Below are 72,089 nucleotides of genomic sequence, written 5' to 3'. Positions count from 1 at the left end.
GGAATCAACCCGATTGGAATATAATGTAATCAACCCGAGTGGAATTGAATGGAATGGAATTGAAATAACCCGAATGGAATGGAATGGATTGGAAAGGAGTCAACGAGAATGGAATCGAATGGAATGGAATGGAGTGGAATGGAATTGAATGGATTGGAATCAACCCGTATGGAATGGAATGTAATGGAATGGAATCAAAACGAATGGAATGGAATGGAATGGAATGGAACAGAATCAAAACGAATGGAATGGAATGGAATGGAATGGAATGGAATGGAATGGAGTCAAGCCGAATGGAATGGAATGGAAAGGAATGGAATGGAATGGAATGGAATGGAATGGAATCAATCCCAATGGATAGGAATGGAATGGAATGAAATCAACCGGAATAGAATGGAATGGAATGGAATGGAATGGAATGGAATCAAGTCATATGTAATGGAAAGGAATGGAATGGAATGGAATGGAATCAACCCGAATGCAATAGAATGGAATGGAATGGAATCAACCCGAATGGAATGGAATGGAATGGAATGGAATGGAAGGGAAGGGAATCAACCCGAATGGAATGGAATGGAATGGAATGGAATCAAAACGAATGGAATTGAATTGAAGGGAATCAACCAGAATGGAATGGAATGGAAAGGAATGGAATGGAATGGAATGGAATCAATCCGAATGGAATGGAAATGAATGGAATGGAATGGATTGGAATGGAGTCAACCCGAATGGAAAGGAATGGAATGGAATGGAATCAACCCGAATGAAATGGAATGGAATGGAATGGAATAAAGCCGAATGGAATGGAATGGAATGGAATGGCATCAAGTCATATGTAATGGAGTGGAATGGAATGGAATCAACCCGAATGGAATAGAATGGAATGGAATGGCATGGAATGAAATGGAATGGGATGGAATGGAATCAACCCAAATGGAATGGAATGGAATGGAATAAACACGAATGGAATTTAATGGAAAGGAATGGAAAGGAATGGAATGGAATCAACCGGAATGGAATGGAATGGAATGGAATGGAATGGAATGGAATGGAATGGATGTAACACGAATGGAATGGAATGGAATCAACCCGAATGGAATGGAATGTAATGGAACGGAATGGAATGGAATGGAGTCAACCCGAGGGGAATGGAACGGAATGGAATGGAATGGAAACATTCCGAATGGAATGGAATGGAATGGAATGGAATGGAATGGAATGGAATCAACCAGAATGGAATGGAATGGAATGGAATGGAATGGAATCAACCCGAATGGAATGGAATGGAATGGAATGGAATGGAATCAAAACGAATGGAATGGAATCGAATGGAATGGAATGGAGTCAAGCCGAATGGAATGGAATGGAAAGGAATGGAATGGAATGCAATTGAATGCAATGAAATCATCCCGAATGGAAAGGAAATGAATGGAATGGAATGGAATGGAATCAAGTCATATGTAATGGAATGGAATGGAATGGAATGGAATGGAATGGAATGGAATGGAATGGAATGGAATCATTCCGAATGGAATGGAATGGAATGGAATGGAATGGAATGGAATGGAATGGAATCAACCCGAATGGAATGGAATGGAATGGAATGGAATCAACCTGAATGGAATATAATGTAATCAACCCGAGTGGAATTGAATGGAATGGAATTGAAATAACCCGAATGGAATGGAATGGATTGGAATGGAATCAACGAGAATGGAATCGAATGGAATGGAACGGAATAAAACCGAGTGAAATGGAAATAATGGAATGGAATCAACCCGAATTGAATGGAATGGGATGCAATTCAATGCAATGAAATCAACCCGAATGGAATGGAATGGAATGGAATGGAATGGAATCAAGTCATATGTAATGGAATGGAATGGAATGGAATGGAATAGAATCACCCAGAAGGGAATGGAGTGGAATGGAATGGAACGCAATGGAATGGAATGATTTGGAATCAACCCGAAAGGAATGGAATGGAATGGAATGGAATGGAATGGATGTAACACGAATGGAATGGAATGGAATGGAATGGAATCAACCCGAATGGAATGGAGTGGAATGGAATGGAATGGAATGGAATGGAATGGAGTCAACCGCAAAGGAATGGAAACAAATGGAATGGAATGGAATGGAATGGAATGGATTCAATCCGAATGGAATGGAATGGAATGGAATGGAATCAACCCGAATGGAATGGAATGGAATGAATGGAATCAACCCGAATAGAATATAATGGAATCAACCCGAGTGTAATTGAATCGAATGGAATGGAAATAACCCGAATGGAATGGAATGGAATGGAGTGGAATCAACGAGAATGGAATCGAATGGAATGGAATGGAGTGGAATGGAATTGAATTGAATGGAATCAACCCGAATGGAATGGAATGGAATGGAATGGAATCAAAACGAATGCAATAGAATGGAATGGAATGGAATCAACCCGAATGGAATGGAATGGAATGGAATGGAATGGAAGGGAAGGGAATCAACCCGAATGGAATGGAATGGAATGGAATGGAATCAAAACGAATGGAATTGAATTGAAGGGAATCAACCAGAATGGAATGGAATGGAAAGGAATGGAATGGAATGGAATGGAATCAATCCGAATGGAATGGAAATGAATGGAATGGAATGGATTGGAATGGAGTCAACCCGAATGGAAAGGAATGGAATGGAATGGAATCAACCCGAATGAAATGGAATGGAATGGAATGGAATAAAGCCGAATGGAATGGAATGGAATGGAATGGCATCAAGTCATATGTAATGGAGTGGAATGGAATGGAATCAACCCGAATGGAATAGAATGGAATGGAATGGCATGGAATGAAATGGAATGGGATGGAATGGAATCAACCCAAATGGAATGGAATGGAATGGAATAAACACGAATGGAATTTAATGGAAAGGAATGGAAAGGAATGGAATGGAATCAACCGGAATGGAATGGAATGGAATGGAATGGAATGGAATGGAATGGAATGGAATGGATGTAACACGAATGGAATGGAATGGAATCAACCCGAATGGAATGGAATGTAATGGAACGGAATGGAATGGAATGGAGTCAACCCGAGGGGAATGGAACGGAATGGAATGGAATGGAAACATTCCGAATGGAATGGAATGGAATGGAATGGAATGGAATGGAATCAACCCGAATGGAATGGAATGGAATGGAATGGAATGGAATCAACCCGAATGGAATGGAATGGAATGGAATGGAATCAAAACGAATGGAATGGAATCGAATGGAATGGAATGGAGTCAAGCCGAATGGAATGGAATGGAAAGGAATGGAATGGAATGCAATTGAATGCAATGAAATCATCCCGAATGGAAAGGAAAGGAATGGAATGGAATGGAATGGAATCAAGTCATATGTAATGGAATGGAATGGAATGGAATGGAATGGAATGGAATGGAATGGAATCATTCCGAATGGAATGGAATGGAATGGAATGGAATGGAATGGAATGGAATCAACCCGAATGGAATGGAATGGAATGGAATGGAATCAACCTGAATGGAATATAATGTAATCAACCCGAGTGGAATTGAATGGAATGGAATTGAAATAACCCGAATGGAATGGAATGGATTGGAATGGAATCAACGAGAATGGAATCGAATGGAATGGAATGGAATAAAACCGAGTGAAATGGAAATAATGGAATGGAATCAACCCGAATTGAATGGAATGGGATGCAATTCAATGCAATGAAATCAACCCGAATGGAATGGAATGGAATGGAATGGAATGGAATCAAGTCATATGTAATGGAATGGAATGGAATGGAATGGAATAGAATCACCCAGAAGGGAATGGAGTGGAATGGAATGGAACGCAATGGAATGGAATGATTTGGAATCAACCCGAAAGGAATGGAATGGAATGGAATGGAATGGAATGGAATGGATGTAACACGAATGGAATGGAATGGAATGGAATGGAATCAACACGAATGTAATGGAGTGGAATGGAATGGAATGGAATGGAATGGAATGGAGTCAACCGCAAAGGAATGGAAACAAATGGAATGGAATGGAATGGAATGGAATGCATTCAATCCGAATGGAATGGAATGGAATGGAATGGAATCAACCCGAATGGAATGGAATGGAATGAATGGAATCAACCCGAATAGAATATAATGGAATCAACCCGAGTGTAATTGAATCGAATGGAATGGAAATAACCCGAATGGAATGGAATGGAATGGAGTGGAATCAACGAGAATGGAATCGAATGGAATGGAATGGAGTGGAATGGAATTGAATTGAATGGAATCAACCCGAATGGAATGGAATGGAATGGAATGGAATGGAATCAAAACGAATGGAATGGAATGAAAAGTAACGGAAGGGAATGGAATCAAGCCGAATGGAATGGAATGGAATGGAATGAAATGGAATGGAATGGAATCAACACGAATGGAATGGAATGGAATGGAATGGAATCAAAACGAATGGAATGGATTGGAATGGAATGGAATGGAATGGAATTAGAACGAATGGAATGGAGTGGAATGGAACGGAATGGAAAGGAATCAAGCTGAATGGAATGGAATGGAATGGAATGGAATCATCCCGAAAGGAATGGAATGGAATGAAATGGAATGGAAAGGAATGGAAGGGAATGGAATAAAACCGAATGGAATGGAATGGAATGGAATGGAATCAACCCGAATTGAATGGAATGGAATGCAATTGAATGCAATGAAATCATCCCGAATGGAAAGGAAAGGAATGGAATGGAATCAAGTCTTATGTAATGGAATGGAATGGAATTGAATGGAATGGAATGGAATCATTCCGAGTGGAATGGAATGGAATGGAATGGAATGGAATGGAATGGAATCAACCCGAATGGAATGGAATGGAATGGAATGGAATGGAATCAACCTGAATGGAATATAATGTAATCAACCCGAGTGGAACTGAATGGAATGGAATTGAAATAACCCGAATGGAATGGAATGGATTGGAATGGAATCAACGAGAATGGAATCGAATGGAATGGAATGGAGTGGAATGGAATTGAATGGAATGGAATCAACCCGAATGGAATGGAATGTAATGGAACAGAATGGAATGGAATGGAGTCAACCCGAGAGGAATGGAACGGAATGGAATGGAATGGAATCATTCCGAATGGATTGGAATGGAATGGAATGGAATGGAATCAACCCGAATGGAATGGAATGGAATGGAATGGAATGGAATCAACCCGAATGGAATATAATGTAATCAACCCGAGTGGAATTGAATGGAATGGAATTGAAACAACCCGAGTGGAATGGAATGGATTGGAAAGGAATCAACGAGAATGGAATCGAATGGAATGGAATGGAGTGGAATGGAATTGAATGGAATGGAATCAACCCGTATGGAATGGAATGTAATGGAATGGAATCAAAACGAATGGAATGGAATGGAATGGAATGGAATGGAATGGAATGGAACAGAATCAAAACGAATGGAATGGAATGGAATGGAATGGAATGGAGTCAAGCCGAATGGAATGGAATGGAAAGGAATGGAATGGAATGCAATTGAATGCAATGAAATCATCCCGAATGGAAAGGAAAGGAATGGAATGGAATGGAATGGAATAAAGTCATATGTAATGGAATGGAATGGAATGGAATGGAATGGAATGGAATGGAATGGAATCATTCCGAAATTAATGTAATATAATGGAATGGAATGGAATGGAATGGAATGGAATGGAGTCAACCCGAATGGAATGGAATGGAATGGAATGGAATCAACCTGAATGGAATATAATGAAGTCAACCCGAGTGGAATTGAATGGAATGGAATTGAAATAACCCGAATGGAATGGAATGGATTGGAATGGAATCAACGAGAATGGAATCGAATGGAATGGAATGGAGTGGAATGGAATTGAATGGAATGGAATCAACACGAATTGAATGGAATGGAATGGAATGGAATCAAAACGAATGGAATGGAACGGAATCGAACGGAACCAAAAGGAATGGAATGGAATGGAATGGAATCATACCGAATGGAATGGAATGGAATGAAATGGAATGGAATGCAATGGAATTGAATGGAATGGAATGGAATAAAACCGGATGAAATGGAAAGAATGGAATGGAATCAACTCGAATTTAATGGAATGGAATGCAATTCAATGCAATGAAATCAACCCGAATGGAAAGGAATGGAATGGAATGGAATGGAATGGAATGGAATGGAATGGAATCAAGTCATATGTAATGGAATGGAATGGAATGGAATGGAATGGAATGGAATCATTGCGAAGGGAATGGAATGGAATGGAATGGAATGGAATGGAATGGAATGGAATGGAATCAACCCGAATGGAATGGAATGGAATGGAATGGAATCAACCCGAATGGAATAAAATGTAATCAACCCGAGTGGAATTGAAAGGAATGGAATTGAAATAACCCGAATGGAATGGAATGGATTGGAAAGGAATCAACGAGAATGGAATCGAATGGAATGGAATGGAGTGGAATGGAATTGAATGGAATGGAATCAACCCGTATGGAAAGTAATGTAATGGAATGGAATCAAAACGAATGGAATGGAATGGAATGGAATGGAACAGAATCAAAACGAATGGAATGGGATGGAATGGAATGGAATGGAATGGAATGGAATGGAGTCAAGCCGAATGGAATGGAATGGAAAGGAATGGAATGGAATGGAATGGAATCAATCCCAATGGAAAGGAATGGAATGGAATGAAATCAACCGGAATGGAATGGAATGGAATGGAATGGAATGGAATGGAATGGAATCAAGTCATATGTAATGGAAAGGAATGGAATGGAATGGAATGGAATCAACCCGAATGCAATAGAATGGAATGGAATGGAATCAACCCGAATGGAATGGAATGGAATGGAATGGAATGGAATGGAATGGAATGGAAGGGAAGGGAATCAACCCGAATGGAATGGAATGGAATGGAATGGAATCAAAACGAATGGAATTGAATTGAATGGAATCAACCAGAATGGAATGGAATGGAAAGGAATGGAATGGAATGGAATGGAATCAATCCGAATGGAATGGAAATGACTGGAATGGAATGGATTGGAATGGAGTCAACCCGAATGGAAAGGAATGGAATGGAATGGAATCAACCCGAATGAAATGGAATGGAATGGAATGGAATAAAGCCGAATGGAATGGAATGGCATCAAGTCATATGTAATGGAGTGGAATGGAATGAAATCAACCCGAATGGAATGGAATGGAATGGAATGGAATGGAATGGAATGGAATGGAATCAAGTCATATGTAATGGAATGGAATGGAATGGAATGGAATAGAATCACCCAGAAGGGAATGGAGTGGAATGGAATGGAACGCAATGGAATGGAATGATTTGGAATCAACCCGAAAGGAATGGAATGGAATGGAATGGATGTAACACGAATGGAATGGAATGGAATGGAATGGAATCAACCCGAATGGAATGGAGTGGAATGGAATGGAATGGAATGGAATGGAATGGAGTCAACCGCAAAGGAATGGAAACAAATGGAATGGAATGGAATGGAATGGAATGGAATCAATCCGAATGGAATGGAATGGAATGGAATGGAATCAACCCGAATGGAATGGAATGGAATGAATGGAATCAACCCGAATAGAATATAATGGAATCAACCCGAGTGTAATTGAATCGAATGGAATGGAAATAACCCGAATGGAATGGAATGGAATGGAGTGGAATCAACGAGAATGGAATCGAATGGAATGGAATGGAGTGGAATGGAATTGAATTGAATGGAATCAACCTGAATGGAATGGAATGGAATGGAATGGAATCAAAACGAATGGAATGGAATGAAAAGTAACGGAAGGGAATGGAATCAAGCCGAATGGAATGGAATGGAATGGAATGAAATGGAATGGAATGGAATCAACACGAATGGAATGGAATGGAATGGAATGGAATCAAAACGAATGGAATGGATTGGAATGGAATGGAATGGAATGGAATTAGAACGAATGGAATGGAGTGGAATGGAACGGAATGGAAAGGAATCAAGCTGAATGGAATGGAATGGAATGGAATGGAATCATCCCGAAAGGAATGGAATGGAATGAAATGGAATGGAAAGGAATGGAAGGGAATGGAATAAAACCGAATGGAATGGAATGGAATGGAATGGAATCAACCCGAATTGAATGGAATGGAATGCAATTGAATGCAATGAAATCATCCCGAATGGAAAGGAAAGGAATGGAATGGAATCAAGTCATATGTAATGGAATGGAATGGAATGGAATGGAATGGAATGGAATGGAATCATTCCGAGTGGAATGGAATGGAATGGAATGGAATGGAAAGGAATCAACCCGAATGGAATGGAATGGAATGGAATGGAATGGAATCAACCTGAATGGAATATAATGTAATCAACCCGAGTGGAACTGAATGGAATGGAATTGAAATAACCCGAATGGAATGGAATGGATTGGAATGGAATCAACGAGAATGGAATCGAATGGAATGGAATGGAGTGGAATGGAATTGAATGGAATGGAATCAACCCGAATGGAATGGAATGTAATGGAACAGAATGGAATGGAATGGAGTCAACCCGAGAGGAATGGAACGGAATGGAATGGAATGGAATCATTCCGTATGGAATGGAATGGAATGGAATGGAATGGAATCAACCCGAGTGGAATGGAATGGAATGGAATGGAATGGAATCAACCCGAATGGAATATAATGTAATCAACCCGAGTGGAATTGAATGGAATGGAATTGAAATAACCCGAGTGGAATGGAATGGATTGGAAAGGAATCAACGAGAATGGAATCGAATGGAATGGAATGGAGTGGAATGGAATTGAATGGAATGGAATCAACCCGTATGGAATGTAATGTAATGGAATGGAATCAAAACGAATGGAATGGAATGGAATGGAATGGAATGGAATGGAATGGAACAGAATCAAAACGAATGGAATGGAATGGAATGGAATGGAATGGAGTCAAGCCGAATGGAATGGAACGGAAAGGAATGGAATGGAATGCAATTGAATGCCATGAAATCATCCCGAATGGAAAGGAAAGGAATGGAATGGAATGGAATGGAATCAAGTCATATGTAATGGAATGGAATGGAATGGAATGGAATGGAATGGAATGGAATGGAATCATTCCGAATGGAATGGAATGGAATGGAATGGAATGGAATGGAATGGAATGGAATGGAATGGAGTCAACCCGAATGGAATGGAATTGAATGGAATGGAATCAACCTGAATGGAATATAATGAAGTCAACCCGAGTGGAATTGAATGGAATGGAATTGAAATAACCCGAATGGAATGGAATGGATTGGAATGGAATCAACGAGAATGGAATCGAATGGAATGGAATGGAGTGGAATGGAATTGAATGGAATGGAATCAACCCGAATTGAATGGAATGGAATGGAATGGAATCAAAACGAATGGAATGGAACGGAATCGAACGGAACCAAAAGGAATGGAATGGAATGGAATGGAATCATACCGAATGGAATGGAATGGAATGAAATGGAATGGAATGGAATGGAATTGAATGGAATGGAATGGAATGGAATAAAAACGAATGAAATGGAAAGAATGGAATGGAATCAACTCGAATTGAATGGAATGGAATGCAATTCAATGCAATGAAATGAACCCGAATGGAAAGGAATGGAATGGAATGTAATGGAATGGAATGGAATGGAATGGAATCAAGTCATATGTAATGGAATGGAATGGAATGGAATGGAATGGAATGGAATGGAATGGAATCATTGCGAATGGAATGGAATTGAAGGGAATGGAATGGAATGGAATGGAATGGAATGGAATCAACCCGAATGGAATGGAATGTAATGGAATGGAATCAACCCGAATGGAATAAAATGTAATGAACCCGAGTGGAATTGAAAGGAATGGAATTGAAATAACCCGAATGGAATGGAATGGATTGGAAAGGAATCAACGAGAATGGAATCGAATGGAATGGAATGGAGTGGAATGGAATCAACCCGAATGGAATGGAATGGAATGGAATGGAATGGAATGGAATGGAATCAAAACGAATGGAATGGAATGGAATGGAATGGAATGGAATCAAAACGAATGGAATGGAATGGAATGGAATGGAATGGAATCAAGCCGAATGGAATGGAATGGAATAGAATCATACCGAATGGAATGAAATGGAATGGAATGGAATGGAATGGAATGGAATGGAATGGAATGGAATGGAATAAAACCGAAAGAAATGGAATGGAATGGAATGGAATGGAATGGAATCAACCAGAATGGAATGGAATGGAATAGAATGGAATGGAATGGAGTGGAATCAAGTCATATGTAATGGAAAGGAATGGAATGGAATGGAATGGAATCAACCCGAATGCAATAGAATGGAATGGAATGGAATCAACCCGAATGGAATGGTATGGAATGGAATGGAATGGAATGGAATGGAATGGAATGGAATGGAATGGAATTGAATGGAATGGAATGGAATCAACCCCAATGGAATGGAATGTAATGGAATGGAATGGAATGGAATGGAATCAAAACGAATGGAATTGAATGGAATGGAATCAACCCGAATGGAAGGGAATGGAAAGGAATGGAATGGAATGGAATGGAATCAACCCGAATGGAATTGAATGGAATGGAATCATTGCGAATGGAATGGAATGGAATGGAATGGAATGGAATGGAATGGAATGGAATAGAATGGAATCAACCCGAATGGAATGGAATGGAATGGAATGGAATCAATCCGAATGGAATAAAATGTAATCAACCCGAATGGAATTGAAAGGAATGGAATTGAAATAACCCGAATGGAATGGAATGGATTGGAATGGAATCAACGAGAATGGAATCGAATGGAATGGAATGGAGTGGAATGGAATCAACCCGAATGGAATGGAATGGAATGGAATGGAATCAAAACGAATGGAATGGAATGGATTGGAACGGAAACAAAACGAATGGAATGGAATGGTATGGAATGGAATCAAGCCGAATGGAATGGAATGGAATGGAATCATACCGAATGGAATGGAATGCAATGAAATGGAATGGAATGGAATGGAATGGAATGGAATGGAAGAAAACCGAATGAAATGGAATGGAATGGAATGGAATGGAATGGAATGGAATCAACCCGAATGGAATGGAATGGAATGCAATGAAATGGATTGGAATCAAAACGAATGGAATTGAATGGAATGGAATCAACCCGAATGGAATGGAAAGGAAAGGAATGGAATGGAATGGAATCAATCAGAATGGAATGGAAATGACTGGAATGGAATGGATTGGAATGGAGTCAACCCGAATGGAAAGGAATGGAATGGAATGGAATCAACCCGAATGAAATGGAATGGAATGGAATGTAATAAAGCCGAATGGAATGGAATGGAATGGAATGGCATCAAGTCACATGTAATGGAGTGGAATGGAATGGAATCAACCCGAATGGAATAGAATGGAATGGAAAGGCATGGAATGAAATGGAATGGAATGGAATGGAATCAACCCAAATGGAATGGAATGGAATGGAATAAACACGAATGGAATTTAATGGAAAGGAATGGAAAGGAATGGAATGGAATCAACCCGAATGGAATGGAATGGAATGGAATGGAATGGAATGGATGTAACACGAACGGAATGGAATGGAATGGAATGGAATGGAATCAACCCGAATGGAATGGAATGTAATGGAACGGAATGGAATGGAATGGAGTCAAACCGAGAGGAATGGATCGGAATGGAATGGAATGGAATCATTCCTAATGGATTGGAAAGGAATGGAGTGGAATTCAATCAACCCGAATGGAATGGAATGGAATGGATTGGAATCAACCCGAATGGAATATAATGTAATCAACCCGAGTGGAAGTGAATGGAATGGAATTGAAATAACACGAATGGAATGGAATGGAATGGAAAGGAATCAACGAGAATGGAATCGAATGGCATGGAATGGAGTGGAATGGAATTGAATGGAATGGAATCAACCCGTATGTAATGGAATGTAATGGAATGGAATCAAAACGAATGGAATGGAATGGAATGGAATGGAACAGAATTAAAACGAATGGAATGGAATGGAATGGAAAGGAATGGAATGGAGTCAAGCCGAATGGAATGGAATGGAAAGGAATGGAATGGAATGGAATCAATCCCAATGGAATGGAAAGGAATGGAATGGAATGGAATGGAGTCAACCCGAATGGAAAGGAATGGAATGGAATGGAATCAACCGGAATGGAATGGAATGGAATGGAATGGAATGGAATGGAATGGAATGGAATGGAATGGAATGGAATGGAATGGATGTAACACGAATTGAATGGCATGGTATGGAATGGAATGGAATGGAATGGAATCAATCTGAATGGAATGGAATGGAATGGAATGGTATCAAACCAAATGGTATGGAATGGAATGGAATGGATTCAACCCGAATGGAATGGAATGGAAAGGAATGGAACAGAATCAAAACGAATGGAATGGAATGGAATGGAATGGAATGGAATGGAATGGAGTCATGCAGAATAGAATGGAATGGAAAGGAATGGAATGGAATGGAAAGGAATGGAATCAATCCCAATGGAAAGGAATGGAATGGAATGGAATCAACCGGAATGTAATGGAATGGAATGGAATGGAATGGAATGGTATCAACCCAAATGGTATGGAATGGAATGGAATGGATTCAACCCGAATGGAATGGAATGGAAAGGAACGGAATGGAATGGAATGGAATGGAATGGAATCAATCCCAATGGAATGGAAAGGAATGGAATGGAATGGAATGGAATCAACCCGAATGGAATGGAATGGAATGGAATGGAATCAACCTGAATGGAATATAATGTAATCAACCCGAGTGGAATTGAATGGAATGGAATTGAAATAACCCGAATGGAATGGAATGGATTGGAATGGAATCAACGAGAATGGAATCGAATGGAATGGAATGGAGTGGAATGGAATTGAATGTAATGGAATCAACCCGAATTGAATGGAATGGAATGTAATGGAATCAAACGAATGGAATGGAACGGAATCGAACGGAATCAAAACGAATGGAATGGAATGGAATGGAATGGAATGGAATCAAGCCTAATGGAATGGAATGGAATGGAATCATACCGAATGGAATGGAATGGAATGAAATGGAATGGAATGGAATGGAATGGAATAATACCGAATGAAATGGAATGGAATGGAATGGAATCAACCCGAATTGAATGGAATGGAATGCAATTCAATGCAATGAAATCAACCCGAATGGAAAGGAATGGAATGGAATCAAGTCATATGTAATGGAATTGAATGGAATGGAATGGAATGGAATCATTGCGAATGGAATGGAATGGAATGGAATGGAATGGAATGGAATGGAATGGAATGGAATGGAATCAACCCGAATGGAATGCAATGGAATGGAATGCAATAAACCCGAATGGAATAAAATGTAATCAACCCGAGTGGAATTTAAAGGAATGGAATTGAAATAACACGAATGGAATGGAATGGATTGGAATGGAATCAACGAGAATGGAATCGAATGGAATGGAATGGAGTGGAATGGAATCAACACGAATGGAATGGAATGGAATGGAATGGAATCAAAACGAATGGAATGGAATAGAATGGAACGGAATCAAAACGAATGGAATGGAATGGAATGGAATCAACCCGAATGGAATGGAATGGAATGGAATCATACCGAATGGAATGGAATGGAATGAAATGGAATGGAATGGAATGGAATGGAATGGAATGGAATGGAATGGAATGGAATGGAATAAAACCGAATGAAATGGAATGGAATGGAATGGAATGGAATGGAATCAACCCGAATGGAATGGAATGGAATGGAATGGAATGGAATGGAATGGAATGGAATGGAATGGAATGGAATCAAGTCATATGTAATGGAAAGGAATGGAATGGAATGGAATGGAATCAACCCGAATGCAATAGAATGGAATGGAATGGAATGGAAGGGAAGGGAATCAACCCGAATGGAATGGAATGGAATGGAATGGAATCAAAACGAATGGAATTGAATTGAAGGGAATCAACCAGAATGGAATGGAATGGAAAGGAATGGAATGGAATGGAATGGAATCAATCCGAATGGAATGGAAATGAATGGAATGGAATGGATTGGAATGGAGTCAACCCGAATGGAAAGGAATGGAATGGAATGGAATCAACCCGAATGAAATGGAATGGAATGGAATGGAATAAAGCCGAATGGAATGGAATGGAATGGAATGGCATCAAGTCATATGTAATGGAGTGGAATGGAATGGAATCAACCCGAATGGAATAGAATGGAATGGAATGGCATGGAATGAAATGGAATGGGATGGAATGGAATCAACCCAAATGGAATGGAATGGAATGGAATAAACACGAATGGAATTTAATGGAAAGGAATGGAAAGGAATGGAATGGAATCAACCGGAATGGAATGGAATGGAATGGAATGGAATGGAATGGAATGGAATGGAATGGATGTAACACGAATGGAATGGAATGGAATCAACCCGAATGGAATGGAATGTAATGGAACGGAATGGAATGGAATGGAGTCAACCCGAGGGGAATGGAACGGAATGGAATGGAATGGAATCAACCCGAATGGAATGGAATGGAATGGAATGGAATGGAATCAACCCGAATGGAATGGAATGGAATGGAATGGAATCAAAACGAATGGAATGGAATCGAATGGAATGGAATGGAGTCAAGCCGAATGGAATGGAATGGAAAGGAATGGAATGGAATGCAATTGAATGCAATGAAATCATCCCGAATGGAAAGGAAAGGAATGGAATGGAATGGAATGGAATCAAGTCATATGTAATGGAATGGAATGGAATGGAATGGAATGGAATGGAATCATTCCGAATGGAATGGAATGGAATGGAATGGAATGGAATGGAATGGAATGGAATGGAATGGAATCAACCCGAATGGAATGGAATGGAATGGAATGGAATCAACCTGAATGGAATATAATGTAATCAACCCGAGTGGAATTGAATGGAATGGAATTGAAATAACCCGAATGGAATGGAATGGATTGGAATGGAATCAACGAGAATGGAATCGAATGGAATGGAATGGAATAAAACCGAGTGAAATGGAAATAATGGAATGGAATCAACCCGAATTGAATGGAATGGGATGCAATTCAATGCAATGAAATCAACCCGAATGGAATGGAATGGAATGGAATGGAATGGAATCAAGTCATATGTAATGGAATGGAATGGAATGGAATGGAATAGAATCACCCAGAAGGGAATGGAGTGGAATGGAATGGAACGCAATGGAATGGAATGATTTGGAATCAACCCGAAAGGAATGGAATGGAATGGAATGGAATGGAATGGATGTAACACGAATGGAATGGAATGGAATGGAATGGAATCAACCCGAATGGAATATAATGTAATCAACCCGAGTGGAATTGAATGGAATGGAATTGAAACAACCCGAGTGGAATGGAATGGATTGGAAAGGAATCAACGAGAATGGAATCGAATGGAATGGAATGGAGTGGAATGGAATTGAATGGAATGGAATCAACCCGTATGGAATGGAATGTAATGGAATGGAATCAAAACGAATGGAATGGAATGGAATGGAATGGAATGGAATGGAACAGAATCAAAACGAATGGAATGGAATGGAATGGAATGGAATGGAGTCAAGCCGAATGGAATGGAATGGAAAGGAATGGAATGGAATGCAATTGAATGCAATGAAATCATCCCGAATGGAAAGGAAAGGAATGGAATGGAATGGAATGGAATAAAGTCATATGTAATGGAATGGAATGGAATGGAATGGAATGGAATGGAATGGAATGGAATCATTCCGAAAGTAATGTAATATAATGGAATGGAATGGAATGGAATGGAATGGAATGGAGTCAACCCGAATGGAATGGAATGGAATGGAATGGAATCAACCTGAATGGAATATAATGAAGTCAACCCGAGTGGAATTGAATGGAATGGAATTGAAATAACCCGAATGGAATGGAATGGATTGGAATGGAATCAACGAGAATGGAATCGAATGGAATGGAATGGAGTGGAATGGAATTGAATGGAATGGAATCAACACGAATTGAATGGAATGGAATGGAATGGAATCAAAACGAATGGAATGGAACGGAATCGAACGGAACCAAAAGGAATGGAATGGAATGGAATGGAATCATACCGAATGGAATGGAATGGAATGAAATGGAATGGAATGCAATGGAATTGAATGGAATGGAATGGAATAAAACCGGATGAAATGGAAAGAATGGAATGGAATCAACTCGAATTTAATGGAATGGAATGCAATTCAATGCAATGAAATCAACCCGAATGGAAAGGAATGGAATGGAATGGAATGGAATGGAATGGAATGGAATGGAATCAAGTCATATGTAATGGAATGGAATGGAATGGAATGGAATGGAATGGAATCATTGCGAAGGGAATGGAATGGAATGGAATGGAATGGAATGGAATGGAATGGAATGGAATCAACCCGAATGGAATGGAATGGAATGGAATGGAATCAACCCGAATGGAATAAAATGTAATCAACCCGAGTGGAATTGAAAGGAATGGAATTGAAATAACCCGAATGGAATGGAATGGATTGGAAAGGAATCAACGAGAATGGAATCGAATGGAATGGAATGGAGTGGAATGGAATTGAATGGAATGGAATCAACCCGTATGGAATGTAATGTAATGGAATGGAATCAAAACGAATGGAATGGAATGGAATGGAATGGAACAGAATCAAAACGAATGGAATGGAATGGAATGGAATGGAATGGAATGGAATGGAATGGAGTCAAGCCGAATGGAATGGAATGGAAAGGAATGGAATGGAATGGAATGGAATCAATCCCAATGGAAAGGAATGGAATGGAATGAAATCAACCGGAATGGAATGGAATGGAATGGAATGGAATGGAATGGAATGGAATCAAGTCATATGTAATGGAAAGGAATGGAATGGAATGGAATGGAATCAACCCGAATGCAATAGAATGGAATGGAATGGAATCAACCCGAATGGAATGGAATGGAATGGAATGGAATGGAATGGAATGGAATGGAATGGAAGGGAAGGGAATCAACCCGAATGGAATGGAATGGAATGGAATGGAATCAAAACGAATGGAATTGAATTGAATGGAATCAACCAGAATGGAATGGAATGGAAAGGAATGGAATGGAATGGAATGGAATCAATCCGAATGGAATGGAAATGACTGGAATGGAATGGATTGGAATGGAGTCAACCCGAATGGAAAGGAATGGAATGGAATGGAATCAACCCGAATGAAATGGAATGGAATGGAATGTAATAAAGCCGAATGGAATGGAATGGAATGGAATGGCATCAAGTCACATGTAATGGAGTGGAATGGAATGGAATCAACCCGAATGGAATAGAATGGAATGGAAAGGCATGGAATGAAATGGAATGGAATGGAATGGAATCAACCCAAATGGAATGGAATGGAATGGAATAAACACGAATGGAATTTAATGGAAAGGAATGGAAAGGAATGGAATGGAATCAATCCCAATGGAATGGAAAGGAATGGAATGGAATGGAATGGAATCAACCCGAATGGAATGGAATGGAATGGAATGGAATCAACCTGAATGGAATATAATGTAATCAACCCGAGTGGAATTGAATGGAATGGAATTGAAATAACCCGAATGGAATGGAATGGATTGGAATGGAATCAACGAGAATGGAATCGAATGGAATGGAATGGAGTGGAATGGAATTGAATGTAATGGAATCAACCCGAATTGAATGGAATGGAATGTAATGGAATCAAACGAATGGAATGGAACGGAATCGAACGGAATCAAAACGAATGGAATGGAATGGAATGGAATGGAATGGAATCAAGCCTAATGGAATGGAATGGAATGGAATCATACCGAATGGAATGGAATGGAATGAAATGGAATGGAATGGAATGGAATGGAATAATACCGAATGAAATGGAATGGAATGGAATGGAATCAACCCGAATTGAATGGAATGGAATGCAATTCAATGCAATGAAATCAACCCGAATGGAAAGGAATGGAATGGAATCAAGTCATATGTAATGGAATTGAATGGAATGGAATGGAATGGAATCATTGCGAATGGAATGGAATGGAATGGAATGGAATGGAATGGAATGGAATGGAATGGAATCAACCCGAATGGAATGCAATGGAATGGAATGCAATAAACCCGAATGGAATAAAATGTAATCAACCCGAGTGGAATTTAAAGGAATGGAATTGAAATAACACGAATGGAATGGAATGGATTGGAATGGAATCAACGAGAATGGAATCGAATGGAATGGAATGGAGTGGAATGGAATCAACACGAATGGAATGGAATGGAATGGAATGGAATCAAAACGAATGGAATGGAATAGAATGGAACGGAATCAAAACGAATGGAATGGAATGGAATGGAATCAACCCGAATGGAATGGAATGGAATGGAATCATACCGAATGGAATGGAATGGAATGAAATGGAATGGAATGGAATGGAATGGAATGGAATGGAATGGAATGGAATGGAATGGAATAAAACCGAATGAAATGGAATGGAATGGAATGGAATGGAATGGAATCAACCCGAATGGAATGGAATGGAATGGAATGGAATGGAATGGAATGGAATGGAATGGAATGGAATCAAGTCATATGTAATGGAAAGGAATGGAATGGAATGGAATGGAATCAACCCGAATGCAATAGAATGGAATGGAATGGAATGGAAGGGAAGGGAATCAACCCGAATGGAATGGAATGGAATGGAATGGAATCAAAACGAATGGAATTGAATTGAAGGGAATCAACCAGAATGGAATGGAATGGAAAGGAATGGAATGGAATGGAATGGAATCAATCCGAATGGAATGGAAATGAATGGAATGGAATGGATTGGAATGGAGTCAACCCGAATGGAAAGGAATGGAATGGAATGGAATCAACCCGAATGAAATGGAATGGAATGGAATGGAATAAAGCCGAATGGAATGGAATGGAATGGAATGGCATCAAGTCATATGTAATGGAGTGGAATGGAATGGAATCAACCCGAATGGAATAGAATGGAATGGAATGGCATGGAATGAAATGGAATGGGATGGAATGGAATCAACCCAAATGGAATGGAATGGAATGGAATAAACACGAATGGAATTTAATGGAAAGGAATGGAAAGGAATGGAATGGAATCAACCGGAATGGAATGGAATGGAATGGAATGGAATGGAATGGAATGGAATGGAATGGATGTAACACGAATGGAATGGAATGGAATCAACCCGAATGGAATGGAATGTAATGGAACGGAATGGAATGGAATGGAGTCAACCCGAGGGGAATGGAACGGAATGGAATGGAATGGAAACATTCCGAATGGAATGGAATGGAATGGAATGGAATGGAATGGAATCAACCCGAATGGAATGGAATGGAATGGAATGGAATGGAATCAACCCGAATGGAATGGAATGGAATGGAATGGAATCAAAACGAATGGAATGGAATCGAATGGAATGGAATGGAGTCAAGCCGAATGGAATGGAATGGAAAGGAATGGAATGGAATGCAATTGAATGCAATGAAATCATCCCGAATGGAAAGGAAAGGAATGGAATGGAATGGAATGGAATCAAGTCATATGTAATGGAATGGAATGGAATGGAATGGAATGGAATGGAATCATTCCGAATGGAATGGAATGGAATGGAATGGAATGGAATGGAATGGAATGGAATGGAATCAACCCGAATGGAATGGAATGGAATGGAATGGAATCAACCTGAATGGAATATAATGTAATCAACCCGAGTGGAATTGAATGGAATGGAATTGAAATAACCCGAATGGAATGGAATGGATTGGAATGGAATCAACGAGAATGGAATCGAATGGAATGGAATGGAATAAAACCGAGTGAAATGGAAATAATGGAATGGAATCAACCCGAATTGAATGGAATGGGATGCAATTCAATGCAATGAAATCAACCCGAATGGAATGGAATGGAATGGAATGGAATGGAATCAAGTCATATGTAATGGAATGGAATGGAATGGAATGGAATAGAATCACCCAGAAGGGAATGGAGTGGAATGGAATGGAACGCAATGGAATGGAATGATTTGGAATCAACCCGAAAGGAATGGAATGGAATGGAATGGAATGGAATGGATGTAACACGAATGGAATGGAATGGAATGGAATGGAATCAACCCGAATGGAATGGAGTGGAATGGAATGGAATGGAATGGAATGGAATGGAGTCAACCGCAAAGGAATGGAAACAAATGGAATGGAATGGAATGGAATGGAATGCATTCAATCCGAATGGAATGGAATGGAATGGAATGGAATCAACCCGAATGGAATGGAATGGAATGAATGGAATCAACCCGAATAGAATATAATGGAATCAACCCGAGTGTAATTGAATCGAATGGAATGGAAATAACCCGAATGGAATGGAATGGAATGGAGTGGAATCAACGAGAATGGAATCGAATGGAATGGAATGGAGTGGAATGGAATTGAATTGAATGGAATCAACCCGAATGGAATGGAATGGAATGGAATGGAATGGAATCAAAACGAATGGAATGGAATGAAAAGTAACGGAAGGGAATGGAATCAAGCCGAATGGAATGGAATGGAATGGAATGAAATGGAATGGAATGGAATCAACACGAATGGAATGGAATGGAATGGAATGGAATCAAAACGAATGGAATGGATTGGAATGGAATGGAATGGAATGGAATTAGAACGAATGGAATGGAGTGGAATGGAACGGAATGGAAAGGAATCAAGCTGAATGGAATGGAATGGAATGGAATGGAATCATCCCGAAAGGAATGGAATGGAATGAAATGGAATGGAAAGGAATGGAAGGGAATGGAATAAAACCGAATGGAATGGAATGGAATGGAATGGAATCAACCCGAATTGAATGGAATGGAATGCAATTGAATGCAATGAAATCATCCCGAATGGAAAGGAAAGGAATGGAATGGAATCAAGTCTTATGTAATGGAATGGAATGGAATTGAATGGAATGGAATGGAATCATTCCGAGTGGAATGGAATGGAATGGAATGGAATGGAATGGAATGGAATCAACCCGAATGGAATGGAATGGAATGGAATGGAATGGAATCAACCTGAATGGAATATAATGTAATCAACCCGAGTGGAACTGAATGGAATGGAATTGAAATAACCCGAATGGAATGGAATGGATTGGAATGGAATCAACGAGAATGGAATCGAATGGAATGGAATGGAGTGGAATGGAATTGAATGGAATGGAATCAACCCGAATGGAATGGAATGTAATGGAACAGAATGGAATGGAATGGAGTCAACCCGAGAGGAATGGAACGGAATGGAATGGAATGGAATCATTCCGAATGGAATGGAATGGAATGGAATGGAATGGAATCAACCCGAATGGAATGGAATGGAATGGAATGGAATGGAATCAACCCGAATGGAATATAATGTAATCAACCCGAGTGGAATTGAATGGAATGGAATTGAAACAACCCGAGTGGAATGGAATGGATTGGAAAGGAATCAACGAGAATGGAATCGAATGGAATGGAATGGAGTGGAATGGAATTGAATGGAATGGAATCAACCCGTATGGAATGGAATGTAATGGAATGGAATCAAAACGAATGGAATGGAATGGAATGGAATGGAATGGAATGGAACAGAATCAAAACGAATGGAATGGAATGGAATGGAATGGAATGGAGTCAAGCCGAATGGAATGGAATGGAAAGGAATGGAATGGAATGCAATTGAATGCAATGAAATCATCCCGAATGGAAAGGAAAGGAATGGAATGGAATGGAATGGAATAAAGTCATATGTAATGGAATGGAATGGAATGGAATGGAATGGAATGGAATGGAATGGAATCATTCCGAAAGTAATGTAATATAATGGAATGGAATGGAATGGAATGGAATGGAATGGAGTCAACCCGAATGGAATGGAATGGAATGGAATGGAATCAACCTGAATGGAATATAATGAAGTCAACCCGAGTGGAATTGAAGGGAATGGAATTGAAATAACCCGAATGGAATGGAATGGATTGGAATGGAATCAACGAGAATGGAATCGAATGGAATGGAATGGAGTGGAATGGAATTGAATGGAATGGAATCAACACGAATTGAATGGAATGGAATGGAATGGAATCAAAACGAATGGAATGGAACGGAATCGAACGGAACCAAAAGGAATGGAATGGAATGGAATGGAATCATACCGAATGGAATGGAATGGAATGAAATGGAATGGAATGCAATGGAATTGAATGGAATGGAATGGAATAAAACCGGATGAAATGGAAAGAATGGAATGGAATCAACTCGAATTTAATGGAATGGAATGCAATTCAATGCAATGAAATCAACCCGAATGGAAAGGAATGGAATGGAATGGAATGGAATGGAATGGAATGGAATGGAATCAAGTCATATGTAATGGAATGGAATGGAATGGAATGGAATGGAATGGAATCATTGCGAAGGGAATGGAATGGAATGGAATGGAATGGAATGGAATGGAATGGAATGGAATCAACCCGAATGGAATGGAATGGAATGGAATGGAATCAACCCGAATGGAATAAAATGTAATCAACCCGAGTGGAATTGAAAGGAATGGAATTGAAATAACCCGAATGGAATGGAATGGATTGGAAAGGAATCAACGAGAATGGAATCGAATGGAATGGAATGGAGTGGAATGGAATTGAATGGAATGGAATCAACCCGTATGGAATGTAATGTAATGGAATGGAATCAAAACGAATGGAATGGAATGGAATGGAATGGAACAGAATCAAAACGAATGGAATGGAATGGAATGGAATGGAATGGAATGGAATGGAATGGAGTCAAGCCGAATGGAATGGAATGGAAAGGAATGGAATGGAATGGAATGGAATCAATCCCAATGGAAAGGAATGGAATGGAATGAAATCAACCGGAATGGAATGGAATGGAATGGAATGGAATGGAATGGAATGGAATCAAGTCATATGTAATGGAAAGGAATGGAATGGAATGGAATGGAATCAACCCGAATGCAATAGAATGGAATGGAATGGAATCAACCCGAATGGAATGGAATGGAATGGAATGGAATGGAATGGAATGGAATGGAAGGGAAGGGAATCAACCCGAATGGAATGGAATGGAATGGAATGGAATCAAAACGAATGGAATTGAATTGAATGGAATCAACCAGAATGGAATGGAATGGAAAGGAATGGAATGGAATGGAATGGAATCAATCCGAATGGAATGGAAATGACTGGAATGGAATGGATTGGAATGGAGTCAACCCGAATGGAAAGGAATGGAATGGAATGGAATCAACCCGAATGAAATGGAATGGAATGGAATGTAATAAAGCCGAATGGAATGGAATGGAATGGAATGGCATCAAGTCACATGTAATGGAGTGGAATGGAATGGAATCAACCCGAATGGAATAGAATGGAATGGAAAGGCATGGAATGAAATGGAATGGAATGGAATGGAATCAACCCAAATGGAATGGAATGGAATGGAATAAACACGAATGGAATTTAATGGAAAGGAATGGAAAGGAATGGAATGGAATCAACCCGAATGGAATGGAATGGAATGGAATGGAATGGAATGGATGTAACACGAACGGAATGGAATGGAATGGAATGGAATGGAATCAACCCGAATGGAATGGAATGTAATGGAACGGAATGGAATGGAATGGAGTCAAACCGAGAGGAAAGGATCGGAATGGAATGGAATGGAATCATTCCTAATGGATTGGAAAGGAATGGAGTGGAATTCAATCATCCCGAATGGAATGGAATGGAATGGATTGGAATCAACCCGAATGGAATATAATGTAATCAACCCGAGTGGAAGTGAATGGAATGGAATTGAAATAACACGAATGGAATGGAATGGAATGGAAAGGAATCAACGAGAATGGAATCGAATGGCATGGAATGGAGTGGAATGGAATTGAATGGAATGGAATCAACCCGTATGGAATGGAATGTAATGGAATGGAATCAAAACGAATGGAATGGAATGGAATGGAATGGAACAGAATTAAAACGAATGGAATGGAATGGAATGGAAAGGAATGGAATGGAGTCAAGCCGAATGGAATGGAATGGAAAGGAATGGAATGGAATGGAATGGAAAGGAATGGAATGGAATGGAATGGAGTCAACCCGAATGGAAAGGAATGGAATGGAATGGAATCAACCGGAATGGAATGGAATGGAATGGAATGGAATGGAATGGAATGGAATGGAATGGAATGGAATGGATGTAACACGAATTGAATGGCATGGTATGGAATGGAATGGAATGGAATGGAATCAATCTGAATGGAATGGAATGGAATGGAATGGTATCAACCCAAATGGTATGGAATGGAATGGAATGGATTCAACCCGAATGGAATGGAATGGAAAGGAATGGAACAGAATCAAAACGAATGGAATGGAATGGAATGGAATGGAATGGAATGGAATGGAATGGAGTCATGCAGAATAGAATGGAATGGAAAGGAATGGAATGGAATGGAAAGGAATGGAATCAATCCCAATGGAAAGGAATGGAATGGAATGGAATCAACCGGAATGTAATGGAATGGAATGGAATGGAATGGAATGGTATCAACCCAAATGGTATGGAATGGAATGGAATGGATTCAACCCGAATGGAATGGAATGGAAAGGAACGGAATGGAATGGAATGGAATGGAATGGAATCAATCCCAATGGAATGGAAAGGAATGGAATGGAATGGAATGGAATCAACCCGAATGGAATGGAATGGAATGGAATGGAATCAACCTGAATGGAATATAATGTAATCAACCCGAGTGGAATTGAATGGAATGGAATTGAAATAACCCGAATGGAATGGAATGGATTGGAATGGAATCAACGAGAATGGAATCGAATGGAATGGAATGGAGTGGAATGGAATTGAATGTAATGGAATCAACCCGAATTGAATGGAATGGAATGTAATGGAATCAAACGAATGGAATGGAACGGAATCGAACGGAATCAAAACGAATGGAATGGAATGGAATGGAATGGAATGGAATCAAGCCTAATGGAATGGAATGGAATGGAATCATACCGAATGGAATGGAATGGAATGAAATGGAATGGAATGGAATGGAATGGAATGGAATGGAATAATACCGAATGAAATGGAATGGAATGGAATGGAATCAACCCGAATTGAATGGAATGGAATGCAATTCAATGCAATGAAATCAACCCGAATGGAAAGGAATGGAATGGAATCAAGTCATATGTAATGGAATTGAATGGAATGGAATGGAATGGAATCATTGCGAATGGAATGGAATGGAATGGAATGGAATGGAATGGAATGGAATGGAATGGAATGGAATGGAATCAACCCGAATGGAATGCAATGGAATGGAATGCAATAAACCCGAATGGAATAAAATGTAATCAACCCGAGTGGAATTTAAAGGAATGGAATTGAAATAACACGAATGGAATGGAATGGATTGGAATGGAATCAAAGAGAATGGAATCGAATGGAATGGAATGGAGTGGAATGGAATCAACACGAATGGAATGGAATGGAATGGAATGGAATCAAAACGAATGGAATGGAATAGAATGGAACGGAATCAAAACCAATGGAATGGAATGGAATGGAATCAAACCGAATGGAATGGAATGGAATGGAATCATACCTAATGGAATGGAATGGAATGAAATGGAATGGAATGGAATGGAATGGAATGGAATGGAATGGAATGGAATGGAATGGAATAAAACCGAATGAAATGGAATGGAATGGAATGGAATGGAATGGAATCAACCCGAATGGAATGGAATGGAATGGAATGGAATGGAATGGAATGGAATGGAATGGAATGGAATGGAATGGAATGGAATGGAATCAAGTCATATGTAATGGAAAGGAATGGAATGGAATGGAATGGAATCAACCCGAATGCAATAGAATGGAATGGAATGGAATCAACCCGAATGGAATGGTATGGAATGGAATGGAATGGAATGGAATGGAATGGAATGGAATGGAATGGAATGGAATCAACCCGAATGGAATGGAATGGAATGGAATGGAATGGAATGGAATGGAATGGAATGGAATGGAATCAAAACGAATGGAATTGAATGGAATGGAATCAACCCGTATGGAATGGAATGGAAAGAAATGGAATGGAATGGAATGGAATCAATCCGAATGGAATGGAAATGACTGGAATGGAGTGGATTGGAATGGAGTCAACCCGAATGGAAAGGAATGGAATGGAATGGAATCAACCCGAATGAAATGGAATGGAATGGAATGGAATAAAGCCGAATGGAATGGAATGGAATAGAATGGAATCAAGTCATATGTAATGGAGTGGAATGGAATGGAATGAACCCGAATGGAATAGAATGGAATGGAATGGCATGGAATGAAATGGAATGGAATGGAATGGAATCAACCCAAATGGAATGGAATGGAATGGAATAAACACGAATGGAATTTAATGGAAAGGAATGGAAAGGAATGGAATGGAATCAACCCGAATGGAATGTAATGTAATGGAATGGAATGGAATGGATGTAACACGAATGGAATGGAATGGAATGGAATGGAATGGAATCAACCCGAATGGAATGGAATGGAATGGAACGGAATGGAATGGAATGGAGTCAACCCGAGAGGAATGGAACGGAATGGAATGGACTGGAATCATTCCGAATGGGATGGAATGGAATGGAATGCAATGGAATCAACCCGAAAGGAATGGAATGGAATGGAATGGAATGGAATGGAATCAACCCGAAAGGAATGGAATGGAATGGAATGCAATCAACCCGAATGGAATAAAATGTAATGAAACCGAGTGGAATTGAAAGGAATGGAATTGAAATAACTCGAATGGAATGGAATGGATTGGAATGGAATCAAAGAGAATGGAATCGAATGGAATGGAATGGAGTGGAATGGAATCAACCCGAATGGAATGGAATGGAATGGAATGGAATCAAAACGAATGGAATGGAATGGAATGGAACGGAATCAAAACGAATGGAATGGAATGGAATGGAATGGAATGGAATGGAATCAAGCCGAATGGAATGGAATGGAATGGAATGGAATGGAATGGAATGGAATCATACCGAATGGAATGGAATGGAAGGAAATGGAATGGAATGGAATGGAATGGAATGGAATGGAATAAAACCTAATGAAATGCAATGGAATGGAATGGAATGGAATGGAATCAACCCGAATGGAATGGAATGGAATGGAATGGAATGGAATGGAATGGAATCAAGTCATATGTAATGGAAAGGAAGGGAATGGAATGGAATGGAATCAACCCGAATGCAATAGAATGGAATGGAATGGAATCAACCCGAATGGAATGGTATGGAATGGAATGGAATGGAATGGAATGGAATCAACCCGAATGGAATGGAATGGAATGGAATGGAATGGAATGGAATGGAATGGAATCAAAACGAATGGAATTGAATGGAATGGAACCAACCCGAATGGAATGGAATGGAAAGGAATGGAATGGAATGGAATGGAATGGAATGGAATGGAGTCAACCCGAATGGAAAGGAATGGAATGGAATGGAATCAACCCGAATGAAATGGAATGGAATGGAATGGAATAAAGCCGAATGGAATGGAATGGAATGGAATGGAATCAAGTCATATGTAATGGAGTGGAATGGAATGGAATCAACCCGAATGGAATAGAATGGAATGGAATGGCATGGAATGAAATGGAATGGAATGGAATGGAATCAACCAAAATGGAATGGAATGGAATGGAATAAACACGAATGGAATTTAATGGAAAGCAATGGAAAGGAATGGAATGGAATCAACCCGAATGGAATGGAATAGAATGGAATGGAATGGAATGGAATGGAATGGATGTAACACGAACGGAATGGAATGGAATGGAATGGAATGGAATCAACCCGAATGGAATGGAATGTAATGGAACGGAATGGAATGGAATGGAGTCAACCCGAGAGGAATGGAACGGAATGGAATGGAATGGAATCATTCCGAATGGAATGGAATGGAATGGAATGGAATGGAATGGAATCAACCCGAATGGAATGGAATGGAATGGAATGGAATCAACCAGAATGGAATATAATGTAATCAACCCGAGTGGAATTGAATGGAATGGAATTGAAATAACCCGAATGGAATGGAATGGATTGGAAAGGAATCAACGAGAATGGAATCGAATGGAATGGAATGGAGTGGAATGGAATTGAATGGAATGGAATCAACCCGTATGGAATGGAATGTAATGGAATGGAATCAAAACGAATGGAATGGAATGGAATGGAATGGAACAGAACCAAAACGAATGGAATGGAATGGAATGGAATGGAGTCAAGCCGAATGGAATGGAATGGAAAGGAATGGAATGGAATGGAATGGAATGGAATGGAATCAATCCCAATGGAATGGAAACGAATGGAATGGAATGGAATGGAGTCAACCCGAATGGAAAGGAATGGAATGGAATGGAATCAACCGGAGTGGAATGGAATGGAATGGAATGGAATGGAATGGAATGGAATGGATGTAACACGAATGGAATGGCATGGTATGGAATGGAATGGAATGGAATCAATACGAATGGAATGGAATGGAATTGAATGGAATGGAATGGTATCAACCCAAATGGTATGGAATGGAATGGAATGGATACAACCCGAATGGAATGGAATGGAAAGGAATGGACTGGACTGGAATGGAATGGAGTCAACCCGAATCTAAAGGAATGGAATGGAATGGAAACAACCCGAATGGAATGGAATGGAATGGAATGGAATGGATGTAACCTGAATGGAATGGAATGGAATGGAATGGAATGGAATGGAATGGAATCAATCCGAATGGAATGGAATGGAACTGAATGGAATGGAATGGAATGGAATGGAATCAATCTACCCCAATGGAATGGGATGGAATGGAATGGAATCAACCCGAATGTAATATAATAGAATCAACTCGAGTGGAATTGAATGGAATGGAATGGAAATAACTCGAAAGGAATGCAATGGAATGGAATGGAATCAACGAGAATGGAATCGAACGGAATGGAATGGAGTGGAATGGAATAGAATGGAATGTAATCAACCCGAATGGAATGGAATGGAATGGAATGGAGTCAAAAAGAATGGAATGGAATGGAATGGAATGGAATGGAACGGAATGGAATCAAGCATAATGGAATGGAATGGAACGGAATCATCCCGAATGGAATGGAATGGAATGGTATGGAATGGAATGGAATGGAATGGAATGGAATGGAATGGAATGGAATGGAATGGAATGGAAGGGAATCAACCCGAATGGAATGGAATGGAATGGAATGGAAGGGAATCAACCCGAATGGAATGGAATGGAATGGAATGGAATGGAATGGAATTGAATGGAATCAAAACGAATGGAATTGAATGGAATGGAATCAACCCGAATGGAATGGAATGGAAAGGAATGGAATGGAATGGAATGGAATCAATCCGAATGGAATGGAAATGACTGGAATGGAATGGATTGGAATGGAGTCAACCCGAATTTAAAGGAATGGAATGGAATGGTATCAACCCGAATGAAATGGAATGGAATGGAATGGAATAAAGCCGAATGGAATGGAATGGAATGGAATGCAAACAAGTCATATGTAATGGAGTGGAATGGAATGGAATCAACCCGAATGGAATAGAATGGAATGGAATGGCATGGAATGAAATGGAATGGAATGGAATGGAATCAACCCAAATGGAATGGAATGGAAAGGAATAAAAACGAATGGAATTTAATGGAAAGGAATGGAAAGGAGTGGAATGGAATCAACCCGAATGGAATGGAATGGAATGGAGTGGAATGGATGTAACACGAATGGAATGGAATGGAATGGAATGGAATCAACCCGAATGGAATGGAATGTAATGGAACGGAATGGAATGGAATGGAGTCAACCCGAGAGGAATGGAACGGAATGGAATGGAATGGAATCATTCCGTATGGAATGGAATGGAATGGAATGGAATGGAATCAACCCGAATGGAATGGAATGGAATGGAATGGAATCAACCCGAATGGAATATAATGTAATCAACCCGAGTGGAATTGAATGGAATGGAATTGAAATAACCCGAGTGGAATGGAATGGATTGGAAAGGAATCAACGAGAATGGAATCGAATGGAATGGAATGTAGTGGAATGGAATTGAATGGAATGGAATCAACCCGTATGGAATGGAATGTAATGGAATGGAATCAAAACGAATGGAATGGAATGGAATGGAATGGAATGGAACAGAATCAAAACGAATGGAATGGAATGGAATGGAAAGGAATGGAATGGAGTCAAGCCGAATGGAATGGAATCGAAAGGAATGGAATGGAATGCAATTGAATGCAATGAAATCATCCCGAATGGAAAGGAAAGGAATGGAATGGAATGGAATGGAATCAAGTCAGATGTAATGGAATGGAATGGAATGGAATGGAATGGAATGGAATCATTCCGAATGGAATGGAATGGAATGGAATGGAATGGAATGGAATGGAATGGAATGGAGTCAACCCGAATGGAATGGAATGGAATGGAATGGAATCAACCTGAATGGAATATAATGAAGTCAACCCGAGTGGAATTGAATGGAATGGAATTGAAATAACCCGAATGGAATGGAATGGATTGGAATGGAATCAACGAGAATGGAATCGAATGGAATGGAATGGAGTGGAATGGAATTGAATGGAATGGAATCAACCCGAATTGAATGGAATGGAATGTAATGGAAACAAAACGAATGGAATGGAACGGAATCGAACGGAATCAAAACGAATGGAATGGAATGGAATGGAATGGAATGGAATCAAGCCTAATGGAATGGAATGGAATGGAATCATACCGAATGGAATGGAATGGAATCAAATGGAATGGAATGGAATGGAATTGAATGGAATGGAATGGAATAAAACCGAATGAAATGGAAAGAATGGAATGGAATCAACTCGAATTGAATGGAATGGAATGCAATTCAATGCAATGAAATCAACCCGAATGGAAAGGAATGGAATGGAATGGAATGGAATGGAATCATTGCGAATGGAATGGAATGGAATGGAATGGAATGTAATGGAATGGAATGGAATCAACCCGAATGGAATGGAATGGAATCAACCCGAATGGAATAAAATGTAATCAACCCGAGTGGAATTGAGAGGAATGGAATTGAAATAACCCGAATGGAATGGAATGGATTGGAAAGGAAACAACGAGAATGGAATCGAATGGAATGGAATGGAGTGGAATGGAATCAACCCGAATGGAATGGAATGGAATGGAATGGAATCAAAACGAATGGAATGGAATGGAATGGAATGGAAACAAAACGAATGGAATGGAATGGTATGGAATGGAATCAAGCCGAATGGAATGGAATGGAATGGAATCATACCGAATGGAATGGTATGGAATGGAATGGAATGGAACGGAATGGAATGGAATGGAATGGAATGGAATAAAACCGAATGAAATGGAATGGAATGGAATGGAATGGAATGGAATCAACCCCAATGGAATGGAATGGAATGGAATGGAATGGAATGGAATGGAATCAAGTCATATGTAATGGAAAGGAATGGAATGGAATGGAATGGAATCAACCCAAATGCAATAGAATGGAATGGAATGGAATCAACCCGAATGGAAAGGTATGGAATGGAATGGAATGGAATGGAATGGAATGGAATGGAATGGAATGGAATGGAATGGAATGGAATCAAACCGAATGGAATGGAATGGAATGGAATGGATTGGAATCAAAACGAATGGAATTGAATGGAATGGAATCAACCCGAATGGAATGGAATGGAAAGGAAAGGAATGGAATGGAATGGAATCAATCCGAATGGAATGGAAATGACTGGAATGGAATGGATTGGAATGGAGTCAACCCGAATGGAAAGGAATGGAATGGAATGGAATCAACCCGAATGAAATGGAATGGAATGGAATGGAATAAAGCCGAATGGAATGGAATGGAATGGAATGGAATCAAGTCATATGTAATGGAGTGGAATGGAATGGAATCAACCCGAATGGAATAGAATGGAATGGAATGGCATGGAATGAAATGGAATGGAATGGAATGGAATCAACCCAAATGGATTGGAATGGAATGGAATAAACACGAATGGAATTTAATGGAAAGGAATGGAAAGGAATGGAATGGAATCAACCCGAATGGAATGGAATGTAATGGAACGGAATGGAATGGAATGGAGTCAACCCGAGAGGAATGGAACGGAATGGAATGGAATGGAATCATTCCGAATGGATTGGAATGGAATGGAATGGAATGGAATCAACCCGAATGGAATGGAATGGAATGGAATGGAATCAACCCGATTGGAATATAATGTAATCAACCCGAGTAGAATTGAATGGAATGGAATTGAAATAACACGAATGGAATGGAATGGATTGGAAAGGAATCAACGAGAATGGAATCGAATGGAATGGAATGGAGTGGAATGGAATTGAATGGAATGGAATCAACCCGTATGGAATGGAATGTAATGGAATGGAATCAAAACGAATGGAATGGAATGGAATGGAATGGAACAGAATCAAAACGAATGGAATGGAATGGAATGGAATGGAATGGAGTCAAGCCGAATGGAATGGAATGGAAAGGAATGGAATGGAATAGAATGGAATGGAATCAATCCCAATGGAAAGGAATGGAATGGAATGAAATCAACCGGAATGGAAGGGAATGGAATGGAATGGAATGGAATGGAAAGGAATGGAATGGAATGGAATCAAGTCATATGTAATGGAAAGGAATGGAATGGAATGGAATGGAATCAACCCGAATGCAATAGAATGGAATGGAATGGAATCAACCCGAATGGAATGGTATGGAATGGAATGGAATGGAATGGAATGGAATGGAATGGAATGGAATGGAATGGAAGGGAATCAACCCGAATGGAATGGAATGGAATGGAATGGAATCAAAACGAATGGAATTGAATGGAATGGAATCAACCCGAATGGAATGGAATGGAAAGGAATGCAATGGAATGGAATGGAATCAATCCGAATGGAATGGAAATGACTGGAATGGAATGGATTTGAATGGAGTCAACCCGAATGGAAAGGAATGGAATGGAATGGAATCAACCCAAATGAAATGGAATGGAATGGAATGGAATAAAGCCGAATGGAATGGAATGGAATGGAATGGAATCAAGTCATATGTAATGGAGTGGAATGGAATGGAATCAACCCGAATGGAATAGAATGGAATGGAATGGCATGGAATGAAATAGAATGGAATGGAATGGAATCAACCCAAATGGAATGGAATGGAATGGAATAAACACGAATGGAATTTAATGGAAAGGAATGGAAAGGAATGGAATGGAATCAACCCGAATGGAATGGAGTGGAATGGAATGGAATGGATGTAACACGAATGGAAAGGAATGGAATGGAATCAACCCGAATGGAATGGAATGTAATGGAAAGGAATGGAATGGAATGGAGTCAACCAGAGAGGAATGGAACGGAATGGAATGGAATGGAATCATTCCGAATGGAATGGAATGGAATGGAATGGAATGGAGTCAAGCCGAATGGAATGGAATGGAAAGGAATGGAATGGAATGGAATGGAATGGAATGGAATCAATCCCAATGGAATGGAAACGAATGGAATGGAATGGAATGGAGTCAACCCGAATGGAAAGGAATGGAATGGAATGGAATCAACCGGAGTGGAATGGAATGGAATGGAATGGAATGGAATGGAATGGAATGGATGTAACACGAATGGAATGGCATGGTATGGAATGGAATGGAATGGAATCAATACGAATGGAATGGAATGGAATTGAATGGAATGGAATGGTATCAACCCAAATGGTATGGAATGGAATGGAATGGATACAACCCGAATGGAATGGAATGGAAAGGAATGGACTGGAATGGAATGGAATGGAATCAATCCCAATGGAATGGAAAGGAATGGAATGGACTGGAATGGAATGGAGTCAACCCGAATCTAAAGGAATGGAATGGAATGGAAACAACCCGAATGGAATGGAATGGAATGGAATGGAATGGATGTAACCTGAATGGAATGGAATGGAATGGAATGGAATGGAATGGAATGGAATCAATCCGAATGGAATGGAATGGAACTGAATGGAATGGAATGGAATGGAATGGAATCAATCTACCCCAATGGAATGGGATGGAATGGAATGGAATCAACCCGAATGTAATATAATAGAATCAACTCGAGTGGAATTGAATGGAATGGAATGGAAATAACTCGAAAGGAATGCAATGGAATGGAATGGAATCAACGAGAATGGAATCGAACGGAATGGAATGGAGTGGAATGGAATAGAATGGAATGTAATCAACCCGAATGGAATGGAATGGAATGGAATGGAGTCAAAAAGAATGGAATGGAATGGAATGGAATGGAATGGAACGGAATGGAATCAAGCATAATGGAATGGAATGGAACGGAATCATCCCGAATGGAATGGAATGGAATGGTATGGAATGGAATGGAATGGAATGGAATGGAATGGAATGGAATGGAATGGAATGGAAGGGAATCAACCCGAATGGAATGGAATGGAATGGAATGGAAGGGAATCAACCCGAATGGAATGGAATGGAATGGAATGGAATGGAATGGAATTGAATGGAATCAAAACGAATGGAATTGAATGGAATGGAATCAACCCGAATGGAATGGAATGGAAAGGAATGGAATGGAATGGAATGGAATCAATCCGAATGGAATGGAAATGACTGGAATGGAATGGATTGGAATGGAGTCAACCCGAATTTAAAGGAATGGAATGGAATGGTATCAACCCGAATGAAATGGAATGGAATGGAATGGAATAAAGCCGAATGGAATGGAATGGAATGGAATGCAAACAAGTCATATGTAATGGAGTGGAATGGAATGGAATCAACCCGAATGGAATAGAATGGAATGGAATGGCATGGAATGAAATGGAATGGAATGGAATGGAATCAACCCAAATGGAATGGAATGGAAAGGAATAAAAACGAATGGAATTTAATGGAAAGGAATGGAAAGGAGTGGAATGGAATCAACCCGAATGGAATGGAATGGAATGGAGTGGAATGGATGTAACACGAATGGAATGGAATGGAATGGAATGGAATCAACCCGAATGGAATGGAATGTAATGGAACGGAATGGAATGGAATGGAGTCAACCCGAGAGGAATGGAACGGAATGGAATGGAATGGAATCATTCCGTATGGAATGGAATGGAATGGAATGGAATGGAATCAACCCGAATGGAATGGAATGGAATGGAATGGAATCAACCCGAATGGAATATAATGTAATCAACCCGAGTGGAATTGAATGGAATGGAATTGAAATAACCCGAGTGGAATGGAATGGATTGGAAAGGAATCAACGAGAATGGAATCGAATGGAATGGAATGTAGTGGAATGGAATTGAATGGAATGGAATCAACCCGTATGGAATGGAATGTAATGGAATGGAATCAAAACGAATGGAATGGAATGGAATGGAATGGAATGGAACAGAATCAAAACGAATGGAATGGAATGGAATGGAAAGGAATGGAATGGAGTCAAGCCGAATGGAATGGAATCGAAAGGAATGGAATGGAATGCAATTGAATGCAATGAAATCATCCCGAATGGAAAGGAAAGGAATGGAATGGAATGGAATGGAATCAAGTCAGATGTAATGGAATGGAATGGAATGGAATGGAATGGAATGGAATCATTCCGAATGGAATGGAATGGAATGGAATGGAATGGAATGGAATGGAATGGAATGGAATGGAGTCAACCCGAATGGAATGGAATGGAATGGAATGGAATCAACCTGAATGGAATATAATGAAGTCAACCCGAGTGGAATTGAATGGAATGGAATTGAAATAACCCGAATGGAATGGAATGGATTGGAATGGAATCAACGAGAATGGAATCGAATGGAATGGAATGGAGTGGAATGGAATTGAATGGAATGGAATCAACCCGAATTGAATGGAATGGAATGTAATGGAAACAAAACGAATGGAATGGAACGGAATCGAACGGAATCAAAACGAATGGAATGGAATGGAATGGAATGGAATGGAATCAAGCCTAATGGAATGGAATGGAATGGAATCATACCGAATGGAATGGAATGGAATCAAATGGAATGGAATGGAATGGAATTGAATGGAATGGAATGGAATAAAACCGAATGAAATGGAAAGAATGGAATGGAATCAACTCGAATTGAATGGAATGGAATGCAATTCAATGCAATGAAATCAACCCGAATGGAAAGGAATGGAATGGAATGGAATGGAATGGAATCATTGCGAATGGAATGGAATGGAATGGAATGGAATGGAATGGAATGGAATGGAATCAACCCGAATGGAATGGAATGGAATCAACCCGAATGGAATAAAATGTAATCAACCCGAGTGGAATTGAGAGGAATGGAATTGAAATAACCCGAATGGAATGGAATGGATTGGAAAGGAAACAACGAGAATGGAATCGAATGGAATGGAAAGGAGTGGAATGGAATCAACCCGAATGGAATGGAATGGAATGGAATGGAATCAAAACGAATGGAATGGAATGGAATGGAATGGAAACAAAACGAATGGAATGGAATGGTATGGAATGGAATCAAGCCGAATGGAATGGAATGGAATGGAATCATACCGAATGGAATGGTATGGAATGGAATGGAATGGAATGGAATGGAATGGAATGGAATGGAATGGAATGGAATAAAACCGAATGAAATGGAATGGAATGGAATGGAATGGAATGGAATCAACCCCAATGGAATGGAATGGAATGGAATGGAATGGAATGGAATGGAATCAAGTCATATGTAATGGAAAGGAATGGATTGGAATGGAATGGAATCAACCCAAATGCAATAGAATGGAATGGAATGGAATCAACCCGAATGGAAAGGTATGGAATGGAATGGAATGGAATGGAATGGAATGGAATGGAATGGAATGGAATGGAATGGAATCAACCCGAATGGAATGGAATGGAATGGAATGGATTGGAATCAAAACGAATGGAATTGAATGGAATGGAATCAACCCGAATGGAATGGAATGGAAAGGAAAGGAATGGAATGGAATGGAATCAATCCGAATGGAATGGAAATGACTGGAATGGAATGGATTGGAATGGAGTCAACCCGAATGGAAAGGAATGGAATGGAATGGAATCAACCCGAATGAAATGGAATGGAATGGAATGGAATAAAGCCGAATGGAATGGAATGGAATGGAATGGAATCAAGTCATATGTAATGGAGTGGAATGGAATGGAATCAACCCGAATGGAATAGAATGGAATGGAATGGCATGGAATGAAATGGAATGGAATGGAATGGAATCAACCCAAATGGATTGGAATGGAATGGAATAAACACGAATGGAATTTAATGGAAAGGAATGGAAAGGAATGGAATGGAATCAACCCGAATGGAATGGAATGTAATGGAACGGAATGGAATGGAATGGAGTCAACCCGAGAGGAATGGAACGGAATGGAATGGAATGGAATCATTCCGAATGGATTGGAATGGAATGGAATGGAATGGAATCAACCCGAATGGAATGGAATGGAATGGAATGGAATCAACCCGATTGGAATATAATGTAATCAACCCGAGTAGAATTGAATGGAATGGAATTGAAATAACCCGAATGGAATGGAATGGATTGGAAAGGAATCACCGAGAATGGAATCGAATGGAATGGAATGGAGTGGAATGGAATTGAATGGAATGGAATCAACCCGTATGGAATGGAATGTAATGGAATGGAATCAAAACGAATGGAATGGAATGGAATGGAATGGAACAGAATCAAAACGAATGGAATGGAATGGAATGGAATGGAATGGAGTCAAGCCGAATGGAATGGAATGGAAAGGAATGGAATGGAATAGAATGGAATGGAATCAATCCCAATGGAAAGGAATGGAATGGAATGAAATCAACCGGAATGGAAGGGAATGGAATGGAATGGAATGGAATGGAAAGGAATGGAATGGAATGGAATCAAGTCATATGTAATGGAAAGGAATGGAATGGAATGGAATGGAATCAACCCGAATGCAATAGAATGGAATGGAATGGAATCAACCCGAATGGAATGGTATGGAATGGAATGGAATGGAATGGAATGGAATGGAATGGAATGGAAGGGAATCAACCCGAATGGAATGGAATGGAATGGAATGGAATCAAAACGAATGGAATTGAATGGAATGGAATCAACCCGAATGGAATGGAATGGAAAGGAATGCAATGGAATGGAATGGAATCAATCCGAATGGAATGGAAATGACTGGAATGGAATGGATTTGAATGGAGTCAACCCGAATGGAAAGGAATGGAATGGAATGGAATCAACCCAAATGAAATGGAATGGAATGGAATGGAATAAAGCCGAATGGAATGGAATGGAATGGAATGGAATCAAGTCATATGTAATGGAGTGGAATGGAATGGAATCAACCCGAATGGAATAGAATGGAATGGAATGGCATGGAATGAAATAGAATGGAATGGAATGGAATCAACCCAAATGGAATGGAATGGAATGGAATAAACACGAATGGAATTTAATGGAAAGGAATGGAAAGGAATGGAATGGAATCAACCCGAATGGAATGGAGTGGAATGGAATGGAATGGATGTAACACGAATGGAAAGGAATGGAATGGAATCAACCCGAATGGAATGGAATGTAATGGAACGGAATGGAATGGAATGGAGTCAACCAGAGAGGAATGGAACGGAATGGAATGGAATGGAATCATTCCGAATGGAATGGAATGGAATGGAATGGAATGGAATCAACCCGAATGGAATGGAATGGAATGGAATGGAATCAACCCGAATGGAATATAATGTAATCAACCCGAGTGGAATTGAATGGAATGGAATTGAAATAACCCGAGTGGAATGGAATGGATTGGAAAGGAATCAACGAGAATGGAATCGAATGGAATGGAATGGAGTGGAATGGAATTGAATGGAATGGAATCAACCCGTATGGAATGGAATGTAATGGAATGGAATCAAAACGAATGGAATGGAATGGAATGGAATGGAACAGAATCAAAACGAATGGAATGGAATAGAATGGAATGGAATGGAGTCAAGCCGAATGGAATGGAATGGAAAGGAATGGAATGGGATGCAATTGAATGCAATGAAATCATCCCGAATGGAAAGGAAAGGAATGGAATGGAATGGAATGGAATCAAGTCATATGTAATGTAATGGAATGGAATGGAATGGAATGGAATGGAATGGAATGGAATGGAATGGAATCCTTCCGAATGGCATGGAATGGAATGGAATGGAATGGAATGGAATGGAATGGAATGGAATGGAATCAACCCGAATGGAATGGAATGGAATGGAATGGAATCAACCTGAATGGAATATAATGTAATCAACCCGAGTGGAATTGAATGGAATGGAATTGAAATAACCCGAATGGAATGGAATGGATTGGAATGGAATCAACGAGAATGGAATCGAATGGAATGGAATGGAATAAAACCGAGTGAAATGGAAATAATGGAATGGAATCAACCCGAATTAAATGGAATGGAATGCAATTCAATGCAATGAAATCAACCCGAATGGAATGGAATGGAATGGAATGGAATGGAATGGAATGGAATGGAATGGAATCAAGTCATATGTAATGGAATGGAATGGAATGGAATGGAATAGAATCACCCAGAAGGGAATGGAGTGGAATGGAATGGAACGCAATGGAATGGAATGATTTGGAATCAGCCCGAAAGGAATCGAATGGAATGGAATGGAATGGAATGGATGTAACACGAATGGAATGGAATGGTATGGAATGGAATCAACCCGAATGGAATGTAGTGGAATGGAATGGAATGGAATGGAATGGAATCAATCCGAATGGAATGGAATGGAATGGAATGGAATCATACCGAATGGAATGGAATGGAATGGAATGGAATGGAATGGAATGGAATCATTCCGAATGGAATGGAATGGAATGGAATGGAATGGAATGGAATGGAATGGAATCAACCCGAATGGAATGGAATGGAATGGAATGGAATCAACCTGAATGGAATATAATGTAATCAACCCGAGTGGAATTGAATGGAATGGAATTGAAATAACCCGAATGGAATGGAATGGATTGGAATGGAATCAACGAGAATGGAATCGAATGGAATGGAATGGAGTGGAATGGAATTGAATGGAATGGAATCAACCCGAATGGAATGGAATGTAATGGAACGGAATGGAATGGAATGGAGTAAACCCGAGAGGAATGGAACGGAATGGAATGGAATGGAATCATTCCGAATGGAATGGAATGGAATGGAATCAACCCGAATGGAATGGAATGGAATGGAATGGAATCAACCCGAATGGAATATAATGTAATCAACCCGAGTGGAATTGAATGGAATGGAATTGAAATAACCCGAGTGGAATGGAATGGATTGGAAAGGAATCAACGAGAATGGAATCGAATGGAATGGAATGGAGTGGAATGGAATTGAATGGAATGGAATCAACCCGTTTGGAATGGAATGTAATGGAATGGAATCAAAACGAATGGAATGGAATGGAATGGATTGGAATGGAACAGAATCAAAACGAATGGATTGGAATGGAATGGAATGGAATGGAGTCAAGCCGAATGGAATGGAATGGAAAGGAATGGAATGGAATGCAATTGAATGCAATGAAATCATCCCGAATGGAAAGGAAAGGAATGGAATGGAATGGAATGGAATAAAGTCATATGTAACGGAATGGAATGGAATGGAATGGAATGGAATGGAATGGAATCATTCCGAATGGAATGGAATGGAATGGAATGGAATGGAATGGAATCAACCCGAATAGAATATAATGGAATCAACCCGAGTGTAATTGAATCGAATGGAATGGAAATAACCCGAATGGAATGGAATGGAATGGAGTGGAATCAACAAGAATGGAATCGAATGGAATGGAATGGAGTGGAATGGAATGGAATGGAATGGAATCAAAACGAATGGAATTGAATGGAATGCAATCAACCCGAATGGGAGGGAATGGAAAGGAATGGAATGGAATGGAATGGAATCAACCCGAATGGAATGGAATGGAATGGAATCATTGCGAATGGAATGGAATGGAATGGAATGGAATGGAATGGAATGGAATCAACCCGAATGGAATGGAATGGAATGGAATGGAATCAACCCGAATGGAATAAAATGTAATCAACCCGAGTGGAATTGAAAGGAATGGAATTGAAATAATCCGAATGGAATGGAATGGATTGGAATGGAATCAACGAGAATGGAATCGAATGGAATGGAATGGAGTGGAATGGTATCAACCCGAATGGAATGGAATGGAATGGAATGGAATCAAAACGAATGGAATGGAATGGAATGGAACGGAAACAAAACGAATGGAATGGAATGGTATGGAATGGAATCAAGCCGAATGGAATGGAATGGAATGGAATCATACCGAAAGGAAAGGAATGGAATGGAATGGAATGGAATCAAGTCATATGTAATGGAATGGAATGGAATGGAATGGAATGGAATGGAATGGAATGGAATCATTCCGAATGGAATGGAATGGAATGGAATGGAATGGAATGGAATGGAATCAACCCGAATGGAATGGAATGGAATGGAATGGAATCAACCTGAATGGAATATAATGTAATCAACCCGAGTGGAATTGAATGGAATGGAATTGAAATAACCCGAATGGAATGGAATGGATTGGAATGGAATCAACGAGAATGGAATCGAATGGAATGGAATGGAGTGGAATGGAATTGAATGGAATGGAATCAACCCGAATGGAATGGAATGTAATGGAACGGAATGGAATGGAATGGAGTCAACCCGAGAGGAATGGAACGGAATGGAATGGAATGGAATCATTCCGAATGGAATGGAATGGAATGGAATCAACCCGAATGGAATGGAATGGAATGGAATGGAATCAACCCGAATGGAATATAATGTAATCAACCCGAGTGGAATTGAATGGAATGGAATTGAAATAACCCGAGTGGAATGGAATGGATTGGAAAGGAATCAACGAGAATGGAATCGAATGGAATGGAATGGAGTGGAATGGAATTGAATGGAATGGAATCAACCCGATTGGAATGGAATGTAATGGAATGGAATCAAAACGAATGGAATGGAATGGAATGGATTGGAATGGAACAGAATCAAAACGAATGGATTGGAATGGAATGGAATGGAATGGAGTCAAGCCGAATGGAATGGAATGGAAAGGAATGGAATGGAATGCAATTGAATGCAATGAAATCATCCCGAATGGAAAGGAAAGGAATGGAATGGAATGGAATGGTGTAAAGTCATATGTAACGGAATGGAATGGAATGGAATGGAATGGAATCATTCCGAATGAAATGGAATGGAATGGAATGGAATGGAATGGAATGGAATGGAATGGAATCAACCCGAATGGAATGGAATGGAATGGAATGGAATCAACCTGAATGGAATATAATGAAATCAACCCGAGTGGAATTGAATGGAATGGAATTGAAATAACCCGAATGGAATGGAATGGATTGGAATGGAATCAACGAGAATGGAATCGAATGGAATGGAATGGAGTGGAATGGAATTGAATGGAATGCAATCAACCCGAATTGAATGGAATGGAATGGAATGGAATCAAAACGAATGGAATGGAACGGAATCGAACGGAACCAAAAAGAATGGAATGGAATGGAATGGAATGGAATGGAATGGAATGGAATCAAGCCTAATGGAATGGAATGGAATGGAATTGAATGGAATGGAATGGAATAAAACCGAATGAAATGGAAAGAATGGAATGGAATCAACTCGAATTGAATGGAATGGAATGCAATTCAATGCAATGAAATCAACCCGAATGGAAAGGAATGGAATGGAATGGAATGGAATGGAATGGAATGGAATGGAATCAAGTCATATGTAATGGAATGGAATGGAATGGAATGGAATCATTGCGAATGGAATGGAATGGAATAGAATGGAATGGAATGGAATGGAATGGAATGGAATGGAATCAACCCGAATGGAATGGAATGGAATGGAATGGAATCAATCCGAATGGAATAAAATGTAATCAACCCGAGTGGAATTGAAAGGAATGGAATTGAAATCACCCGAATGGAATGGAATGGATTGGAAAGGAATCAACGAGAATGGAATCGAATGGAATGGAATGGAGTGGAATGGAATCAACCCGAATGGAATGGAATGGAATGGAATGGAGTGGAATCAAAACGAATGGAATGGAATGGAATGGAATGGAATCAAAAGGACTGGAATGGAATGGAATGGAATGGAATGCAATCAAGCCGAATGGAATGGAATGGAATAGAATCATACCGAATGGAATGAAATGGAATGGAATGGAATGGAATGGAATGGAATGGAATGGAATGGAATGGAATGGAATAAAACCGAATGAAATGGAATGGAATGGAATGGAATGGAATGGAATCAACCCGAATGGAATGGAATGGAATGGAATGGAATGGAATGGAATGGCGAGGAATCAAGTCATATGTAATTGAAAGAAATGGAATGGAATGGAATGGAAACAACCCGAATTCAATAGAATGGAATGGAATGGAATCAACCCGAATTGAATGGTATGGAATGGAATGGAATGGAATGGAATGGAATGGAATGGAATGGAATGGAATGGAATCAACCCCAATGGAATGGAATGGAATGGAATGGAATGGAATGGAATGGAATGGAATCAAAACGAATGGAATTGAATGGAATGGAATCAACCCGAATGGAAGGGAATGGAAATTAATGGAATGGAATGGAATGGAATCAACCCGAATGGAATGGAATGGAATGGAATCATTGCGAACGGAATGGAATGGAATGGAATGGAATGGAATGGAATGGAATCAACACGAATAGATTAGAATGGAATGGAATGGAATCAATCCGAATGGAATAAAATGTAATCAACCCGAGTTGAATTGAAAGGAATGGAATTGAAATAACCCGAATGGAATGGAATGGATTGGAATGGAATCAACGAGAATGGAATCGAATGGAATGGAATGGAGTGGAATGGAATCAACCCGAATGGAATGGAATGGAATGGAATGGAATCAAAACGAATGGAATGGAATGGAATGGAACGGAAACAAAACGAATGGAATGGAATGGTATGGAATGGAATCAAGCCGAATGGAATGGAATGGAATGGAATCATACCGAATGGAATGGAATGCAATGAAATGGAATGGAATGGAATGGAATGGAATGGAATGGAATGGAATAAAACCGAATGAAATGGAATGGAATGGAATGGAATGGAATTGAATCAACCCGAATGGAATGGAATGGAATGGAATGCAATGGATTGGAATCAAAACGAATGGAATTGAATGGAATGGAATCAACCCGAATGGAATGGAAAGGAAAGGAATGGAATGGAATGGAATCAATCCGAATGGAATGGAAATGACTGGAATGGAATGGATTGGAATGGAGTCAACCCGAATTTAAAGGAATGGAATGGAATGGAATCAACCCGAATGAAATGGAATGGAATGGAATGGAATAAAGCCGAATGGAATGGAATGGAATGGAATGGAATCAAGTCATATGTAATGGAGTGGAATGGAATGGAATCAACCCGAATGGAATAGAATGGAATGGAATGGCATGGAATGAAATGGAATGGAATGGAATGGAATCAACCCAAATGGATTGGAGTGGAATGGAATAAACACGAATGGAATTTAATGGAAAGGAATGGAAAGGAATGGAATGGAATCAACCCGAATGAAATGGAATGGAATGGAATGGAATGGAATGGATGTAACACGAACGGAATGGAATTGAATGGAATGGAATGGAATCAACCCGAATGGAATGGAATATAATGGAACGGAATGGAATGGAATGGAGTCAACCCGAGAGGAATGGAACGGAATGGAATGGAATGGAATCATTCCGAACGGATTGGAATGGAATGGAATGGAATGGAATCAACCCGAATGGAATGGAATGGAATGGAATGGAATCAACCCGATTGGAATATAATGTAATAAACCCGAGTGGAATTGAATGGAATGGAATTGAAATAACCCGAATGGAATGGAATGGATTGGAAAGGAATCAACGAGAATGGAATCGAATGGAATGGAATGGAGTGGAATGGAATTGAATGGAATGGAATCAACCCGTATGGAATGGAATGGAATGGAATGGAATCAAAACGAATGGAATGGAATGGAATGGAATGGAACAGAATCAAAACGAATGGAATGGAATGGAATGGAATGGAATGGAATGGAATGGAGTCCAGCCGAATGGAATGGAATGGAAAGGAATGGAATGGAATGCAATTGAATGCAATGAAATCATCCAGAATGGAAAGGAAAGGAATGGAATGGAATGGAATTGAATCAAGTCAGATGTAATGGAATGGAAAGGAATGGAATTTAATGGAATGGAATGGAATCATTCCGAACGGAATGGAATGGAATGGAATGGAATGGAATGGAATGGAATGGAATGGAATCAACCCGAATGGAATGGAATGGAATGGAATCAACCTGAATGGAATATAATGAAATCAACCCGAGTGGAATTGAATGGAATGGAATTGAAATAACCCGAATGGAATGGAATGGATTGGAATGGAATCAACGAGAATGGAATCGAATGGAATGGAATGGAGTGGAATGGAATTGAATGGAATGGAACAAACCCGAATTGAATGGAATGGAATGTAATGGAATCAAAACGAATGGAATGGAACGGAATCGAACGGAATCAAAACGAATGGAATGGAATGGAATGGAATGGAATGGAGTCAAGCCTAATGGAATGGAATGGAATGGAATCATACCGAATGGAATGGAATGGAATCAAATGGAATGGAATGGAATGGAATTGAATGGAATGGAATGGAATAAAACCGAATGAAATGGAAAGAATGGAATGGAATCAACTCGAATTGAATGGAATGGAATGCAATTCAATGCAATGAAATTAACCCGAATGGAAAGGAATGGAATGGAATGGAATGGAATGGAATGGAATGGAATGGAATGGAATCAAATCATATGTAATGGAATGGAATGGAATGGAATCATTGCGAATGGGATGGAATGGAATGGAATGGAATGGAATGGGATGGAATGGAATCAACCCGAATGGAATGGAATGGAATGGAATGGAATCAACCCGAATGGAATATAATGTAATCAACCCGAGTGGAATTGAATGAAATGGAATTGAAACAACACGAGTGGAATGGAATGGATTGGAAAGGAATCAACGAGAATGGAATCGAATGGAATGGAATGGAGTGGAATGGAATTGAATGGAATGGAATCAACCCGTGTGGAATGGAATGTAATGGAATGGAATCAAAACGAATGGAATGGAATGGAATGGAATCGAACAGAATCAAAACGAATGGAATGGAATGGAATGGAATGGAATGGAATGGAGTCAAGCCGAATGGAATGGAATGGAAAGGAATGGAATGGAATGCAATTGATTGCAATGAAATCATCCCGAATGGAAAGGAAAGGAATGGAATGGAATGGAATGGAATCAAGTCATATGTAATGGAATGGAATGGAATGGAATGGAATGGAATGGAATCATTCCGAATGGAATGGAATGGAATGGAATGGAATGGAATGGAATGGAATGGAATGGAATGGAATGGAATCAACCCGAATGGAATGGAATGGAATGGAATGGAATCAACCTGAATGGAATATAATATAATCAACCCGAGTGGAATTGAATCGAATGGAATGGAAATAACCCGAATGGAATGGAATGGAATGGAGTGGAATCAACGAGAATGGAATCGAATGGAATGGAATGGAGTGGAATGGAATTTAATTGAATGGAATCAACCCGAATGGAATGGAATGGAATGGAATGGAATCAAAACGAATGGAATGGAATGAAAAGTAATGGAAGGGAATGGAATCAAGCCGAATGGAATGGAATGGAATGGAATGGAATGGAATGGAATGGAATGGAATCAACAGGAATGGAATGGAATGGAATGGAATGGAATCAAAACGAATGGAATGGATTGGAATGGAATGGAATGGAATGGAATGGAATTAGAACGCATGGAATGGAGTGGAATGGAACGGAATGGAAAGGAATCAAGCTGAATGGAATGGAATGGAATGGAATGGAATCATCCCGAAAGGAATGGAATGGAATGAAATGGAATGGAAAGGAATGGAAGGGAATGGAATAAAACCGAATGGAATGGAATGGAATGGAATGGAATCAACCCGAATTGAATGGAATGGAATGCAATTGAATGCAATGAAATCATCCTGAATGGAAAGGAAAGGAATGGAATGGAATCAACCCGAATGGAATGGAATGGAATGGAATGCAATCAACCCGAATGGAATAAAATGTAATCAACCAGAGTGGAATTGAAAGGAATGGAATTGAAATAACACGAATGGAATGGAATGGATTGGAATGGAATCAACGAGAATGGAATCGAATGGAATGGAATGGAGTGGAATGGAATCAACACGAATGGAATGGAATGGAATGGAATGGAATCAAATCGAATGGAATGGAATAGAATGGAACGGAACCAAAACGAATGGAATGGAATGGAATGGAATCAAGCCGAATGGAATGGAATGGAATGGAATCATACCGAATGGAATGGAATGGAATGAAATGGAATGGAATGGAATGGAATGGAATGGAATGGAATGCAAAGGAATGGAATGGAATAAAACCGAATGAAATAGAATGGAATGGAATGGAATGGAATGGAATCAACCCGAATGGAATGGAATGGAATGGAATGGAATGGAATGGAATGGAATGGAATGGAATGGAATGGAATCAAGTCATATGTAATGGAAAGGAATGGAATGGAATGGAATGGAATCAACCCGAATGCAATAGAATGGAATGGAATGGAATCAACCCGAATGGAATGGTATGGAATGGAATGGAATGGAATGGAATGGAATGGAATGGAATGGAATGGAATGGAATCAACCCGAATGGAATGGAATGGAATGGAATCAAAACGAATGGAATGGAATGGAATGGAATCAACCCGAATGGAATGGAATGGAAAGGAATGGAATGGAATGGAATGGAATCAATCCGAATGGAATGGAAATGACTGGAATGGAGTGGATTGGAATGGAGTCAACCCGAATGGAAAGGAATGGAATGGAATGGAATCAACCCGAATGAAATGGAATGGAATGGAATGGAATAAAGCCGAATGGAATGGAATGGAATAGAATGGAATCAAGTCATATGTAATGGAGTTGAATGGAATGGAATGAACCCGAATGGAATAGAATGGAATGGAATGGCATGGAATGAAATGGAATGGAATGGAATGGAATCAACCCAAATGGAATGGAATGGAATGGAATAAACACGAATGGAATTTAATGGAAAGGAATGGAAAGGAGTGGAATGGAATCAACCCGAATGGAATGTAATGTAATGGAATGGAATGGAATGGATGTAACACGAATGGAATGGAATGGAATGGAATGGAATGGAATGGAATCAACCCGAATGGAATGGAATGGAATGGAACGGAATGGAATGGAATGGAGTCAACCCAAGAGGAATGGAACGGAATGGAATGGAATGGAATCATTCCGAATGGGATGGAATGGAATGGAATGGAATGGAATCAACCCGAAAGGAATGGAATGGAATGGAATGGAATGGAATCAAAGAGAATGGAATCGAATGGAATGGAATGGAGTGGAATGGAATCAACCCGAATGGAATGGAATGGAATGGAATGGAATGGAATCAAAACGAATGGAATGGAATGGAATGGAACGGAATCAAAACGAATGGAATGGAATGGAATGGAATGGAATGGAATGTAATCAAGCCGAATGGAATGGAATGGAATGGAATCACACCGAATGGAATGAAATGGAATGAAATGGAATGGAATGGAATGGAATGGAATGGAATGGAATAAAACCGAATGAAATGGAATGGAATGGAATGGAATGGAATGGAATCAACCCGAATGGAATGGAATGGAATGGAATGGAATGGAATGGAATGGAATGGAATGGAATCAAGTCATATGTAATGGAAAGGAATGGAATGGAATGGATTGGAATCAACCCGAATGCAATAGAATGGAATGGAATGAAATCAACCCGAATGGAATGGTATGGAGTGGAATGGAATGGAATGGAATGGAATCAACCCGAATGGAATGGAATGGAATGGAATGGAATGGAATGGAATGGAATGGAATCAAAACGAATGGAATTGAATGGAATGCAACCAACCCGAATGGAATGGAATGGAAAGGAATCGAATGGAATGGAATGGAATGGAGTCAACCCGAATGGAAAGGAATGGAATGGAATGGAATCAACCCGAATGAAATGGAATGGAATGGAATGGAATGAAGCCGAATGGAATGGAATGGAATGGAATGGAATCAAGTCATGTGTAATGGAGTGGAATGGAATGGAATCAACCAGAATGGAATAGAATGGAATGGAATGGCATGGAATGAAATGGAATGGAATGGAATGGAATAAACACGAATGGAATTTAATGGAAAGGAATGGAAAGGAATGGAATGGAATCAACCCGAATGGAATGGAATGGAATGGAATGGAATGGATGTAACACGAACGGAATGGAATGGAATGGAATGGAATGGAATCAACCCGAATGGAATGGAATGTAATGGAACGGAATGGAATGGAATGGAGTCAACCCGAATGGAATGGAATGGAATGGAATGGAATCAATCCGAATGGAATAAAATGTAATCAACCCGAGTGGAATTGAAAGGAATGGAATTGAAATCACCCGAATGGAATGGAATGGATTGGAAAGGAATCAACGAGAATGGAATCGAATGGAATGGAATGGAGTGGAATGGAATCAACCCGAATGGAATGGAATGGAATGGAATGGAGTGGAATCAAAACGAATGGAATGGAATGGAATGGAATGGAATCAAAAGGACTGGAATGGAATGGAATGGAATGGAATGCAATCAAGCCGAATGGAATGGAATGGAATAGAATCATACCGAATGGAATGAAATGGAATGGAATGGAATGGAATGGAATGGAATGGAATGGAATGGAATGGAATAAAACCGAATGAAATGGAATGGAATGGAATGGAATGGAATGGAATCAACCCGAATGGAATGGAATGGAATGGAATGGAATGGAATGGAATGGCGAGGAATCAAGTCATATGTAATTGAAAGAAATGGAATGGAATGGAATGGAAACAACCCGAATTCAATAGAATGGAATGGAATGGAATCAACCCGAATTGAATGGTATGGAATGGAATGGAATGGAATGGAATGGAATGGAATGGAATGGAATGGAATGGAATGGAATCAACCCCAATGGAATGGAATGGAATGGAATGGAATGGAATGGAATGGAATGGAATCAAAACGAATGGAATTGAATGGAATGGAATCAACCCGAATGGAAGGGAATGGAAATTAATGGAATGGAATGGAATGGAATCAACCCGAATGGAATGGAATGGAATGGAATCATTGCGAACGGAATGGAATGGAATGGAATGGAATGGAATGGAATGGAATGGAATCAACACGAATAGATTAGAATGGAATGGAATGGAATCAATCCGAATGCAATAAAATGTAATCAACCCGAGTTGAATTGAAAGGAATGGAATTGAAATAACCCGAATGGAATGGAATGGATTGGAATGGAATCAACGAGAATGGAATCGAATGGAATGGAATGGAGTGGAATGGAATCAACCCGAATGGAATGGAATGGAATGGAATGGAATCAAAACGAATGGAATGGAATGGAATGGAACGGAAACAAAACGAATGGAATGGAATGGTATGGAATGGAATCAAGCCGAATGGAATGGAATGGAATGGAATCATACCGAATGGAATGGAATGCAATGAAATGGAATGGAATGGAATGGAATGGAATGGAATGGAATGGAATAAAACCGAATGAAATGGAATGGAATGGAATGGAATGGAATTGAATCAACCCGAATGGAATGGAATGGAATGGAATGCAATGGATTGGAATCAAAACGAATGGAATTGAATGGAATGGAATCAACCCGAATGGAATGGAAAGGAAAGGAATGGAATGGAATGGAATCAATCCGAATGGAATGGAAATGACTGGAATGGAATGGATTGGAATGGAGTCAACCCGAATTTAAAGGAATGGAATGGAATGGAATCAACCCGAATGAAATGGAATGGAATGGAATGGAATAAAGCCGAATGGAATGGAATGGAATGGAATGGAATCAAGTCATATGTAATGGAGTGGAATGGAATGGAATCAACCCGAATGGAATAGAATGGAATGGAATGGCATGGAATGAAATGGAATGGAATGGAATGGAATCAACCCAAATGGATTGGAGTGGAATGGAATAAACACGAATGGAATTTAATGGAAAGGAATGGAAAGGAATGGAATGGAATCAACCCGAATGAAATGGAATGGAATGGAATGGAATGGAATGGATGTAACACGAACGGAATGGAATTGAATGGAATGGAATGGAATCAACCCGAATGGAATGGAATATAATGGAACGGAATGGAATGGAATGGAGTCAACCCGAGAGGAATGGAACGGAATGGAATGGAATGGAATCATTCCGAACGGATTGGAATGGAATGGAATGGAATGGAATCAACCCGAATGGAATGGAATGGAATGGAATGGAATCAACCCGATTGGAATATAATGTAATAAACCCGAGTGGAATTGAATGGAATGGAATTGAAATAACCCGAATGGAATGGAATGGATTGGAAAGGAATCAACGAGAATGGAATCGAATGGAATGGAATGGAGTGGAATGGAATTGAATGGAATGGAATCAACCCGTACGGAATGGAATGGAATGGAATGGAATCAAAACGAATGGAATGGAATGGAATGGAATGGAACAGAATCAAAACGAATGGAATGGAATGGAATGGAATGGAATGGAATGGAATGGAGTCCAGCCGAATGGAATGGAATGGAAAGGAATGGAATGGAATGCAATTGAATGCAATGAAATCATCCAGAATGGAAAGGAAAGGAATGGAATGGAATGGAATTGAATCAAGTCAGATGTAATGGAATGGAAAGGAATGGAATTTAATGGAATGGAATGGAATCATTCCGAACGGAATGGAATGGAATGGAATGGAATGGAATGGAATGGAATGGAATGGAATCAACCCGAATGGAATGGAATGGAATGGAATCAACCTGAATGGAATATAATGAAATCAACCCGAGTGGAATTGAATGGAATGGAATTGAAATAACCCGAATGGAATGGAATGGATTGGAATGGAATCAACGAGAATGGAATCGAATGGAATGGAATGGAGTGGAATGGAATTGAATGGAATGGAACAAACCCGAATTGAATGGAATGGAATGTAATGGAATCAAAACGAATGGAATGGAACGGAATCGAACGGAATCAAAACGAATGGAATGGAATGGAATGGAATGGAATGGAGTCAAGCCTAATGGAATGGAATGGAATGGAATCATACCGAATGGAATGGAATGGAATCAAATGGAATGGAATGGAATGGAATTGAATGGAATGGAATGGAATAAAACCGAATGAAATGGAAAGAATGGAATGGAATCAACTCGAATTGAATGGAATGGAATGCAATTCAATGCAATGAAATTAACCCGAATGGAAAGGAATGGAATGGAATGGAATGGAATGGAATGGAATGGAATGGAATGGAATGGAATCAAATCATATGTAATGGAATGGAATGGAATGGAATCATTGCGAATGGGATGGAATGGAATGGAATGGAATGGAATGGGATGGAAAGGAATCAACCCGAATGGAATGGAATGGAATGGAATGGAATCAACCCGAATGGAATATAATGTAATCAACCCGAGTGGAATTGAATGAAATGGAATTGAAACAACACGAGTGGAATGGAATGGATTGGAAAGGAATCAACGAGAATGGAATCGAATGGAATGGAATGGAGTGGAATGGAATTGAATGGAATGGAATCAACCCGTGTGGAATGGAATGTAATGGAATGGAATCAAAACGAATGGAATGGAATGGAATGGAATCGAACAGAATCAAAACGAATGGAATGGAATGGAATGGAATGGAATGGAATGGAATGGAGTCAAGCCGAATGGAATGGAATGGAAAGGAATGGAATGGAATGCAATTGATTGCAATGAAATCATCCCGAATGGAAAGGAAAGGAATGGAATGGAATGGAATGGAATCAAGTCATATGTAATGGAATGGAATGGAATGGAATGGAATGGAATGGAATCATTCCGAATGGAATGGAATGGAATGGAATGGAATGGAATGGAATGGAATGGAATGGAATGGAATGGAATCAACCCGAATGGAATGGAATGGAATGGAATGGAATCAACCTGAATGGAATATAATATAATCAACCCGAGTGGAATTGAATCGAATGGAATGGAAATAACCCGAATGGAATGGAATGGAATGGAGTGGAATCAACGAGAATGGAATCGAATGGAATGGAATGGAGTGGAATGGAATTTAATTGAATTGAATCAACCCGAATGGAATGGAATGGAATGGAATGGAATCAAAACGAATGGAATGGAATGAAAAGTAATGGAAGGGAATGGAATCAAGCCGAATGGAATGGAATGGAATGGAATGGAATGGAATGGAATGGAATGGAATCAACAGGAATGGAATGGAATGGAATGGAATGGAATCAAAACGAATGGAATGGATTGGAATGGAATGGAATGGAATGGAATGGAATTAGAACGCATGGAATGGAGTGGAATGGAACGGAATGGAAAGGAATCAAGCTGAATGGAATGGAATGGAATGGAATGGAATCATCCCGAAAGGAATGGAATGGAATGAAATGGAATGGAAAGGAATGGAAGGGAATGGAATAAAACCGAATGGAATGGAATGGAATGGAATGGAATCAACCCGAATTGAATGGAATGGAATGCAATTGAATGCAATGAAATCATCCTGAATGGAAAGGAAAGGAATGGAATGGAATCAACCCGAATGGAATGGAATGGAATGGAATGCAATCAACCCGAATGGAATAAAATGTAATCAACCAGAGTGGAATTGAAAGGAATGGAATTGAAATAACACGAATGGAATGGAATGGATTGGAATGGAATCAACGAGAATGGAATCGAATGGAATGGAATGGAGTGGAATGGAATCAACACGAATGGAATGGAATGGAATGGAATGGAATCAAATCGAATGGAATGGAATAGAATGGAACGGAACCAAAACGAATGGAATGGAATGGAATGGAATCAAGCCGAATGGAATGGAATGGAATGGAATCATACCGAATGGAATGGAATGGAATGAAATGGAATGGAATGGAATGGAATGGAATGGAATGGAATGCAAAGGAATGGAATGGAATAAAACCGAATGAAATAGAATGGAATGGAATGGAATGGAATGGAATCAACCCGAATGGAATGGAATGGAATGGAATGGAATGGAATGGAATGGAATGGAATGGAATGGAATGGAATCAAGTCATATGTAATGGAAAGGAATGGAATGGAATGGAATGGAATCAACCCGAATGCAATAGAATGGAATGGAATGGAATCAACCCGAATGGAATGGTATGGAATGGAATGGAATGGAATGGAATGGAATGGAATGGAATGGAATGGAATCAACCCGAATGGAATGGAATGGAATGGAATCAAAACGAATGGAATGGAATGGAATGGAATCAACCCGAATGGAATGGAATGGAAAGGAATGGAATGGAATGGAATGGAATCAATCCGAATGGAATGGAAATGACTGGAATGGAGTGGATTGGAATGGAGTCAACCCGAATGGAAAGGAATGGAATGGAATGGAATCAACCCGAATGAAATGGAATGGAATGGAATGGAATAAAGCCGAATGGAATGGAATGGAATAGAATGGAATCAAGTCATATGTAATGGAGTTGAATGGAATGGAATGAACCCGAATGGAATAGAATGGAATGGAATGGCATGGAATGAAATGGAATGGAATGGAATGGAATCAACCCAAATGGAATGGAATGGAATGGAATAAACACGAATGGAATTTAATGGAAAGGAATGGAAAGGAGTGGAATGGAATCAACCCGAATGGAATGTAATGTAATGGAATGGAATGGAATGGATGTAACACGAATGGAATGGAATGGAATGGAATGGAATGGAATGGAATCAACCCGAATGGAATGGAATGGAATGGAACGGAATGGAATGGAATGGAGTCAACCCAAGAGGAATGGAACGGAATGGAATGGAATGGAATCATTCCGAATGGGATGGAATGGAATGGAATGGAATGGAATCAACCCGAAAGGAATGGAATGGAATGGAATGGAATGGAATCAAAGAGAATGGAATCGAATGGAATGGAATGGAGTGGAATGGAATCAACCCGAATGGAATGGAATGGAATGGAATGGAATGGAATCAAAACGAATGGAATGGAATGGAATGGAACGGAATCAAAACGAATGGAATGGAATGGAATGGAATGGAATGGAATGTAATCAAGCCGAATGGAATGGAATGGAATGGAATCACACCGAATGGAATGAAATGGAATGAAATGGAATGGAATGGAATGGAATGGAATGGAATGGAATATAACCGAATGAAATGGAATGGAATGGAATGGAATGGAATGGAATCAACCCGAATGGAATGGAATGGAATGGAATGGAATGGAATGGAATGGAATGGAATGGAATGGAATCAAGTCATATGTAATGGAAAGGAATGGAATGGAATGGATTGGAATCAACCCGAATGCAATAGAATGGAATGGAATGAAATCAACCCGAATGGAATGGTATGGAGTGGAATGGAATGGAATGGAATGGAATCAACCCGAATGGAATGGAATGGAATGGAATGGAATGGAATGGAATGGAATGGAATCAAAACGAATGGAATTGAATGGAATGCAACCAACCCGAATGGAATGGAATGGAAAGGAATCGAATGGAATGGAATGGAATGGAGTCAACCCGAATGGAAAGGAATGGAATGGAATGGAATCAACCCGAATGAAATGGAATGGAATGGAATGGAATGAAGCCGAATGGAATGGAATGGAATGGAATGGAATCAAGTCATGTGTAATGGAGTGGAATGGAATGGAATCAACCAGAATGGAATAGAATGGAATGGAATGGCATGGAATGAAATGGAATGGAATGGAATGGAATAAACACGAATGGAATTTAATGGAAAGGAATGGAAAGGAATGGAATGGAATCAACCCGAATGGAATGGAATGGAATGGAATGGAATCAACCCGAATGGAATGGAATGTAATGGAACGGAATGGAATGGAATGGAGTCAACCCGAGAGGAATGGAACGGAATGGAATGGAATGGAATCATTCCGAATGGAATGGAATGGAATGGAATGGAATGGAATGGAATGGAATGGCATCAACCCGAATAGAATGGAATGGAATGGAATGGAATCAACCCGAATGGAATATAATGTAATCAACCCGAGTGGAACTGAATGGAAGGGAATTGAAATAACCCGAATGGAATGGAATGGATTGGAAAGGAATCAACGAGAATGGAATCGAATGGAATGGAATGGAGTGGAATGGAATTGAATGGAATGGAATCAACCCGTATGGAATGGAATGTAATGAAATGGAATCAAAACGAATGGAATGGAATGGAATGGAATGGAACAGAATCAAAACGAATGGAATGGAATGGAGTCAAGCCGAATGGAATGGAATGGAAAGGAATGGAATGGAATGGAATGGAATGGAATCAATCCCAATGGAATGGAAAGAATGGAATGGAATGGAATGGAGTCAACCCGAATGGAAAGGAATGGAATGGAATGGAATCAACCAGAATGGAATGGAATGGAATGGAATGGAATGGATTGGAATGGAATGGAATGGAATGGATATAACACGAATGGAATGGCATGGTATGGAATGGAATGGAATGGAATCAATCCGAATGGAATGCAATGGAATGGAATGCAATGGAATGGTATCAACCCAAATGGTATGGAATGGAATGGAATGGATTCAACCCGAATGGAATGGAATGGAAAGGAATGGACTGGAATGGAATGGAATGGAATCAATCCCAATGGAATGGAAAGGAATGGAATGGAATGGAATGGAATGGAGTCAACCCGAATCTAAAGGAATGGAATGGAATGGAAACAACCCGAATGGAATGGAATGGAATGGAATGGAATGGAATGGATGTAACCTGAATGGAATGGAATGGAATGGAATGGAATCAATCTGAATGGAATGGAATGGAACTGAATGGAATGGAATGGAATGGAATGGAATCAATCTACCCCAATGGAATGGAATGGAATGGAATGGAATCAACCCGAATGTAATATAATAGAATCAACTCGAGTGGAATTGAATGGAATGGAATGGAAATAACTCAAAAGGAATGCAATGGAATGGAATGGAATCAACGAGAATGGAATCGAATGGAATGGAATGGAGTGGAATGGAATAGAATGGAATGTAATCAACCCGAATGGAATGGAATGGAATGGAATGGAGTCAAAAAGAATGGAATGGAATGGAATGGAATGGAATGGAACGGAATGGAATCAAGCATAATGGAATGGAATGGAATGGAATCATACCGAATGGAATGGAATGGAATGGTATGGAATGGAATGGAATGGAATGGAGTGGAATGGAATGGAATGGAATGGAATGGAATGGAAGGGAATCAACCCGAATGGAATGGAATGGAATGGAATGGAATGGAATCAAAACGAATGGAATTGAATGGAATGGAATCAACCCGAATGGAATGGAATGGAAAGGAATGGAATAGAATGGAATGGAATCAATCCGAATGGAATGGAAATGACTGGAATGGAATGGATTGGAATGGAGTCAACCCGAATTTAAAGGAATGGAATGGAATGGAATCAACCCGAATGAAGTGGAATGGAATGGAATGGAATAAAGCCGAATGGAATGGAATGGAATCAAGTCATATGTAATGGAGTGGAATGAAATGGAATCAACCCGAATGGAATAGAGTGGAATGGAATGGCATGGAATGAAATGGAATGGATTGGAATGGAATCAACCCAAATGGAATGGAATGGAATGGAATAAACACGAATGGAATTTAATGGAAAGGAATGGATAGGAGTGGAATGGAATCAACCCGAATGGAATGGATTGTAATGGAATGGAATCAAAACGAATGGAATGGAATGGAATGGAATGGAATGGAACAGAATCAAAACGAATGGAATGGAATGGAATGGAATGGAATGGAGTCAAGCCGAATGGAATGGAATGGAAAGGAATGGAATGGAATGCAATTGAATGCAATGAAATCATCCCGAATGGAAAGGAAAGGAATGGAATGGAATGGAATGGAATAAAGTCATATGTAACGGAATGGAATGGAATGGAATGGAATGGAATGGAATGGAATGGAATGGAATCATTCCGAATGGAATGGAATGGAATGGAATGGAATGGAATGGAATGGAATGGTATCAACCCGAATGGAATGGAATGGAATGGAATGGAATCAACCTGAATGGAATATAATGAAATCAACCCGAGTGGAATTGAATGGAATGGAATTGAAATAACCCGAATGGAATGGAATGGATTGGAATGGAATCAACGAGAATGGAATCGAATGGAATGGAATGGAGTGGAATGGAATTGAATGGAATGGAATCAACCCGAATTGAATGGAATGGAATGGAATGGAATCAAAACGAATGGAATGGAACGGAATCGAACGGAACCAAAAGGAATGGAATGGAATGGAATGGAATGGAATGGAATGGAATGGAATCAAGCCTAATGGAATAGAATGGAATTGAATCATACCGAATGGAATGGAATGGAATGAAATGGAATGGAATGGAATGGAATTGAATGGAATGGAATGGAATAAAACCGAATGAAATGGAAAGAATGGAATGGAATCAACTCGAATTGAATGGAATGGAATGCAATTCAATGCAATGAAATCAACCCGAATGGAAAGGAATGGAAAGGAATGGAATGGAATGGAATGGAATGGAATGGAATCAAGTAATATGTAATGGAATGGAATCGAATGGAATGGAATGGAATGGAATCATTGCGAATGGAATGGAATGGAATGGAATGGAATGGAATGGAATGGAATGGAATGGAATGGAATCAACCCGAATGGAATGCAATGGAATGGAATGGAATCAACAAGAATGGAATAAAATGTAATCAACCCGAGTGGAATTGAAAGGAATGGAATTGAAATAACCCGAATGGAATGGAATGGATTGGAAAGGAATCAACGAGAATGGAATCGAATGGAATGGAATGGAGTGGAATGGAATCAACCCGAATGGAGTGGAATGGAATGCAATGGAATCAAAACGAATGGAATGGAATGGAATCGAATGGAATCAAAACGAATGGAATGGAATGGAATGGAATGGAATGGAATCAAGCCAAATGGAGTGGAATGGAATAGAATCATACCGAATGGAATGAAATGGAATGGAATGGAATGGAATGGAATGGAATGGAATGGAATAAAACCGAATGAAATGGAATGGAATGGAATGGAATGGAATGGAATCAACCCGAATGGAATGGAATGGAATGGAATGGAATGGCGTGGAATCAAGTCATATGTAATGGAAAGGAATGGAATGGAATGGAATGGAATCAACCCGAATGCAATAGAATGGAATGGAATGGAATCAACCCGAATGGAATGGAATGGAATGGAATGGAATCAACCTGAATGGAATATAATGAAATCAACCCGAGTGGAATTGAATGGAATGGAATTGAAATAACCCGAAAGGAATGGAATGGATTGGAATGGAATCAACGAGAATGGAATCGAATGGAATGGAATGGAGTGGAATGGAATTGAATGGAATGGAATCAACCCGAATTGAATGGAATGGAATGGAATGGAATCAAAACGAATGGAATTTAACGGAATCGAACGGAACCAAAAGGAATGGAATGGAATGGAATGGAATGGATTGGAATGGAATGGAATCAAGCCTAATGGAATGGAATGGAATGGAATCATACCGAATGGAATGGAATGGAATGAAATGGAATGGAATGGAATGGAATTGAATGGAATGGAATGGAATAAAACCGAATGAAATGGAAAGAATGGAATGGAATCAACTCGAATTGAATGGAATGGAATGCAATTCAATGCAATGAAATCAACCCGAATGGAAAGGAATGGAATGGAATGGAATGGAATGGAATCAAGTCATATGTAATGGATTGGAATCGAATGGAATGGAATGGAATGGAATCATTGCGAATGGAATGGAATGGAATGGAATGGAATGGAATGGAATGGAATGGAATGGAATGGAATGGAATGGAATCAACCCGAATGGAACGGAATGGAATGGAATGGAATCAACCCGAATGGAATAAAATGTAATCAACCCGAGTGGAATTGAAAGGAATGGAATTGAAATCACCCGAATGGAATGGAATGGATTGGAAAGGAATCAACGAGAATGGAATCGAATGGAATGGAATGGAGTGGAATGGAATCAACCCGAATGGAATGGAATGGAATGGAATGGAGTGGAATCAAAACGAATGGAATGGAATGGAATGGAATGGAATCAAAAGGAATGGAATGGAATGGAATGGAATGGATTGGAATCAAGCCGAATGGAATGGAATGGAATAGAATCATACCGAATGGAATGAAATGGAATGGAATGGAATGGAATGGAATGGAATGGAATGGAATGGAATGGAATGGAATAAAACCGAATGAAATGGAATGGAATGGAATGGAATGGAATGGAATCAACCCGAATGGAATAGAATGGAATGGAATGGAATGGAATGGAATGGAATGGAATGGAATGGAATGGCGAGGAATCAAGTCATATGTAATTGAAAGGAATGGAATGGAATGGAATGGAATCAACCCGAATGCAATAGAATGGAATGGAATGGAATCAACCCGAATGGAATGGTATGGAATGGAATGGAATGGAATGGAATGGAATGGAATGGAATGGAATGGAATGGAATCAACCCCAATGGAATGGAATGGAATGGAATGGAATGGAATGGAATGGAATGGAATGGAATCAAAACGAATGGAATTGAAAGGAATGGAATCAACCCGAATGGAAGGGAATGGAAAGGAATGGAATGGAATGGAATGGAATCAACCCGAATGGAATGGAATGGAATGGAATCATTGCGAACGGAATGGAATGGAATGGAATGGAATGGAATGGAATGGAATCAACACGAATAGAATAGAATGGAATGGAATGGAATCAATCCGAAAGGAATAAAATGTAATCAACCCGAGTGGAATTGAAAGGAATGGAATTGAAATAACCCGAATGGATTGGAATGGATTGGAATGGAATCAACGAGAATGGAATCGAATGGAATGGAATGGAGTGGAATGGAATCAACCCGAATGTAGTGGAATGGAATGGAATGGAATCAAAACGAATGGAATGGAATGGAATGGAACGGAAACAAAACGAATGGAATGGAATGGTATGGAATGGAATCAAGCCGAATGGAATGGAATGGAATGGAATCATATCGAATGGAATGGAAAGCAATGAAATGGAATGGAATGGAATGGAATGGAATGGAATGGAATGGAATGGAATAAAACCGAATGAAATGGAATGGAATGGAATGGAATGGAATGGAATCAACCCGAATGGAATGGAATGGAATGGAATGCAATGGATTGGAATCAAAACGAATGGAATTGAATGGAATGGAATCAACCCGAATGGAATGGAAAGGAAAGGAATGGAATGGAATGGAATCAATCCGAATGGAATGGAAATGACTGGAATGGAATGGATTGGAATGGAGTCAACCCGAATTTAAAGGAATGGAATGGAATGGAATCAACCCGAATGAAATGGAATGGAATGGAATGGAATAAAGCCGAATGGAATGGAATGGAATGGAATGGAATCAAGTCAAATGTAATGGAGTGGAATGGAATGAAATCAACCCGAATGGAATAGAATGGAATGGAATGGCATGGAATGAAATGGAATGGAATGGAATGGAATCAACCCAAATGGATTGGAGTGGAATGGAATAAACACGAATGGAATTTAATGGAAAGGAATGGAAAGGAATGGAATGGAATCAACCCGAATGGAATGGAATGGAATGGAATGGAATGGATGTAACACGAACGGAATGGAATTGAATGGAATGGAATGGAATCAACCCGAATGGAATGGAATGTAATGGAACGGAATGGAATGGAATGGAGTCAACCCGAGAGGAATGGAACGGAATGGAATGGAATGGAATCATTCCGAATGGATTGGAATGGAATGGAATGGAATGGAATCAACCCGAATGGAATGGAATGGAATGGAATGGAATCAACCCGATTGGAATATAATGTAATCAACCCGAGTGGAATTGAATGGAATGGAATTGAAATAACCCGAATGGAATGGAATGGATTGGAAAGGAATCAACGAGAATGGAATCGAATGGAATGGAATGGAGTGGAATGGAATTGAATGGAATGGAATCAACCCGTATGGAATGGAATGGAATGGAATGGAATCATACCGAATGGAATGGAATGGAATGGAATGGAATGGAATGGAATGGAATGGAATGGAATGGAATGGAATGGAATAAAACCGAATGAAATGGAATGCAATGGAATGGAATGGAATGGAATCAACCCAAATGGAATGGAATGGAATGGAATGGAATGGAATGGAATGGAATGGAATCAAGTCATATATAATGGAAAGGAATGGAATGGAATGGAATGGAATCAACCCGAATGAAATAGAATGGAATGGAATGGAATGGAATGGAATGGAATGGAATGGAATGGAATGGAATGGAATGGAATCAACCCCAATGGAATGGAATGTAATGGAATGGAATGGAATGGAATGGAATGGAAAGGAATGGAATGGAATGGAATGGAATCAACTCGAATGGAATGCAATGGAATGGAATGGAATCAACCCGAATGGAATAAAATGTAATCAACCCGAGTGGAATTGAAAGGAATGGAATTGAAATAACCCGAATGGAATGGAATGGATTGGAAAGGAATCAACGAGAATGGAATCGAATGGAATGGAATGGAGTGGAATGGAATCAACCCGAATGGAGTGGAATGGAATGCAATGGAATCAAAACGAATGGAACGGAATGGAATGGAATGGAATCAAAACGAATGGAATGGAATGGAATGGAATGGAATGGAATCAAGCCGAATGGAATGGAATGGAATAGAATCATACCGAATGGAATGAAATGGAATGGAATGGAATGGAATGGAATAAAACCGAATGAAATGGAATGGAATGGAATGGAATGGAATGGAATCAACCCGAATGGAATGGAATGGAATGGAATGGAATGGAATGGAATGGCGTGGAATCAAGTCATATGTAATGGAAAGGAATGGAATGGAATGGAATGGAATCAACCCGAATGCAATAGAATGGAATGGAATGGAATCAACCCGAATGGAATGGAATGGAATGGAATGGAATCAACCTGAATGGAATATAATGAAATCAACCCGAGTGGAATTGAATGGAATGGAATTGAAATAACCCGAATGGAATGGAATGGATTGGAATGGAATCAACGAGAATGGAATCGAATGGAATGGAATGGAGTGGAATGGAATTGAATGGAATGGAATCAACCCGAATTGAATGGAATGGAATGGAATGGAATCAAAACGAATGGAATTTAACGGAATCGAACGGAACCAAAAGGAATGGAATGGAATGGAATGGAATGGAATGGAATGGAATGGAATCAAGCCTAATGGAATGGAATGGAATGGAATCATACCGAATGGAATGGAATGGAATGAAATGGAATGGAATGGAATGGAATTGAATGGAATGGAATGGAATAAAACCGAATGAAATGGAAAGAATGGGATGGAATCAACTCGAATTGAATGGAATGGAATGCAATTCAATGCAATGAAATCAACCCGAATGGAAAGGAACGGAATGGAATGGAATGGAATGGAATGGAATCAAGTCATATGTAATGGATTGGAATCGAATGGAATGGAATGGAATGGAATCATTGCGAATGGAATGGAATGGAATGGAATGGAATGGAGTGGAATGGAATGGAATGGAATGGAATGGAATCAACCCGAATGGAATGGAATGGAATGGAATGGAATCAAACCGAATGGAATAAAATGTAATCAACCCGAGTGGAATTGAAAGGAATGGAATTGAAATCACCCGAATGGAATGGAATGGATTGGAAAGGAATCAACGAGAATGGAATCGAATGGAATGGAATGGAGTGGAATGGAATCAACCCGAATGGAATGGAATGGAATGGAATGGAGTGGAATCAAAACGAATGGAATGGAATGGAATGGAATGGAATCAAAAGGAATGGAATGGAATGGAATGGAATGGAATGGAATGGAATCAAGCCGAATGGAATGGAATGGAATAGAATCATACCGAATGGAATGAAATGGAATGGAATGGAATGGAATGGAATGGAATGGAATGGAATGGAATGGAATGGAATAAAACCGAATGAAATGGAATGGAATGGAATGGAATGGAATGGAATCAACCCGAATGGAATGGAATGGAATGGAATGGAATGGAATGGAATGGAATGGCGAGGAATCAAGTCATATGTAATTGAAAGGAATGGAATGGAATGGAATGGAATCAACCCGAATGCAATAGAATGGAATGGAATGGAATCAACCCGAATGGAATGGTATGGAATGGAATGGAATGGAATGGAATGGAATGGAATGGAATGGAATGGAATGGAATCAACCCCAATGGAATGGAATGGAATGGAATGGAATGGAATGGAATGGAATGGAATCAAAACGAATGGAATTGAATGGAATGGAATCAACCCGAATGGAAGGGAATGGAAAGGAATGGAATGGAATGGAATGGAATCAACCCGAATGGAATGGAATGGAATGGAATCATTGCGAACGGAATGGAATGGAATGGAATGGAATGGAATGGAATGGAATCAACACGAATAGAATAGAATGGAATGGAATGGAATCAATCCGAATGGAATAAAATGTAATCAACCCGAGTGGAATTGAAAGGAATGGAATTGAAATAACCCGAATGGAATGGAATGGATTGGAATGGAATCAACGAGAATGGAATCGAATGGAATGGAATGGAGTGGAATGGAATCAACCCGAATGGAATGGAATGGAAAGGAATGGAATGGAATGCAATTGAATGCAATGAAATCATCCAGAATGGAAAGGAAAGGAATGGAATGGAATGGAATAGAATCAAGTCAGATGTAATGGAATGGAAAGGAATGGAATGGAATGGAATGGAATGGAATCATTCCGAACGGAATGGAATGGAATGGAATGGAATGGAATGGAATGGAATGGAATGGAATGGAATCAACCCGAATGGAATGGAATGGAATGGAATGGAATCAACCCGATTGGAATATAATGTAATCAACCCGAGTGGAATTGAATGGAATGGAATTGAAATAACCCGAATGGAATGGAATGGATTGGAAAGGAATCAACGAGAATGGAATCGAATGGAATGGAATGGAGTGGAATGGAATTGAATGGAATGGAATCAACCCGTATGGAATGGAATGGAATGGAATGGAATCATACCGAATGGAATGGAATGGAATGGAATGGAATGGAATGGAATGGAATGGAATGGAATAAAACCGAATGAAATGGAATGCAATGGAATGGAATGGAATGGAATCAACCCAAATGGAATGGAATGGAATGGAATGGAATGGAATGGAATGGAATGGAATGGAATCAAGTCATATGTAATGGAAAGGAATGGAATGGAATGGAATGGAATCAACCCGAATGAAATAGAATGGAATGGAATGGAATGGAATGGAATGGAATGGAATGGAATGGAATGGAATGGAATCAACCCCAATGGAATGGAATGTAATGGAATGGAATGGAATGGAATGGAATGGAATGGAATGGAATGGAATGGAATCAACCCGAATGGAATGCAATGGAATGGAATGGAATCAACCCGAATGGAATAAAATGTAATCAACCCGAGTGGAATTGAAAGGAATGGAATTGAAATAACCCGAATGGAATGGAATGGATTGGAAAGGAATCAACGAGAATGGAATCGAATGGAATGGAATGGAGTGGAATGGAATCAACCCGAATGGAGTGGAATGGAATGCAATGGAATCAAAACGAATGGAATGGAATGGAATTGAATGGAATCAAAACGAATGGAATGGAATGGAATGGAATGGAATGGAATCAAGCCGAATGGAATGGAATGGAATAGAATCATACCGAATGGAATGAAATGGAATGGAATGGAATGGAATGGAATGGAATGGAATGGAATGGAATGGAATAAAACCGAATGAAATGGAATGGAATGGAATGGAATGGAATGGAATCAACCCGAATGGAATGGAATGGAATGGAATGGAATGGAATGGAATGGCGTGGAATCAAGTCATATGTAATGGAAAGGAATGGAATGGAATGGAATGGAATCAACCCGAATGCAATAGAATGGAATGGAATGGAATCAACCCGAATGGAATGGAATGGAATGGAATGGAATCAACCTGAATGGAATATAATGAAATCAACCCGAGTGGAATTGAATGGAATGGAATTGAAATAACCCGAATGGAATGGAATGGATTGGAATGGAATCAACGAGAATGGAATCGAATGGAATGGAATGGAGTGGAATGGAATTGAATGGAATGGAATCAACCCGAATTGAATGGAATGGAATGGAATGGAATCAAAACGAATGGAATTTAACGGAATCGAACGGAACCAAAAGGAATGGAATGGAATGGAATGGAATGGAATGGAATGGAATGGAATCAAGCCTAATGGAATGGAATGGAATGGAATCATACCGAATGGAATGGAATGGAATGAAATGGAATGGAATGGAATGGAATTGAATGGAATGGAATGGAATAAAACCGAATGAAATGGAAAGAATGGGATGGAATCAACTCGAATTGAATGGAATGGAATGCAATTCAATGCAATGAAATCAACCCGAATGGAAAGGAATGGAATGGAATGGAATGGAATGGAATGGAATGGAATCATTCCGAACGGAATGGAATGGAATGGAATGGAATGGAATGGAATGGAATGGAATGGAATGGAATCAACCCGAATGGAATGGAATGGAATGGAATGGAATCAACCCGATTGGAATATAATGTAATCAACCCGAGTGGAATTGAATGGAATGGAATTGAAATAACCCGAATGGAATGGAATGGATTGGAAAGGAATCAACGAGAATGGAATCGAATGGAATGGAATGGAGTGGAATGGAATTGAATGGAATGGAATCAACCCGTATGGAATGGAATGGAATGGAATGGAATCATACCGAATGGAATGGAATGGAATGGAATGGAATGGAATGGAATGGAATGGAATGGAATGGAATGGAATAAAACCGAATGAAATGGAATGCAATGGAATGGAATGGAATGGAATCAACCCAAATGGAATGGAATGGAATGGAATGGAATGGAATGGAATGGAATGGAATGGAATCAAGTCATATGTAATGGAAAGGAATGGAATGGAATGGAATGGAATCAACCCGAATGAAATAGAATGGAATGGAATGGAATGGAATGGAATGGAATGGAATGGAATGGAATGGAATGGAATCAACCCCAATGGAATGGAATGTAATGGAATGGAATGGAATGGAATGGAATGGAATGGAATGGAATGGAATGGAATCAACCCGAATGGAATGCAATGGAATGGAATGGAATCAACCCGAATGGAATAAAATGTAATCAACCCGAGTGGAATTGAAAGGAATGGAATTGAAATAACCCGAATGGAATGGAATGGATTGGAAAGGAATCAACGAGAATGGAATCGAATGGAATGGAATGGAGTGGAATGGAATCAACCCGAATGGAGTGGAATGGAATGCAATGGAATCAAAACGAATGGAATGGAATGGAATGGAATGGAATCAAAACGAATGGAATGGAATGGAATGGAATGGAATGGAATCAAGCCGAATGGAATGGAATGGAATAGAATCATACCGAATGGAATGAAATGGAATGGAATGGAATGGAATGGAATGGAATGGAATGGAATGGAATGGAATAAAACCGAATGAAATGGAATGGAATGGAATGGAATGGAATGGAATCAACCCGAATGGAATGGAATGGAATGGAATGGAATGGAATGGAATGGCGTGGAATCAAGTCATATGTAATGGAAAGGAATGGAATGGAATGGAATGGAATCAACCCGAATGCAATAGAATGGAATGGAATGGAATCAACCCGAATGGAATGGAATGGAATGGAATGGAATCAACCTGAATGGAATATAATGAAATCAACCCGAGTGGAATTGAATGGAATGGAATTGAAATAACCCGAATGGAATGGAATGGATTGGAATGGAATCAACGAGAATGGAATCGAATGGAATGGAATGGAGTGGAATGGAATTGAATGGAATGGAATCAACCCGAATTGAATGGAATGGAATGGAATGGAATCAAAACGAATGGAATTTAACGGAATCGAACGGAACCAAAAGGAATGGAATGGAATGGAATGGAATGGAATGGAATGGAATGGAATCAAGCCTAATGGAATGGAATGGAATGGAATCATACCGAATGGAATGGAATGGAATGAAATGGAATGGAATGGAATGGAATTGAATGGAATGGAATGGAATAAAACCGAATGAAATGGAAAGAATGGGATGGAATCAACTCGAATTGAATGGAATGGAATGCAATTCAATGCAATGAAATCAACCCGAATGGAAAGGAATGGAATGGAATGGAATGGAATGGAATGGAATGGAATCATTCCGAACGGAATGGAATGGAATGGAATGGAATGGAATGGAATGGAATGGAATGGAATGGAATCAACCCGAATGGAATGGAATGGAATGGAATGGAATCAACCCGATTGGAATATAATGTAATCAACCCGAGTGGAATTGAATGGAATGGAATTGAAATAACCCGAATGGAATGGAATGGATTGGAAAGGAATCAACGAGAATGGAATCGAATGGAATGGAATGGAGTGGAATGGAATTGAATGGAATGGAATCAACCCGTATGGAATGGAATGGAATGGAATGGAATCATACCGAATGGAATGGAATGGAATGGAATGGAATGGAATGGAATGGAATGGAATGGAATGGAATGGAATAAAACCGAATGAAATGGAATGCAATGGAATGGAATGGAATGGAATCAACCCAAATGGAATGGAATGGAATGGAATGGAATGGAATGGAATGGAATGGAATGGAATCAAGTCATATGTAATGGAAAGGAATGGAATGGAATGGAATGGAATCAACCCGAATGAAATAGAATGGAATGGAATGGAATGGAATGGAATGGAATGGAATGGAATGGAATGGAATGGAATGGAATCAACCCCAATGGAATGGAATGTAATGGAATGGAATGGAATGGAATGGAATGGAATGGAATCAACCCGAATGGAATGCAATGGAATGGAATGGAATCAACCCGAATGGAATAAAATGTAATCAACCCGAGTGGAATTGAAAGGAATGGAATTGAAATAACCCGAATGGAATGGAATGGATTGGAAAGGAATCAACGAGAATGGAATCGAATGGAATGGAATGGAGTGGAATGGAATCAACCCGAATGGAGTGGAATGGAATGCAATGGAATCAAAACGAATGGAATGGAATGGAATGGAATGGAATCAAAACGAATGGAATGGAATGGAATGGAATGGAATGGAATCAAGCCGAATGGAATGGAATGGAATAGAATCATACCGAATGGAATGAAATGGAATGGAATGGAATGGAATGGAATGGAATGGAATGGAATGGAATGGAATAAAACCGAATGAAATGGAATGGAATGGAATGGAATGGAATGGAATCAACCCGAATGGAATGGAATGGAATGGAATGGAATGGAATGGAATGGCGTGGAATCAAGTCATATGTAATGGAAAGGAATGGAATGGAATGGAATGGAATCAACCCGAATGCAATAGAATGGAATGGAATGGAATCAACCCGAATGGAATGGAATGGAATGGAATGGAATCAACCTGAATGGAATATAATGAAATCAACCCGAGTGGAATTGAATGGAATGGAATTGAAATAACCCGAATGGAATGGAATGGATTGGAATGGAATCAACGAGAATGGAATCGAATGGAATGGAATGGAGTGGAATGGAATTGAATGGAATGGAATCAACCCGAATTGAATGGAATGGAATGGAATGGAATCAAAACGAATGGAATTTAACGGAATCGAACGGAACCAAAAGGAATGGAATGGAATGGAATGGAATGGAATGGAATGGAATGGAATGGAATGGAATCAAGCCTAATGGAATGGAATGGAATGGAATCATACCGAATGGAATGGAATGGAATGAAATGGAATGGAATGGAATGGAATTGAATGGAATGGAATGGAATAAAACCGAATGAAATGGAAAGAATGGGATGGAATCAACTCGAATTGAATGGAATGGAATGCAATTCAATGCAATGAAATCAACCCGAATGGAAAGGAATGGAATGGAATGGAATGGAATGGAATGGAATCAAGTCATATGTAATGGATTGGAATCGAATGGAATGGAATGGAATGGAATCATTGCGAATGGAATGGAATGGAATGGAATGGAATGGAATGGAATGGAATGGAATGGAATCAACCCGAATGGAATGGAATGGAATGGAATGGAATCAACCCGAATGGAATAAAATGTAATCAACCCGAGTGGAATTGAAAGGAATGGAATTGAAATCACCCGAATGGAATGGAATGGATTGGAAAGGAATCAACGAGAATGGAATCGAATGGAATGGAATGGAGTGGAATGGAATCAACCCGAATGGAATGGAATGGAATGGAATGGAGTGGAATCAAAACGAATGGAATGGAATGGAATGGAATGGAATCAAAAGGAATGGAATGGAATGGAATGGAATGGAATGGAATGGAATCAAGCCGAATGGAATGGAATGGAATAGAATCATACCGAATGGAATGAAATGGAATGGAATGGAATGGAATGGAATGGAATGGAATGGAATGGAATGGAATAAAACCGAATGAAATGGAATGGAATGGAATGGAATGGAATGGAATCAACCCGAATGGAATGGAATGGAATGGAATGGAATGGAATGGAATGGAATGGAATGGAATGGAATGGCGAGGAATCAAGTCATATGTAATTGAAAGGAATGGAATGGAATGGAATGGAATCAACCCGAATGCAATAGAATGGAATGGAATGGAATCAACCCGAATGGAATGGTACGGAATGGAATGGAATGGAATGGAATGGAATGGAATGGAATGGAATGGAATGGAATGGAATCAACCCCAATGGAATGGAATGGAATGGAATGGAATGGAATGGAATGGAATGGAATCAAAACGAATGGAATTGAATGGAATGGAATCAACCCGAATGGAAG

The sequence above is a fragment of the Pan paniscus genome, chromosome Y (genome assembly GCF_029289425.2).
Source record: "Pan paniscus chromosome Y, NHGRI_mPanPan1-v2.0_pri, whole genome shotgun sequence".
In the NCBI taxonomy this organism is placed as follows: Eukaryota; Metazoa; Chordata; class Mammalia; order Primates; family Hominidae; genus Pan; species Pan paniscus.
Note: the sequence above shows the minus strand (reverse complement) of the source record.